At 43.0% G+C, this 60,948-nt stretch overlaps 1 protein-coding gene across 1 annotated transcript; it reads left to right on the top strand.

Annotated features, from left to right (window-relative positions):
• The first annotated feature begins 2,651 nt into the window (after window positions 1-2,651).
• On the top strand, window positions 2,652-47,056 carry CFDP1 (craniofacial development protein 1). The gene is made up of 7 exons (XM_073659331.1): window positions 2,652-2,833; window positions 9,328-9,463; window positions 10,600-10,819; window positions 12,961-13,088; window positions 19,576-19,695; window positions 41,622-41,780; window positions 46,730-47,056. Exons 1-7 carry the CDS (start codon window positions 2,773-2,775, stop codon window positions 46,818-46,820), a joined length of 915 nt encoding a protein of 304 aa, XP_073515432.1. The 5' UTR covers window positions 2,652-2,772; the 3' UTR covers window positions 46,821-47,056.
• Window positions 47,057-60,948: the final 13,892 nt, after the last annotated feature.

Raw genomic sequence — 60,948 nt, 5'->3', positions numbered from 1 at the left:
CCTTGCCACACAGGTGCCAGCTACCGCAGGCTTCAGGCCTCCTGCTGCAGCTTCCCAAGTGTGACGTAGAAAGGAGTCAGCCTTTTTATCAAGGGCATCCTTTAGGATGCCTGAATCATCCAAGGGCAAGGAAGATTTTTTGGATGACCTGGCTACAGTCCCGTCAACTTTGGGGATTTTATCCCAAGGCTCAGAGTCCTTCTCCTCCAAGGGGTACCTTCTTTTAGAGAAGGAGGGTAAGGCCCCTGATCTCTCTGGTTTCTTCCACTCCCGGTCAATGAGGCCCTGAATTTTAGTGTTTACTGGGAAGGAGTGTCTCTTTTTTTGCTCCAAGGCCCGCAAACATAACGTCTTCCCGGGATTTGGATGCTTTCTCCTCCCCCAGACCCATGGTTGATCTGACTGCTCTGACCAGTTTGTCCGTACCCTCAATGGGAATGCAGGGTCTACTGTTATCCGATGAGGAAGAGGATGATTAATCACTCAGCCAAAGATCCTCGGACTGGGAGGAATCGGAGTTGGAGGAGACATCTCTATGGGATCTTTTCTTCCCTCTAAACAACCCTTTCAGGGACGCCTGAACCTCTGCGTGGACTATGGATTTCAGATTGGATGCAAAATCCAGAGAATTTTCTGCTATAGTTTTATTAATGCAGTTCGGGCAAAGCGGCTTTTGCCAATCTATGGGAAGGGAAGTTTGGCATAGGGCACAAATCCTGTGCTTTTGCTTGGCGCTACTCTTCTTAGGCTCCTACAGAAGGAAGCACATAAGAGACTTCCCGTTACTAAAAGGTGACATTCACGAAGATCACTCACCCCTGAAGTCACAAACGGGTACCGGATTCGGAGGCTGTAGAGGAACACGTGATGATTCCTTTATGGATGGTCCAGTGGTGTTTGGTACCTTGCTCCTGCGGCTGCCACTGCGATTGCTCGAGCGGCTATCCGTGTGAGAGGCATCCGTCTGCCTCTTCCGTTGCTGAGGTGGGGGGGTTAGCTGCTGCTCTTGACTATCCTGGTCAGCCATCTTGCAGAAGCGTGCCACGCTCCTAGGATAACCCCCCCCCCCCCTATAATATAGGGCCATGCAGAACCTCCTCCAGTTCAAGGGCCCTCCGCCTCCTTCCCAGGCCGTGGCTCCAACAGAAAAAAACGGCCCGGGAGCGCTTTACAGGGCGCCGCCATCTTGGATCGGGCGCCACCCCCTGACATTACCCTGCACGCCTCTCCCAGCGTGCCCCGCGCTGTGACGTCAGGTGCGTCATACCCGGAAGTTGCGGCTCCGGAACAGGGCCGACAGAAGCGGCAGGAAGAAGGCGGCGCAGCGGTCTACGGGAAGCTGGAGCCTGCCTCACTGCATGTGCCCGCTCGGGCGCAGGACCCAAGGGAATTGCGGACGACGCTTCTGGAGGCTGGAACCCGGTGCACAGGCCAGTGTCCGCTCTTCCACACCGGAACAGACCCAGGTAAGTCTTCTTTTCCAGACAGGTTCCCATCAAGGACAGGAAAGCAACTGATGCGAGGGAGAGGTACCGCCCTTTTATTTCAGACGGTTTCCTGTCCTTGATTGGGCGGATCCCTCTCTCAAGGTGTGCTGTCATGGGTGAGGGGAAAAAATATCTGAAGTGATTTCTTCTTGAAAACATATGGTTGCTGAACTTCTGAAAGAAACAACAAAAAGAACCGCAGTGTGAACATAGCCTTAGTGTTCCACCGTGTTTCCAAAACTTCCATAGCTTTTAATGGAAAGATGCCTGTAATGGAGCTCTACTGGCCTGAACAGCTATAGGAAGTGCTGTTATTTTTCATGATCATAGTTTTTTATCAGTGATCACAGGGTGGATAGCAAAGAGCACACGCTCAACAAAGCAAGAGGAATCCGCAGGATCGGTGACCATCACTGTGCAGATCCGGTAATTGAGGGGAATCCTCATAGTGTGCCTATTCCACGCCGCAGAGTTCACTAATCTGCAGTCACAAAGGAGAAATCGAGATCAAGACTGGAAAATCCCTTTGTATAAACCACACGGCACGCCGAGTGTTAATTTTGGCTATTGCAGATGTCATCGTCATCTCTCTTCCAGCATTATAGATTGCTGCATGTTCTGGTTTCATGTGCTGTTTTACGGCTGCACCATCAGTGTCGGAGATCAGCGTGCCCCTTACAGGACATGGCGCCATTACTCCACTGCGTTCCTGTGTTACCGCTATGGAAATACCATGTTTATGTTTTTATGATTTTCTACTTTTGCACAAAAAACAATTACAATTAGTTTCTGCAGTCAGCGACTAATCAACAGCCGCAGGTTTATTGTTCGGGGACGTTTTATGTTTTTGTTCACTTTTCTTATTGTTTCAGGATCCAGGTTTCGTTACTATGAGGCAATACCGGCTCTTTGGGCAGTTTCATAAATCTGCTGTATAGTAATACCGAATATGATGTCATGTAAGCTAATCAATCCCATTAGTGGCAGCCTGTGCAGGGAGGCGATACTCAGCATTTCCTGGAGCAGTGCTCTCCCCCCTTTTGCTGCAGTGCTCCTCTTTGCTCGCTAGAGTGCGCTGCAGACTCACAGTGATGCAGCTCCTGGGTTACAACATTAGGACATAATATGCTCCACCACGCATGCGCTAGAGGGGAGTCGCCTATTAACTGGAACGTGGGCGTCTGAGCGCGCATGCTCAGCAGAGCCGGCTGAGTTGTCGGCATGCGCAGTGCTGTATTGGCGTGAGGGTACCCCGTGTGTGTGGCGCTTAGGTCGATAAACGGTGATGTCTGACTGCGACTCCGAGGACTACGACTCCTCTGAGGATGAAGATTACGTCCCGTCAGGTAGGCGCCGAGCACTGTGAGACTACAAGTCTCAGCAGCCCCTGCTGTGCTGTAGACGGGGTAGATCTGCAGAGTGCTCTGCTCCCTGATAGGTTTTGGCTACAATCTGATATAAAGCAGTGAATAGATGAGCTGGGGGCTGGATGAGCCTGTGACCGCTGCAGACCATCCTCCGCCCCCTGCTGGATGCCCCTGCCAGCCTTCATTACACTGGGGTCCTGTATTCGCACTCCCCCTGACCCCGCCAGGTTTGCCTGGCTCTCGCCCCCCCCCCTGACCCCGCCAGGTTTGCCTGGATCTCGCCCCCCCCCCCCTGACCCCGCCAGGTTTGCCTGGCTCTCGCCCCGCCAGGTTTGCCTGGCTCTCGACCCCACCCCCCCCCCCTGACCCCGCCAGGTTCGAAAAACAGAAATATCACATGGTCATAAGTATTCAGACCCTTTGCTCAGACACTCATATTTAAGTCACATGCTGTCCATTTCCTTGTGATCCTCCTTGAGATGGTTCTACTCCTTCATTGGAGTCCAGCTGTGTTTAATTAAACTGATAGGACTTCATTTGGAAAGGCACACACCTGTCTATATAAGACCTCATAGCTCACAGTGCATGTCAGATCAAATGAGAATCATGAGCTCAAAGGAACTGCCCAAGGAGCTCAGAGACACAATTGTGGCAAGGCACAGACCTGGCCAAGGTTACAAAAGAATTTCTGCATTACTCAAGGTTCCTAAGAGCACAGTGGCCTCCATAATCCTTAAATGGAAGAAATTTGGGACCACCAGAAGTCTTCCTAGACCTGGCCGTCCAGCCAAACTGAGCAATTGTGGGAGAAGATCCTTGGTTGAGAGAGGTAAAGAAGAACCCCAAGATCACTGGCTGAGCTCCAGAGATGCAGTAGGGAGATGGGAGAAAGTTCCACAAAGTCAACTGTCACTGCAGCCCTCCACCAGTCGGGCCATTATGGCAGAGTGGCCCAACGGAAGCCTCTCCTCAGTGCAAGACATATGAAAGCCTGCACAGAGTTTGCTCAAAAACACATGAAGGACTCCCAGACTATGAGAAATAAGATTCACTGGTCTGATGAGATGAAAATGGAATTATCACCAAAAAGTTCTAAGCGGCATGTGTGGAGAAAACCAGTTACTGCTCATCACCTGCCCAATACAATCCCAACAGTGAAACATGGTGGTGGCCGCATCATGCTATGGGGGTGTTTTTCAGCTGCAGGGACAGGACGACCAGTTGCAATTGAAGGAAACATGAATGCGGCCAAGTACAGAGATATCCTGGATGAAAACCTCTTCCAGAGTGCTCTGGACCTCAGACTCGGCCGAAGGTTCACCTTCCAACAAGACAGTGACCCTAAGCACACAGCTAAAATAACAAAGGAGTGGCTTCAGAACAACTCTGTGACTATTCTTGACTGGCCCAGCCAGAGCCCTGACCTAAACCCAATTGAGCATCTCTGGAGAGACCTGAAAATGTCTGTCCACCAACGTTCACCATCCAACCTGACGGAACTGGATAGGATCTGCAAGGAAGAATGGCAGAGGATCCCCAAATCCAGGTGTGAAAAACTTGTTGCATCATTCCCAAGAAGACTCATGGCTGTACTAGCTCAAAAGGGTGCTTCTACTCAATACTGAGCAAAGGGTCTGAATACTTATGACCATGTGATATTTCAGTTTTTCTTTTTTAATAAATTTGCAAAGATGTCTACATTTGTTTTTTTCAGTCAAGATGGGGTGCAGAGTTTACTTTAATGAGAAAAAAATTAAATTTTTAGAATTTACCAAATGGCTGCAATGAAACAGTGAAAAATTTAAAGGGGTCTGAATACTTTCCGTACCCACTGTACCTTGTAGAAATCCCTGAGCTCCACTGATTCTGCCGTTCTTAATTTTTTTTACACCATTGCTTTATTGCAGAGATATTCACACCTGTTGCTTTTGGTGGGCAGTATGTGAAATTTCTGCTTGTAGACCAACTATGTATTTCTTCAAGGTCTTTTCTGGATGGGGCCTTCATTTTCCCTCACAGACACTGGTCACACATCACACAGCTAGGCAGCTGATATACTGGTCTCACTCGATCATTGTAAGCTGTGATTGTCAGCGACTGTGAGAGGGGTGAAAGCGCACTACCCCTCCAAAGAAGACCCTGAAGAAACACCCAGTTATACTGAAAGCAGAGACTTCACATACTGCGCTCCAACAGCAACACATGTTAATATCTCGAATGACGTAGCGCATGATAGAAAAGTGTCCGTCAATGGAGCGCAAGGACTTTTACAAGGTATTTAAAGGGGTGATGCAGGACTTTTTTTTTTTTTTTTTTTTACATCGCGCCTAAACTAACAGGCAGGTAGTTACAAACTACCTGCCTGTTGTGCCCAGCACCTATTTCTGTCCCTCTGAGCGGTCAGGCGGCTCCTGCCAGAAATTCAGCGGCTTGTGCTGATGTCTTGTCAGCAGAGAAGCTCTTCCTCTTCCGCTCTGCTCGGTCAGCAGGGCATAACTGCGGGGGAGGGGCTATCAATCAGCATTATGTCGGCAGTCATGCCCCGTCCGCAGAGCATCCAGGAAGAGGAAGAGATGTGGAGCAGCTGAATCACCAGCAGCAGAGATCGATGACTGCTTGGAGCTAGGTAGCATAGTAGGAATCACCATCAAGCTGGGCTTCATGAGTACAAAGATGGAGGCGACTGCCATAGCAACCTACGGGCACCCCGCTATTTCTTCGGGGAGGAAGGAGCAATCGATATCGGACAATGTCTAACATAAATCTCTGGCCAGCACTACAAGGAATTAACTACTTCACGCCAGAGCCTGTTTTTGCCTTCGTGACCAGGCCAATTTTTTCAATTCCGACCACTATCACTTTATGAGGTAATTACTCTGGAACGCTTCAACGGATCCCCCTGATTCTGAGATTATTTTTTCGTGACATATTGTACTTCATGATTGTGGTAAAATTTCTTCGCTATCACTTGCGTTTATGTGTGAAAAAATCAGAAATTTGGCGAAAATTTTGCAATTTTCAAACTTTGAATTTTCATGCCCTTAAATCAGAGATACATCACACAAATTAGTTAGTAACATTTGCCACATGTCTACTTTACATCAGCACAATTTTGGAACCAAAATTTTTTTTTGTTCGGAAGCTAAGGGTTAAAAGTTGACCAGCGATTTCTCATTTTTCCAACAAAATTTACAAAACCATTTTTTTAGGGACCACATCATATTTGAAGTCACTTTGAGGGGTCTTTATGACAGAAAATACCCAAAAGTGACACCATTCTAAAAACTGCACCCCTCAAGGTGCTCAAACCACATTCAAGAACTTTATTAACCCTTCAGGTGCTTCACGGGAATTTTTGGAATGTGGAAGAAAACAATGAACATTTAACTTTTTTTCACAAAAATGTTACTTTAGACCCAATTTTTTTTATTTTCACAAGGGTAACAGGAAAAAATGGAATACACAATTTGTAGTGCAATTTCTCATGAGCGCGCTGATACCCCATATGTGGGCAAAAAACATTGTTTGGGCGCACGGCAGGGTTTGGAAGGGAAGGAGCGCCATTTGACTTTTTGAATCTAAAATTTGCTTGAATAATTAGCGGACGCCATGTCGCATGTGGGGAGCCCCTAATGTGCCTAAACAGTGGAACCCCCCCACAAGTGCCACCATTTTGGGAACTTATCTAGATGTGTGGTGAGCACCTTGAACCCCCAGGTGCTTCACAGAAGTTTATAATATTGAGCCGTAAAAATAAAATTTTCACATTTTTCCCACAAAAAGTTTTTCATCCCCTAATTTTGCATTATCATAAGGGTAACAGGATAAATTGCACCATGAAATTTGTTGTACAATTTCTCCTGTGTACGCTGATACCCCATATGTGGGGGAAAACCACTGCTTTGGTGTACGGCAGGGTTCGGAAGAGAAAGGAGCGCTATGTTGGCTGGGATAGGCAGCAGACACCATGTCACATTTGAAGAGTCGCTGACATGCCGAAACAGCAGAAACCCCCACAAGTGACCCCATTTTGTAAACTACACTTCTCAAGGAATTCATCTAGGGAATTAGTATTTTTTAATTTTTAAATTTATACCATTGGGCAGTGAAGAAGACATAATTATATTTTTACCACAAAAAATGTTTTACCCTCAGATTTTACATTTTCACACAGGGCAATGGGTAAAAATGGTGCCGAAATGTGTCACACAATTTCTTCTAAAAGTGGCAATACCCCATATGTGGCTGTATCGTACCGCTCAGCCATACGGCGAGATCTGGGGGGGACGGAGCGCTATTTGACAATTGGAGAACAAATTATTGTAGAATAGGCATTTGGATTTGGGAGCACAAAATTTTCTGAATTTCTTTTGGGGGGCATGGGCCATTTCACTTTTCCAGAGCCTTTCTGCTACCAATAACTTGGAAGTCCCTTATATTTTTAACAGATGACGGACCTGAGTGGGGACTAGCTTTTTTTGAGGACTAAGTTGAAGCTTTTATTGGGAACATTTTACGTAACATTTATCCGGCGCTCTAGGCTGAGCACTTACATCGGGGTTTTCATCTAAATTTCCAAGTGATGTAATTCAGATGAAACCCCTGCGGGATCCATTCACTGTAATGAGGCACAAGAGGAAGGTGAACCACCGAATGTCCAGTCCAATATTTCCAAAAACATGAACCGATATTTATATAAAAGACCTTTATTGAAAGAATTAGTCAAAGTGGTGCTACAAACACATGAAAAGCCGCCATACCAAATTTTGTACATGCAACATTGCTGAAAATAAATAGCACAATAAATATACAAATAATTGTGATGGATATAACAATTTGCAAACCCACAGAAGATTGTTACATATATGTATATGAAAGGTATGCCAGAGATAAGTATTATCCTAAACATAAAACAAGGATGGTACCATGTATAAACAAAGTGTGTATGTGAAAAGTAAGGACCATTACCATTGTTCAAGAAAAAGTCATTGCAGAGTGCAAATTGCTGGGATATATATAATCGCAGGGTAACTGCACAAACTGGAGAAAAAGAAGATCATAGGGTTGATGGAGATAATGCCGAGTGCAAATTGCTGTAATGTTGTAAAGTGCTCGGCAAGGGGCAGGGACCATCAAATTGACATACCTGTTGGTGGGATGCAAAGAGAAGGAATGCACGGCAGACCCTGACGCGCGTTTTGGACTGGGGCGTCCTTCGTCAGGGGGTGTGTTGGTCTTTGAGACTGACCGAGGTTAAAAAGAAAGATGTGGCCAATCAGCCATTGCCGTGTGTCCAGGCATAAACCGGAAGTGTCCCATATGTAATTACTATGAGCGGGCAAGCACGTGCCTTATCCAACATGCAATGTAACATAAGGTCCTGTGTCATGGTTCGCTCGATGTAACTGCGCATGCGCCGTCAGGAGGCACCAGGACTTGCGGGCACCCGCATCATGTGACCCGCCGCGTCAGGTCATATGAACCGACAGGACACATAGAGATGCGGGACCAGCAGGAACCGGGAGCACAGACAGAGCAGGCGCATCGAACGGAACAGAGTCAGTACCCGGTATATAAAAAAAGAGAAAGGAGCCAGGATCAAAGGATCATATAGTCCATTGCGCTACATAATATCCAGTTGTAGTGGACTAATATAACATACATGAAATCCCATTCACTAGATATAATGAAATAGAAACGAACACTGTGCTGACAAAAACAAGTATATGTAAGTGATTATGTATAAATTAGATGTAATTGAAACAACAACTGCATGTGTGAGAAAGGGTGATAAGACATGAAAAAAGTGTTAAGAAAAATAAAATAAAAATAATAATGAAAATGATAAAAAAAAAGACATGTGGTTGTCTAAAAGGACATCATCAGCTGCACACACTATAATCACTTTGCATGTTACATATTACTATTATTATTACGTGTACATGTATGCGCATGCGGGCGCACGTGTGTGTGCGTGCACATGTGGACGCGCGTTGTGCGCGTGTGTATGTACACCCCCCCCCCCCCCTTGTTGTCATTCACATGGGACACTTACCATATCGTACAATTATTACACACTTATCACTTATACATATAGCTTTTGTTCGCACTCTGTTTTTTACATTGTCAATTTACACACTCCTTTAGGTTAATGTCCAGTTTGACATCACAGGTTGCACTCATCATATTCATGTCATATGTCTTTTATTATTATTTCATTTTAATAAAAAAAAAATAAAAAAATATATATATATAATATATCTCTATCATTTTCATGCGGGACCCCAGACGATCATACAGCTACGGATAGGGCATCAATGTCAAAGTAGTGAACAACCCCTTTAATCATTTTCTAGTACGCTTTTGTTTTACAAATTATCTTTGGTTCAATCTCGTTAAGTAGAGGCCACTACGACCATGTGAGCAAAGCTTTACTTTTACAGGTGAACAAGGCTTTGGGTTTTATGTTGTAGGAGGAGAATACAGTGAAGATGACGTTAATGAATTGGTGAAGGAAGATGATGATGATGATGGGCAAGAAGGTGGAACAGAAAAAGCGTCACATAAAAATAAAGATAAAAAGAAGAATAAGAATTCCATTTTGGCCAGGTAAGAAGATGATTGTGCCGAGACGGCAGCACGAGGGTGTGCCCCAAGATACATTAATGGAAGCTTATCAGCAAATCTTGTTCTCAGGGTGGATTGTATTTCTGAGACTTGTGTAGCAGGGCATCTTAGCAAAATGTTTTAAAAAGGCCTAAAAAAAATGTTGCTATTGCTCACTGATTCCCATGCTATTGCTGTCTGGGTATCCACTACTTTTTATTTCTTGGTCCATTTCAAAACACAGGAAATGACTGCTCAGCCAATCACAGGTCACCAGCCACAGCCAGTGATTGGAGTAGTCACATGTCCTTGTGTCAGGACATCATTGCTGCAGCCGGACGTTGAGGCCAACGGGGTAATCATTTGGACAGCAGCGGCAGGGGATTATAAAGGTGAGTTATTAGTGTTTTTGTTTTTTTTTAATAAAAAGTTGATGTAGACGACCTCTTTTAAAGAGGTTGTCCACTACTTTAGCATTGATGACTCATCCTTAGGATAGATCATCAATGTCTGATCGGCTGGGGTCATACAACAGTCATCCCCGCCGATCAGATGTTATCTGTGTCGGAGCAACAGCCGCCGTCCAGAAATACTTACTTGCGGAGCTGCACTGTCTTCTGGTAGTGGACGAAGCAGGGTAATGCATACCCGCCTCCTATTCAAATCAATACGAAGCAGATGTGTAGTACCCTGCGGCGGCCACCAGGGCTGTGGAGTCGAAGTCGTGGAGTCGGTATAAAATGGAGCGACTCCAACTCCTAAAATATATAATAAATTGGGTGCAGTAGTTCAATGCAGTTTGTGGGGAATATTTTTTTTCATAAGAATTTGGGAAAGTTATGAAATGTCCTATTCCTGATCTAAGGGTCTAGACTTTTAGCTGAGATGAATCTGTGCTACAGTAAATTTATCACTTAAACATGAGCCATGTATGAGGGAGTCGAAGGTTTGGCTTACCGACTCCACAGCCCTGGCGGCCACTATCAGAAGACGCCCTGCTCCCCTCCCTCCCCCAAAATGGCAGACACCCTAGTGTAGCCCATAGGTCCAGATTACAAGCCGTGGTTGTGGGTCACATTGACCAGTATTGTGTATACCGTACCTTTTACATAGCCTAACAATATTTTCTCTTCCCATAGAAAGCGGAAGAAAGGAGTGCTGTCCTTAAACTCCGAAGCAGGCCCAGTCGAAAAAGAGGGAAAGAATGACACAGAGGAGGGCGACGTGGGGACCTTTGATGAGTTGAAAAAAGAGAAATTGGAAGCAGCAAAAAAGAAAAGAGAAGAAGATTTATGGTCAAGTTTTCTTTCTGATGTTGGAAAACAGCCAAAAAGCGAACGTGCTGCACCGAATAACCAGGTAATGCTGGGGCACTAAGCAAGAAAAAGAAATACAATATTTTATATTTTTTCCTAATTTTAAAATGTTTTCTATGGATTACAGAAAAGTCCCCTCCATTTGAAAACAATTTTTTTTTGTAAATTTAAAGAAGGTAATCTCTACTTGGACAACTCCTTGTCATACCCCACGCTGTGCCTGAGAAAATAAAGAGGCTTATGCTCACCTGCTGTTCCCACAGTGTCAGCACTCTTAGTCCCGGGGCTCTCGTGTGGTTGTTATGAGACGTGAACCAGGCGACCAATCAGTGCTGGCGTCAATGTTCCCGCCTCCTGTTGAATTGAACATGAAGACGAAGTCCGAGATCAGCTGCCGCCTGGACTTCCTCTTCATGTTCAATTTGTCTGAAGGCGGAGACAGTACCACCAGCTCTGATTGGGCTCCAGGGTCATGTGTCACAACAACCACACGAGAGCCCCGGAACCGCGAGTGCCGACACCGCTGGAATGGTGCTGGCACGGGATGAGAGTATAAGCTTGCTTATTTTATCGGGGCCAAACATTTAGATCAAGAAGGGGTTGTCCTAGTAGTGGACAATCCCTTTAATAAAGCTGACTATCTTGTGAGTAGCAGGGCTTGATTTGCTTATTTGCACTACAGTATATTTTGGTGCCGAAATATTTTCTGTACTATTAAACGCTCATGTTATATACCCTATGAACACATTGAAAAAAGGCCAGAATTGCTTTTTTTTTCTCCATTCTTACCTGTCAAAAAATAGAATGCCTATGCCAACGACAGCTTGTCTCATAAAGAGCAGCCCCACGTACGGCTGCATCTACAAATAAATGGGAGAGTTGTGGCTCAGAATATCAGCCAAAATAACACATCATATTATTATTATTTTTTTTTTTTTTTAGAAAAAGTGTTTTTAGGAGCTTATAAAAAAAAAAAAAAAGTGATGCAACTTTGGTGTCACACTGACTCGTACAATATATCTACCGCAGTATTTGTGTGGCATGGTGAAATTGCTGTTTTTACCTAATTTCTTTCCCATCCTCTCACGTTACATCATGAGTTAATAAATTACTTGTAAACCCAAATCAAACATTATCTGTTCCAGTAAAATCAAGCTGCACATAGGGCTACGTCAACAGAAAGATAAAGAAAGGTGCATGTGTCCAGGTGCTGTGACGAAGGTGGTCGTACGGACCTGCAGAGTTACATTAGCATCTTCATCTTCTCCCTTTAGTGAACACTATCTTGAAGAATGGCAGAATTGCTGTTTTTTTACACTAAAATGATGCTAAAATCCTGACAGGCCGCCATAACTGGCAGATCCAATGTCATCAGACACTATCGTGGGGGCCGAACTCTTTAAAGGGCGAATCTCCTCTTTCTGTTAACCATCTAGATGCCTCTGTCGCTATTGACAGCAGCATCTATGGGGTGAAATGCTTAGGAGCGGTGCGAACGCTAATCATTGCCAATACAGCAGGATTACTTAGACTGTCAGGCCTCGCTTTGACACAGAAAGCCACTAGTATCCCATAATCGCACTGCGGGGGGCCAATGGGATGACAGAGGGAGTGCTTTTCTTCCATCAAACTACTCATGTGCCGCTGTCATTATTGACAGAGGCATAAAAGGGGTTGAACTACAAAGATTGCCCACCCTAACAGTTCCAGCAGAAGCCTAGCTGTATGTGTCAGTCGGGTACCTGCATCTGATCGTATCGGTACAAAGGCTGCACCGTGTGATCAGCATGACGTATAGATCCATCATGGAAGACAGTGACCTGTACTCCTGACAGATAAATGTCACCCAGAAATAAGGAGCTAAAGGGAGTTCGTCACCCCCAAAATGCATTTTAAATGAGCTTTACAGTATTGTAGGGGATTTATCCCCTATAACAACCATACTGTACAACACTGTATAGGCCATTTAAAAGGCATTTTGGGGGTGATGGACGCCCTTTAAAAAGTCTGAGCCACAGTTCCATACATGTCCACAGTGATTTTGGAAGAAAGCTAAGATAAATTTTCATCCTTGTGAACCTTTTTAGCCTCTTTATAGACGCAGCGACTTGTAGACTTTTATATTGTTCTTTTATTATATTGTTTTATTTAATTTTACTTTATTTTATGTTCCAATTTTAAAAGGAGGATGAAAAAAAGAAGAATTGTAACAAAGAGTTCAACAAATCTTCAAAAGAGAATTCAGAGGCAAATGAGGACTCCAAAAAACTCACTATTACTAAAGTGTTTGACTTTGCTGGGGAAGAAGTCAGGTAAGAGTGTCTATGGTTTACATGGTTAAGTATAAGAGGAGACCGCAACGCCTTGTAATGGATGCTGTCCTCTAAGGAGATAGGGATTCACTTCTGCCGGATGGATCTCAGAAAGGGCTTCATCTCAAGGGTACTTATACACTCCACAAACTTTCACCATTTTGTATTAACCAAGGGACTGGTACCACACATTTGTCATCATATTTATATATTTCCAGGAGGAGTAACAGGAGGGACACTAGGAGAGTGGGAAAGAGCTCCTGAATTGTTTTATGGGGAATACAAGTATTTAAGTGTCAGGGGAGCAGACTGGTCCTCTTTAGGCCATTCTTCCATCCAGTGTAAATGCTGCCTTTATTCTGCTGCGGGTTTTTTTCGTGCAGAAAATCCTCTGCATTTAACAGATCAAGCAAAGTGGATGTGTTTTCATGAAAACTTAAACTCATACCTAAGTGATTTTACAGATAATGTTGAATTTTGATTTTTTTTTCATGGGGAGCCTGAAAAAGACAGTTTCTTTTGTAAGTGCCGAATCCCAGCATTTCTGGACTAAAAAAATGCAGCTAAAACACAATAATCAGAGCAGATTGATATTGCATATTTTATTGCAAATTCCTGCCGTACAAATGGAGAAGACAAAACCTTTTCACAAGTGGTTATATGGCCTTAATGTCCCATTACAAGGAAGGTTTCTCTGCATATCCGTTGCCCCGTTGTGTTCTTGTGAGTGACCACTAGGTGGTGCAGTTGTCCCCCGACTGCGTTGGGAGCCGCCTGCCGTCTCTTGGCTCGGGCCAGCACACAGTTTAGGAGGCCTGTTATAGGAACTGCTTGGTAAAATCAGCTCATTCTGTCCTGGCAGATGCTTGGGGCCCCTTGGAACAATCACGCTCTGTATTCTGTCTGCTGTAATGTTAATTTTCACCTCCTGCATTTGGGAGTTGTCCTCAGTGGGGGCCCAGCTGTAAGAACGAGAGGGGGCGCAGCCCTACCGCCAGCAGATGAAATCATCCTGAGTGTGGCTCTCGCCTAGGCATATGGTCCCCTGAGATGCTCCTCAGACTTCAGTGACGTGATACATTAGGAAATCAATAATTATTGTTTTTCAGGCTTTGTGTAAAGAACCTGAGTCCTTCTCATATACCAAGTGCCCCCTCCCGGAGCACATGTTTAGGTTTTCTTGTGTGGGTTACCAATTCTACACCAAATTGAATACCGCTGATGGTTTAATAACCATGGCACCTGTCGAGGTGTGGGATATGCTGGACAGCAATGGAGCAAGCAGTTGTTTGACATTGATGTGTTAGAGGCAGGAAAGGTGGGCTAGTGCAAGGATGTGATGGCTAGATACCTGGAGCTGAGCATCTCCAAGATATATAATAATTTTTATAGCTCCAACATATTCCACAGCACTTTACAATTTTAGGGGGGTGCTTGAACAGACAAAAATACATTACAAAATAAGCATAACTCTGATATTAAAAGGAGTGAGGTACCTGCTCCTGTGGGTGTTCCCGGTGTACAGTGGCGAGCACCTTCCAAGGATGGACAAGTGGTGAACCGGAAACAAGGTGCTCGGTGCCTGAGGCTCATTGATGTGGCGAGGAAGTGAATGTGAACCCAAAGCTGCAAAGGAACAGTGCTGCTAACCACTGAGCCGCCTTGCTGCCAATACTGTTCTTGGTCACATTACAAAGTGCTTATAAAAAGAAGCAACATTGCAAGTTACTTGTTAATAAAAAACAGATATGATCCATGCAGGCTGCACCTCACAAGTTACAGAACTAAAGGGTTTGTCCAACAATATAAAAAAGTCTGAAAATTAGAATGTTATATAATTAAAAAATAAGCCATACTCGCCAATACTGTTCCCACGCCTCCCGGTACCCCACCAGTCTCTGCCTCCCCGGAACTGATCACATGACCGCTGCAGCCACTCGCTGATGGAAGCTGCAGGGAACTGCTCTCACTAAAGTCTTTAATGATCTATTAACAGCTAAATCCAAAGGTCACTGCTCCCAGCTGATTCTCCTGGATCTCTCTGCCGCATTTGACACTGTGGATTACCAGCTCCTCCTCACTATGCTCTGCTCTATAGGCCTCAAGGACACCGTTCACTCCTGGATCTCCTCCTACCTCTCTAACCGCTCCTTCACGGTATCTTTTGCCGGCTCCTCTTCCTCTCCTCATCCCCTTACTATCGGGGTCCCGCAGGGCTCAGTCTGAGGCCCCCTCCTCTTCTCTCTATACACTGCCCCTATTGGACAAACAATCAGCAGGTTTGGGTTCCAGTATCTTCTCTATGCTGACGACACCCAACTATACACCTCTTCACCTGACATCACCCCTACCCTAATACAAAATATCAAGGATTGTCTGTCCGCTGTCTCTAACATCATGTACTCCCTCTATCTTAAACTGAATCTCTCTAAAATTGAACTTCTTGTGTTTCTCCCCTCTACTAACCCAACTCTACAACATCGAAATTACCTTGGAGGGTTCAACCATAACTCCCAAGCAGCACACCCGCTGCCTTGGGGTCATATTCGACACTAACCTTTCCTTTACTCCCCATATCCAATCACTCACCCGCTCCTGTCACCTGCATCTTAAAAACATCTCCAGAATCCGACCTTTTCTCACCTTTTGAAACTGCTAAAACTCTTACTGTCGCTCTTATTCACTCTCGTCTGGACTGCTGCAACTCTCTTCTGATCGGTCTCCCTCTTACCAAACTTTCTCCTCTCCAATCCGTCCAGAATGTGGCAGCCAGGGTTGTATTTCTGTCCAGCCGCTTCACCGATGCCTCCATCTTGTGCCAGTGTGCCAGTCATTACACTGGTTGCCCATTCGCTGCAGGGTCCAATATAAACTCATCACTCTCACCCACAAAGCTCTCCACAGCCTTATATCTCCTCTCTCATCTCTGCCTATCGCCCTAGACGTGCCCTCCGTTCTACAAATAACCCAAGACTAACATCCCCCATAATCCGAACCTCGCACTAACCTCCTCCATAATCCTGTCCCCTCCTAAATATTATTCAGAATCTGCTCCCTCCTATTCATCTGTCTCTACACCCTCCATGCACAAGATAACTGCACTCGGTAATTGAGTATTGCACTTGAACATACAGGCTGATGACCGGATCATACAGCTTTATATGAAAATCCCTATTGATTATAATTGCCAGACCTGAAATAACAAGCACTTTTCACCTATTGTGTCCCCCCATTTCCTTGTAGAATGTAAGCTTGCGAGCAGGGACCTCACTCCTGATGTAACTGTGTAAACTGTCTCACCTTGTATTGAATTTATTGTCTGTACATGTCCCCGCTTAATTGTAAGTGCTGTGGAATATGTTGGCGCTATATAAATAAAAATTATTATTACATTATTAAGTAGAGCAACCGGTAGGGACTTGTACTTGTCGGAACAGAGGGGCTTTATAATTTTATATATTTTTTCTTCTGATTGGACAACTGCTTTAAAGGATCTTCTGCTATTGTCTTTATTAGATCCACGAGACAGCTAGTGGGTCTTGACTTAATGGTTTAGCGCTGTTTTGGTGAGAAGGGGACTTGCACGATATTGTGCAGGTGGTTTGCGTAGTATGGCCAATCAGGGTATATCCGGCTCCTCTCATTTTGTCACATTGTTTGCTAATTTGTTTTAACTGCCAAGCAGTTCAACTTGTGCTTAAAGGGAATCTGTCAGTACGATTAGCCCTCCTAAGCTGTCTATATGGGTTGTAGGTCATAGGAAGCTGAATAACATGACACCTTCATATCTGCGATCTGATGTCTTATTCCACAGAGAGCCATATTGTTCTCAACACGTAAATGGGCTGGACATAGATCTCCCTGAGAATTTTCCTACAGAGCTTCTATTAAATAAATAAAAGGGGAAGTTACCAGTGTGAGACATGTAATGACTGACAGTCTGCATTCCTGACCTACATATCTCACACTGGTAACCATGGCGGTGGAGTTGGAGTCGGTATAAAATGGACCGACTCTGACTCCTAAAATATATAATAAATTGGGTACAGTAGTGCAATGCAGTTTGTGGGGAATATTGCTTTCAAAAGAATTTGGGAAAGTTATGAAATGTCCTAGTTCTGATCTAAGGGTCTAGACTTTTAGCTGAGAAAAATGTGTCCTACCGTATATTTATCACTTAAACATGAGCCATGTATGAAGCTATGTGCCCACGATGCAGATTTAATGCGTTTTTGCGGCGGATTTTCACTGCGAAAACGCATTAAAATCACTTGTAATAGGTCTGCCATGTATTGCAATGCAAATCCGCATGTGCTGTGCACATCATGCAGAGATTTCCTCTGCGGATTCGCATTGTGGTAAAAACCGCAGCAAGACCAATTCTAGTGCGATTCCGCTGCGAAATCGCCGCCATTGACTTGCATTGGACCGCATAAGATCTGAATGACTACATGTAGTCATGCGGATCTTATGCGATTTAATGCGCAGATGGTACCCGGGTCTGGAGAAGAGGAGACTCTCATCCGACCCAGGTACCATCGTACCTACAAATTAAAAAAAGAATTATAAAGTTAAAAATAAAAAAAAATATTAAATAGAAGCTCTGGAGGCAGGTCTATGTTCTGCCCGAAGATCTTATTAATTTATTTACATATAAGAACAATGTGATTTCTCTGGAATAAGACATCAGATCGCAGATATAAAGGTATCATGTTATTCAGCTTCCTGTGACTTACATGTACATATAGACAGCTGAGGAGGCTTGGTCATACTTCCCTTTAAACACATGAGAGTATTTCCAGTGCTTGCACATAATCGGTGCTGTGTGTGAAGGGGGTTGGCTGTATAAATCTTTTTAATAGCTAAACCAGTCCCCTCCATCCCACCACTTCTCCATTTATCAATCAGCTGAGACAAAGAAGTAGACTGACTGAAGTCATCCGGTCTCCCAGCCCCCTTCTTGTATGGCACTGATGACGAGCTGAAATAAGACCGTTGTTTCCATCTTGTGCAAAAGCTGTAATTGGTCCCCTTATCCTTAATACTTATTGGGGCTTCATTTAATGTGCCATTTTTTTCCCTTAGCATACAACTTCCTACCGGGCTACTGCCTCTGGTTATTTATTTTCTTCTACGGGTATGTTTTCCTTTTTTGGCTCCTACTATACTTAATGCCCCTATATCTCATAGATATTATATTAATTACTCCATTTTCTATACAGCTTACGGCACCGACCAGGCCATTACCTTTAAGTACCTACCGCAAGCAACGGGTACGCTTTTTTTCCTCTGCCCTCACACATTATGGGCTCTTCATTGTTCCTCATCCCACAGCACCTATCGGGGTATTTCTTACCTCATAGCCACCGATTACACTAAGTGTCATCACACATCTTACATTGTTCTAGACCTCTTTATTTTTAAAAAAATTTTGTGTTCCCCTAGTTTATAAATTTCTACAGACAGCGGCCCAAATGCATCACGCCTTTAATAAATCCGGTATGTCACTTTTTATTTTTATTTTTCCCTTTCCCTCCTAACCTAGTCCTCCTTCCCATCCCCTTTCCCCAGATCCTCTACTTTTTTTCCCGATGTTGTATTTTCTGTATGTACATTATCCATGACCAATTGAATTTTGATCTCATTCTGTCAAACCTATGTTATATGAATTGCATATTTCTATGTGGTACTCACTATTATATTTTTTTGCTTTTGTAGTACACCGATGAAGGTCTATTGTGACCGAAACGTCTGTTTATTTGTTATTTACTACATTACTCTATTAAAAATCACTAAAAGAACCCATGAGTCTTCTGAGTGCCAGGTTGTTTTTTTGTATCTATACGGGCTTGTAACCCTACCTGGGCACCACCACCACTCCAGGAGTGCGGTAGTTTTTATTTTATATTTATAGACGAGCTGAAATAAGACCGTTGTTTCCATCTTGTGCAAAAGCTGTAATTGAAAGTGATATGTGGGCAGCTATTGTGAACGTATATATTTAATTTGTAAGTATTAATACTTCTAACAAATCTGATGCTATATACTGTGTGTATATATTATTTTTTTTTCTTTACGTGGACTAACCTTTTTACAAAGATATCTTTTGGTCTGGCTGTTATAAGTAACTGTAGGAATACGAGGTGCTTCCTATACACATGAGCAGGAGGAATACCAGCAGCGGATTACCACCAGGAGCTAAGTAATGGGCTGAACTCAGATTACTATTCAACCTCTGTATACATTGTATATGTCCTTCATTGACTCCTATATATTATTTTTGTAATGTTTACCGCATACTTTTTGCCATACAGTACGGCAACTGTAGGGCTGAAACACCGGTGAGCAGTGCCATACGGAGGGCCATCAGCTGCAGATGTTACATTTAGTAGTTATACTGTTTTTACATCAGAATATGCCCTTTATAAGCTTTAAGGCCTTAACAAAAGGCAGCAGGTTTACCTCTCTCTTTCTGCTATTTCATCAGGGTAACGAAAGAAGTGGATTCCTCATCAAGAGAAGCCAAGACCTTTTTCAAACAGCAAGAGAAAGATCAACAAGGCCCGCGTCCGGCGCCCCCAAAGATGGTCACAGCCGCCGGCTCAGGGTGAGTTCTGCACCCTCTGTATAGCTTTCCTGTTTGGGAAGAAGTTGAGGTTTCGCTTTGACTTTTTTTTATAAAAAATAAAAATTCAACATTATTTGCACAGTAAGATCTCATAGTGGCTAAAATGTCAGATGCAAGAAGACCGTTGACCAAGCAGACCCATGTAGGATTATCTGTACTTGGCCCTCTGACTATGCCTTAAAGCACCATGCCAGTGTTTTTTATCGCAGTGCTGGAGTGGTGCTACCAATCTAAGTTCCCTGTTTCTAGTCTTATATTTACCAACCGCTGTCTTCTTCTGTTCCCGGCACCTCTCCTGTCGGTCTCCAGCAGTTTGACCCTCCGGATCGCTCCAGAGTTTGCTGGCTGGACCGGAAGTCACAACTCAATGTAAGGCTACGAGGATCTCATAGACTTGCATTTAGAGCTTGAGACTGTTACCATGGACTTCCGGTCAGTCAAAAGTTGCGGTGACAAGATGGCGGCCCAGGACTGGAGTGGCGCTGGGAAGAGCTGAAGATGGCAGCTGGTAAGTATAACACTAGGGACAGGGAACTTAGTTAAAGCACTCAAATAAAAAACACTGGAGTGGCGCTTTATTGAACATTAATATACACAACACATTTAGCGGGCACTGCTCAATGATTAGCTATAAAACATTTTTTTGTTTTTAACAAAGGGGTGCTACAGTAAACCCACGCTGGGAATCAATTGGTATACAAAAAGAGAAAAGGGCATAGGGCAAACAAAGACCATGCACTCCCAAGTGTAATGCAAAATATCAAAAAGTTTTTATTAATAATACATCAACAACACACAAACAACCAAGTTTTTTTTTAAAACACAACCTGTGTAGAAAAAACACTCATGGATCCTAGATCTTATGAAAACCACTGATGGATTCTAGATTTATGCTGAGTTTTTTGAGCAGAAACAGTTTCCAATCAAACATCATCATGGTTTTTGACCTCTTCTGAGTATTTTTTTTCTCAGGTTTTGAAACAGAAACTCTCTATAAACCCAGCTTGAACACACCCTTTCATACTGGAAACCCAATGATTCTAGATATGGAACTTCTCCATCCCATCATCAGTGGTGGTTCTAGGTCTGATCTCCCATCAAAGTTAAAATGTTTTTGTGACTTTAGGACCATTACTACCATGTTATACTGAAAAGGTTTGTCTCAAGATATTTATTCAAGAGCGGAGACTTCCTGCTTTGCCGAAAGTAAGGGGCGTTGCTCTCCTGGATGGTTGACAAGATCGGACCAGTGGCATGGTTGAGCCGCTGGCCTATTGGTCTATTAACCTCGGTAACAAATGGTGAACTATAAAATGAAAAATCCCTCTGATCTTGAGAAAGAAATTGCTTTTGCAAACCCTTATGCTGTTTTAGCCATTTATGGTGATGAGAAAATCCCCCTAATACAACAAAACTTATAATGACTCTCTATTTGGTGATTTGGTGGTCAATTTTCCGATCCAGTCTGCTTTTATGATGGTGAATAGATAAATCCACAGCTCGAAAGCTATTTGAGGGCTATGGAAATAATGAATTGTCATTTTAACATGGTTATTAATATATTGATCCAGTGGTCAGTGACCTAAGGTATTGTTTTCTATCTGGACTCAATAAATACTTGACTTTTCACAGTACCTACAAAGTTTAGAGGTTTTCTGCATTGCTGGGTTATTTTCCCATACCTCTTGTATCTGAATATTTTCTACACAGGTTGTGTTTTAAGTGTTTTTAAAAAAACTTGGTTGTTTGTGTGTTGTTGATGTAATATTAATAAAAACTTTTTGATATTTTGCTTTACATTTGGGAGTGCATGGTCTTTGTTTGCCGTACGCCCTTTTCTCTTTTTGTATACTTATTGAACATTAATGTCATTATGGAGTTAAAAGTATAAGAGCTCCTCATCGGGCCTGCTTATTGAGAATGTAGTGGGTGATCTCAGCAGCTGTGCCCTCTGCTTCAGTGATAGCACAGGTTGTCCATTGGGATAACCATGACACGCCATAGGGAAAGACATGCACTTGCAAAAATGTTCCCCGCCCCATGTACATATTACACAGCCAAGGATCCGCGTCCGATTTTCTTTGTCCTGCATCTGTATTCTGTAGTATCTTCTTACCGCTTGCTGTATACCTGGACATGATTGCCCTGTGCACTATAGCCGGGGGAGTAATAATGCCGATCTCGGTACTGGGTCAGGCTTGCTTTCTCTCAGCAGAGAACATGATGCTTGGCGGAGACAAATGGAAAACACAAGGTCCAGCTCTGGAGACACTAGTAGTACTGGGACCAGTAGAGATGGAGGAACCGCTGTCTTGGACTTGGCTTTGGATTCAAAACTTTGATTTTACTGGCATTCTGAATTTTACAAGCCTTGTGAATCCTTCCCCTCTTATGTAAAGGTGGCCATACACACTAGATATTTTTCGACCAAACCTCCCAGATTCGGTGGGACTGGCCGACCATGTGCAGTGTGTGGGAACCTCACGCCTCTTCTCCCGCCAGCTGGTGTCAGTAGAGAGAAGGATGGGACATTTGGATTCAACTGACAAAACTTTTGTTTTTGAGGGCTGTCTGGTAGCATCCTACACCTCACTTTCTACTGAGAACTTACCTAAAGGAAGGGTGCGGAAGTATGGCTGGTTGGAGAGGTCGCTGTCGGCCAAAAGAGCATTTGGAGCTTGAAGTTGGAATCCAACTAGATCATTGTCTGTTATTTTAATTCACTTTTATTATAAACTTTGAACAGAATATTTTTTTACATGTCCTGACAATTATTAAACAAAGCCGAAAGAAATACAGTGGCTTGCGACAGTATTCACCCCTTTGGCTTTTCACATATTTTGTTACATTGCAACCTGTGTTTTAAAAATTGTTGTAATTCGATTCTTATGTGATGCATCAGCACTAAATAGTCTAAGTTGATGAAGTGAAGTGAGAAAAATATAGGCATACATTAAATGAATGGGATCAAGAAACTGAAAATTGGCATGTGCATATGTATTCACCCCTTTTGCTATGAAGTCCCTAAAACTTTGTGTTGCCAGAAATTGCCTTCAAAGGTCCCATGCTTAGTGACAAAATCCACCTGTGCGCAGTCTGAGTCACGTGGTCTGTCAATATCGGACTTGGGCACACAGGGGGAATTGACCCTAAGGGCCCACCAAACAGTTTTATGCAAATACCTGTTGGCCGTTATCCCTATTATAGCGGAGCGTCGACTGTAAATCACAAGTGGCGCCGGCACATCTACTGTGCACCGCTATAACTGGGATGTACAATTATGCTAGTTTGCATTAAAGGGCTCTTTGTTTCAAACACTCTGATCCATGGGCTCTACAGGATAGGTGATAAACGATCAATAAGTTATATCCTACCATTGGAAGCTGCACCGATCAGGAGAATGGGGAACTTTTATCCCTGACAGGACACTCTTATTCCCATTTTAAAATTCAGCGGCAGGTGGGTCATCAGACCGCAGCTTCATTCATTCTTTTTTGGGCTTCCAGAAAAAACAAGAACAGGACTCGCAGTAAAAGATTGAATGATTGGATCAGTGGTCAAGTCACAAATGCTGTCTAATAGGGACAGAAGCTCCCAGTAGTCAGACCCCCACCAATCAATAATTTATCACTTATCCTGTGGAGAGGTGATTACTTGTTTTCCCCAGAGAACACCTGTAAGTGTATCTTGTTTCAAATATTTAATCACTAATGGAAATAAAGAATCTTCTTCTCCTAATTAATATCAGAGAGAACAAATGACCGCCATACACAACACAATCCACTATACCAACACCAATAGTACCACATACTAGGGAGAAATACTGCCACACCATGACCAGACCAAATATTACCACCACATAGTGACCGAATAATACCACATACTGTACAAGGGACAAATACTGCCACACCGTGACCAGACCACCTATTCCCACCATATAGTGATCGAATGATACCACATACTGTACAAGGGAGAAATACCACCACACCATGACCAGACCACATATTACCAGCATATAGCATCCAAATAATTCCACATACAAGGGACGAATACTGCCGCACCGTGACCAGACCACATATTCCCACCACATAGTGACCAAATAATACCACATACAAGGGATAAATACTGCCACACCATAACCAGAACATATAATACCACATACAAGGGACAAACAGTGCCACACCGTGGCCAGACCACATAGGGGCTGAATAATACCACATACAGGGATAAATACTCCCACACCATGACCGGACCTCATATTACGACATAGTGACTGAATATTACAATACTGATCATTAACCCCTTTCCGACCTGGTCAGTAATAGTACGCACCAGGTCGGAAAGGCTGGTTCAGCGGCGGCTTCGGCGCTGAGCCCGCACTGAACCGGGCACATGTCAGCTGATTCTTACAGCTGACATGTGCCTGCAGCAGCCACGGGTGGAATCTCCATCCTCCCGTGGCTGTTAACCAGTTAAATGCCACTGTCAATTTCTTCCGTGAAGCGCGTCCTAGGCCTCGCCCATCGGTGACCCCGTCACGTGATCGCGGGTCACCAGTGGGTGGGCATGACAACCCAGGGTCTGCAGCAGACCCCTGTGGTTGTCATGTCTCAATTTCTATGAGCACCACCCAGTGGTCAGCGCTCATAGCAAGTGAGCATTTCTGCTGCATACAAGCAATCTGTTCATCACCTCTGTGTAGCAGAGGTGATCAGACAAGTGCTGCTTCTAGTCTCCTATGGAGACTATTGAAGCATGCAATAAGTGTAAAAAAAAATAAAAAAAAATATATGTTTTTAAAAATATTAAAAAAATATGTTTAAATCGCCCCCCTTTCGCCCCATTCAAAATAAAATAATAAAAAAAAACACAAAAACCCACATACAGATATTTGGTATCGCTGCGTTCAGAATCGCCCGATCTATCAATATAAAAAAAGAATTAATCTGATCGGTAAACGGCGTAACGAGAAAAACATTCTAAACACCAGAATTAAGTTTTTTTTGGTCGCTGCAACATTGCAATAAAATGCAATAACAGGCGATCAAAACATCAGATCTACCCCAAAATGGTATCAATAAAAACGACAGCCCGGCGCGCAAAAAATAAGCCCTCACCTGGCCCCAGATTCCGAAAAATGGAGACGCTACGGGTCTCGGGAAAATGGCGCCATTTTTTTTAGCAAAATTTTGATTTTTTTTTTTTTTCACCACTTAACCCCTTCCCGACCCGTGTCACACAGTTTGTGACATGGAAAACAGTTCGTTCCCGACCCATGTCACAGCGTCTGTGACATGGAGGGAAAGAGCCCCTGCAGCGCCTGCGAGCGGGGTCGCTCAGGTGTCACAGTTGCTACTGCAACTGGACATCCTGAAGTCGACCCCCCCGGGGGGTGGATTAACCCCCCCGTGCCTGGGACCCCTCCGATTGGCTGTTTTATTTTCACTTTTAGTGAAACTGCCAATCGGTATGAATTAAATATTTCACCAATGAAAATTGGTGTAATATTTAAATCTGGGCATTGCCTGATGCTTACAGCATCAGCCATTGGCTGGGGGGAGTGTCACCTCTGTTCCCCCCCCCCTCCCCCCAGATCTGATTGGGGGGCTAGCGTCACATGGATACTAGCCCCAATCAGATATGGAGGGATGGCTGAAACCTCCCAGCACCTTCCCAACCCTAGATCGTCTGCTGCGGACCCCCTGCTGTGGACCCTGTGGATCGCGTCTGCCGCCGCCACCGCTGATCAGCGGTAAGTATTGCCGCCACGCCCCCCTCTCCACCCCCCCTCCACTTTCATACCTGAACCCCGACCTCCGCTCCCTCTCCCATGTCTTCATCCACCGGCTGCTGCTCTCCTGACAGCCGGTGGACTGTGATCACAGCAGCAGCAGGCTCAGTGTAAATGCCCTGCTCCTGTGATCAAACCCACCATCCCCCAGTCCCAGTGATATCACCCCCTCCCCCAGTGTTCACCCCCCCCCCTGTTCCCAGTGTTCACCCCCCCCTGTTCCCAGTGTTCACCCCCCCCTGTTCCCAGTGATCACCCCCCCCGAAAACCCAGTAATCAGCCCCCTGCTCCTGCCAGCTCCTGCTCCCCTTTCTGCCCCAGTAATCACCCCCCGATGCTGCCGGCCTCCTACCCCCCCTTGCTGCTGCCGGCTCCTGCCCCAGTGATCACCCCCCTTGCTGCTGCTTCTGGCTCCTCCATCTCCTCAGCCCCCTCCTACGCCTGACCGCCCCCTACTCCTGACCGCCCCCTACTCCTGACCGCCCCCTACGCCTGACCGGCCCCACACGTGACTGCAGAAGGTTACACCAAGCACACACACGTACACTCACACTATAATAAAGTTTTGATTTTTTTTTTTTTTTTTTACACACGCACAAAGCACGCAAAATGTCCCGCCCGTCCCGCTCATCCCAGTCTAGGGCGTACTCAGCTGAGGAGGCTATGTCAGGTTGGTGTGTGTGTGTTGTAGTGTATGAGATTGTGTGTGTGTGTGTGTGTGTGTGTGTGTGTGTGTGTGGTGTATGCACTACAATATACCACACCGCACACCAACCTGACATGCACTACACAATGGTGTCCACTAACAAATTGGAACCCTTTGCGTTTGGAGAGTCCCTGTGTGCCCAAACATTGGAGCTCCCCCACAAGTGACCCCATTTTGGAAACTAGACCCCCAAGGCACCTATCTAGATGCATAGTGAGCACTTGGAACCCCCAGGTGCTTCACAAATTGATTCATAAAAATAAAAAAGTGGAAAAAAAAACACTTTTTTATTTTTACGGATTAATTTGTGAAGGACCTGGGGGTTTCAAGTGCTCACTATGCATCTAGGTAAGTGCCTTGGGGGGTCTAGTTTCCAAAATGGGGTCACTTGTGGGGGAGCTCCAATGTTTGGGCACACAGCGGCTCTCCAAACGGGACATGGTGTCCGCAAACAAATTGAATGGAAAATCGGCTCAAATTGTTAGCGGACACCATGTTGCGTTTGGAGAGCCCCTAATGTGCCTAAAAAGTGGAGCTCCCCCACAAGTGACCCCATTTTGGAAACTAGACCCCCCAAGGCACCTATCTAGATGCATAGTGAGCACTTGGAACCCCCAGGTGCTTCACAAAATGATCTGTGAAAACAAAAAAGTACTTTTTTTTTCACAAAAATTTTCTTTTAGCCTAAATTTTTTAATTTTCACATGGGTAACAGGATAAAATGCATCCTAAAATGTGTTGGTCAATTTCTCCTGAGTACACTGATACCTCATATGTGGTCATAAACCACTGTTTGGGCGCATGGCAGGGCTCAGAAGAGAAGGAGCGCAATTTGACTTTTGGAGCTAATTTTCCATTCAAAAAGTAAAATGGCGCTCCTTCCCTTCTGAGCCCTGCCGTGTGCCCAAACAGTGGTTTATGACCACATATGAGGTATCGGTGTACTCAGGAGAAATTGACCAACAAATTTTAGGATGCATTTTATCCTGTTACCCATGTGAAAATTAAAAAATTTAGGCTAAAAGAAAATTTTTGTTAGAAAAATAAAAATGTTCATTTTTTTCTTCCATGTGGCTTTAGTTCCTGTGATGCACCTGAAGGGTTAATAATCTTCTTGAATGTAGTTTTGAGTAGCTTGAGGGGTGCAGTTTTTGGAATGGTGTCACTTTTGGGTGTTTTCTGTCATGTACACCCCTCAAAGGGACTTCAAATGTGATGTGGTCACTAAAAAAAATGGCTTTGCAAATTTTGCTGGAAAAAAGAAAATTTGCTGATGAACTTTGAACCCTTCTAACTTCCTACCCAATTTTTTTTTTTTTTCCAAAATTGTGCTGATGTAAAGTAGACATGTGGGAAATGTTATTTATTAACTATTTTGTGTCACATCACTCTCTAGTTTAGCAGAATAAAAATTCAAAATTTGAAAATTGCAAAATTTTCAAAATTTTTCCCATATTTTTGATTTTTTCACAAATAAACGCAAATATTATCGACCTAAATTTAATACTAACATGAAGCCCAATATGTCGCGAAAAAACAATCTCAGAATCGCTAGGATCCGTTGAAGTGTTCCAGAGTTTTTACTTCGTAAAGGGACACTGGTCAGAATTGACAAAAATGCCAAGGTCTTTAGGGTCAAAATAGGCTGGGTCCTGAAGGGGTTAAGTAAAATAGAACCTGTACATGTTTGGTGTCTACGAACTCTGAATGACCTGGAGAATAATAATGGCAGGTCAGTTTTAGCAATCAGTGAACGTGGTGAAAAAAGGACCCAAAAAACTACTGTGGAATTGCATTTTTTTTTGCAATGTCACCCCACTTGGAATTTTTTTCCTGTTTTACAGCACACGATATGGTAAAACCAGTGATGTCGTTCAAAAGTACAACTCGTCCCGCAAAAAATAAGCCTTCACACGGCCATATTGAACGAAAATTTAAAAAGTTCTAGCTCTGGGAAGAAGGGGAGCAAAAAATGAAAATGCAAAAACAGAAAAACCCAAGGTCTTTAAGGGGTTAATAAAAACCACAATACGAACACCACTGTTATTACCACCTGTTACATTATACACAGGAGTTCTGTATATAGTATACAGATAATACAGTAACTCACCTGTGGCATTATACACAGGTGCTGTCTCAGTGTACAGGTAATACAGTGATAACCTGTGACCTTATACCCAGCAGCTCTGTATATAGTGTATACTGTTGGTGTACAGGTAACATACTGACTCACCAGTGACGTCTCTAGGTGAAGTCCTTCATCTTCGCTTTTCTTCTTCATCCAGTACAGACCGCCATCACTACTTCAAGCCGGGACTTGTCTCTATAGAAAATAACACACAGTTATCAATAGCTGATCGCTTCTAGAGCACATTCCCCACTTATTCCCTGATCTCTACACTACACCAGATGAAGAAAAAAAGCGAGATAGTACCACCCTGCACAGTAACGGGACCTCCCTTTTGTTCTTCCCATGGAAAACAGTATTCTATGAATTATATTACAGCAGTAATAATGTTCCCTAATTATCCCCTACAGTAATTATGTTCCCCACCCCCTTGCCACCATAAACTAATGTATGTTCCTCATTTTGTCCTCCATACAGTAATAAAGTCTCAACCTGGCCCCTTTATTTAATAATGTCCTCCATCCTGGGACCCTATGTTGTCCCATCTTGATCCCTTATGTTCCCAATCCTGGCCCCTATCTCCACCATCCAGGGCCCCCTATGCCCTTTGTCTTGGGCCCACATCATGCCGCATCCACAGAAGAAGGGGAAAAAAAAGATTCTTGTCTACCTGTGCTCCCAGCGTTCTCTTCCTTTAGGTCCAGTCGTGCTGAAATGGCTGCCAACCTATCGTCAGCCACCGACTTCTGTCAGTGCACCTGTCGCAGGCGGCGCATGACAGTGACGTCCTATGCCGGCGACGTCCCTGGCTTATGAGGTCATTTTCATACGCCTCTTGCCACAGGCGCACTGACGTCAGCTGCCAGCGGCCATGTTAACTATTGCGGTGCAGGCTTTCTGCTCCACACAAACATTTCAACTAAATGTGCATCCTCGGATGCACATTTAGTTGAAACTAGTGGGGCCCACCGAAGAATCATCCGGTGTCCTGGTGCCCCAGTCCCCAAATTTAAAAGGCCACAGAGGCTGTAACACCATTAAGTAAGAGGCACCATTAACCAAACAACACAATGAAGACCAAGGAGATCTCCAAACAAGTCAGGGACAAAGTTGTTGTGAAATACAAGTCAGGATTGGGATATAAGCACGCATTCAAATATGGGAATGACCGCGAAATGGGCCCCTGAGCCCTGAGGACCCGTTGCTGCCGCGCAACCCACCTCTGCCACGTAAAACTTTTGTATTTCCCTCGGCATGTGAGCAAATAGTTAAGTTATTTACTTGTGCTCAGTGGCAGAACTGATTAACGGGCACAAAGGAAAACCACAGTGTTTCCAATGACAGCACATTACAGCCTGAGGTTGACTTAATGAAGTGCTCTGCAGCCAGCATTAATCTTTAAGGATGCACCAGCCAGTCATTAAACGGCATAATGAATAATGCATTCTCCGAAGAACTTTACACCCCGGCTCGTCCAGTGCTTGTCTCACACCACCCCCTGTAAACTACTACATTGCCAGTCTTGACGCCTCGTCTGCATAATACTTTCCAATGGGTTGGAGTTGTTTTATGACGCTGATTACAATGAGCTCATGCTATCAGGATGACAAACGTAAAAAAAAAAAGAAAAGTAAAACCGTCCTAAATTAATGCAGAACTTCTCACGGGGTTGTTAGGGAAAGTAGAGCTCTATAAGAACACCAGGGACAATGCTTACTGCAGATGTGGCCTGAAATACTCTTGTGAATATAAATCTACAGCCTCGCTGCTTTATCTAGAAGTGCCACGCATTTGTGTTAGGTCTTTCTGTAAAGGGGTTGTCCACTACCCCTATGTATGCCCACAATATAATAATAACACGTATACTCCCTTCCGGATGGAGAAGGCGTTGTCCGAGTAGTGGACAACCCTTTTAATGCATATGTAGACTGCTCAAAAATAGCCATTTTCTGGTGGAAATTATATAATTCGTTGAGAACAAAAATAAAGTATCAACGGTCAACGGAAAAAAAAAAAGATCAACTCAATCATCCCTAAAACTAAAGGAAATAAAATTACATTACAGGTGGATCCAATTTGCGTTTCATCGTGGTAACTCCTAATGGGACTCAGTAGTGTGTGTGGCCCCCTTGTGCCTGTATACCCTCTCAGCAATGTCTGTCTGTGCTCCTGATGAGATGGTGAACCTCCTCCCTGACCTGGATAAAGGCGTCAGTGAGCTCCTGGTCAGTCTGTGGCTTTAGCAGTCCTTTTGTGGTTGCAGGGTGGGGGGGGGAGGGGTTGAAAAATAGACTTTTATATATATATATATATATATATATATATATATATATATATATATATATATATATATATATATATATATATATATATATATATATATCTCCTATGTTTCTTTAAAAATTTCCACCTGAATTCAATTAAAAGAAATAAAGCTAAAAACGATTTAAAAATTAAGCCCCATGTATCGTGAAAAAAAGACAATAATTTATTTGAATATTTTAACGAGAAAAAATTAGAGCGGTTAAAAGCAAATGTATTATAAAACTCGAAAATGTGCCTGGTCAGGAATGGTGGAAAATGGTCCCGAACTGGTTAAATAATAACTGAATACAAGACCCTGCTGTTTTTAAATGTTTTTTTCCGGTTGATGTGGGTCCAACCTCTGATGACCATTGGTCCCAAGGTGCATATGCAGACTCCTTTTTCTTTCTATTGCTGTTTTCTTGGTACCATACAGTGAAAATGAAAAGCTTATACTCCCCGGTTAAAATGCCCGGTTTTAGTCATGTAAAAAAATGATAACAGATAAGAAAAATAAAGAACTAAAATGTGCTTGCACAAATATGCACAGCCTTAAACTTTAAAGGGAATCTGTCGCCCCCTGGCACTTATCTGACCTACTAATATGGGTATACAAGTGATAGAAATGTAAATCTATTCATACCTGTATGCCCCATATTAGAGGTCTTGTTGCTGTGAAATGTATTTTCATTCATACTAGTTTCTGATGTGTTCCAGTCCTGGGGCCGGTAAGAAATCCTCGCCTCCTGAGTGAATTATAATGTTTCCTTCCTCCCCTGCATGTCACAGTGCCGGCGCCTGCGCACAAGATCCCTGCAGTACTATGACCAAAGACAGGAGGAAGAAGTGCGCCTTCTGTAAAAAGTGAAGTGTGCAGGATCTGGCCGCAGCAACTGCACATCACAGGGCACTGTGATGTGCAGGGGAGGGGAAAAACATTAATGAATAACCTCAATGAATAAAAAGAGATTTCACAGCAACAAGACCTAATATGAGGGATATGGGTATGAATAGATGTGCAGTTGCGGCAGCCAAATCTCGCACCTGCGCAGTTCGCTTTTTACAGAATGCGCAATGGTTTTATGTACTATGACTGCATAGTACAAGTGCGCCTTCTGTAAAAAGTGAAGTGCGCAGACGCGAGATTTGGCCGCCGCAACTGCACGTCACAGAGAACGCATCAGAAATTTGTATGAATAAAAAGACATTTCACAGCAATAAGACCTGTAATATGGGGCATACTAGTAGGTATAGATTTGCATTTCTATCACCTGTATGCCCATATTAGTAGGTCAGATAAGTCCCTGTGGGTGACAGATTCCATTTAAGTACCCTTTGAATTTATGACAGCATTCAGTCTTTTTGGGTATGTGACAATCTTTGCCCACTCTTCCTTGTGATCGCTCCAAATGTATCAAGTTGTGAAGGCATGTCCTGACCAAAGATTTCAATTGGATTCAGGTCTGGGCTCTAGCACGACCATTCCAAAAGTTTGATCTTCTGGTGAAACCATATGTTGATTTGGAGGTATGCTTAGTGTCATTGTCATGCTGAAATGTGAACTTCCTCTTCATTTTCAGCTTTTTAGCAGAGGCCTGAATGTTTTGCTGCAAAGTTGACTATTTGGAATTGTTCATAATTCCCTCCACTTTGACTGACTAATTCCAGCTGCCAAAAAAACAGCCCCAAATCATAATGCTGCCTCCACCATTCTTCACTGTGGGTATTGTGTTCTGTTGGTGATGCTTAGTGTTGGCTGTGTACTTTTTTACCTGGTAACCTCCAAACTTGAGAATACCCCTTTACGTTGAGGACTCTGCCTGAGACACACCTGTGTGGGATCTGGGATTTAGGTGTAAGCCTCAGACTGAGCTATGAATGAGGACACACATTATGTGAACCCAGTCTGGGAAGCTTATTTTAGAATTGTTGGCTTTCTGGATGCATACTGTGACATCTTGGGGGTTCAGGTAGCTCATGGGATCTCCATCTTCTGGGATAGATGGTTGGCACACCAAGGACTTTCACTCCAAGACAGTGGATTAGGGTCAAAACTGTTTGCAGCTAGCTTTATTATCAATCTAAACAGCAAAGCAAGTCCATCATAATGCAAAATACTCAGTCTGACCACAGATGGGCAGGTATCTGCAGTCTTCTTATTCAATGGGTCAGACGTCCCCAGCAAGTCCACCTGCCTTACTCAGCTCTATGCCCTATCCTCCAAGTGACTTTTTATACAAAGTTACAGTAATTAGATTGTCAGCTTTACCTGGGCTTATCGGGAACTTGTGCAAAACTTATTCTGCAGAAAAAAGGAGTGAAAGGTCCATCCACTAACCATCTTACCACTTCATAAATATTCAGGCGCAGAATTTGCCAAAAACCCATTACTCTAGCTTTGATGATAAACCCAGATTTTTATTCTGGACCATCTACTAAATATATGTATAATATATATATTAATAGTATAATAATATTTTACTCAACATATATGTGACCCTTGCATAAACAAGTCTACGCAGATTAGTAAATGCTTTCCTCTATCTAGTAATTGAACGTCGCTATTTGCCAGCATTTCTGTATGCACATGAAGAAAATTAAGGATCAGTCAAGGGTCTATGAGATAAAATTTCAGTGAATGAAATGAAATTGCATATTGTAACCTGACCCTGGATTGACCTGAGCGCTGGGCACACAGCTGAATGCCCCGCTGGCAGGAGGCAGGATCCAGGTCTCCATCATCGCTCATCAGAGCAGTCTGGCAGCATCTCGTCAGCCCGGGGCCTCTCCACTTCTGGACGTACAATAAACAACAACCTGTCACCAGCAATCTCATCCCGCAGCTCCATCTATAACCTTTAGGAAACCTTGGTGATTGCAGAGTCTGGAGACAGCCTTTCCCTGACACGCCGTCTGCCCATCAGTGACATATGCAGTACATTTACATGTTCGTAATTAAGGAGAGGAGGTGAATATCCACTTTGAGTCATGCCCATGAACCCAGTAACACTCACACTGACCTACATACACTTACCTCTGAGCTCATAGGGTTTCACAAGCCAGTAACCTCAGGTACAACTAAGAAATCTTTGTAAACCCTTGACTTATTAGCAAACTAGCAGCATTTATCGGAGCTGGTTACTGTAATTTTGACAGATTTTGGAGGGAAAGTATACCTTCCACCATTATTTCGTTTTGGGTTGTGCTAATTCATTTCCTTACCAGTTTAGGGGTTCACTTTTTTAACGCCGTACTTAATCTTCCCTGTATATCAGTGGTGGGGAACCTCAGACCCGCGGGCCGTTTGTGACCCTCAATGACTAGTGTTGAGCGAGTATGTTCTGTTCCGAGTACGCTCGGGCCGAGCTCCGAGTATTTATAGCTGCTCGGTGATATGTTTGAATCGCTCCTGTGTGCATGATTTGCGACTGTGTGACAGCTTTATTACATGTGAGGAATGTATTTCTTACACTTTCCTCACATGTTATAAAGCTGTCAAACAGTCGCAAATCATGCACACGGGAGCGATTCAACCATATCACCGAGCACCTGTAAATAGTCGGAGCTCGGCCCGAGCATACTCGGAACAGAACATACTCGCTCAACACTAATCAGCATTAAAGCATTAAGGCTATGTGCCCACGATGCAGAAATGAAGCAGAAAATTTCTGCATCTCCCTGGCAGAAAAAATGCATGCAGATTGACAAGCGCTTTCCGGGCGATAGCATCACTTGGAAAGTGCTTGACAACTAGGTCACACTATATAAATCCATGCAAACCGCATGGATTTATATAGTGTGACCGTAAAAATAAAAAAATAAAGCTATACTCAGCCCCGATGCCCCGGCGTGTGCTGCAGCGCTGCTTCCTGTCTGGTTCCTGGCTGCCGGCATATCGCGAGACAGAGCGGTGAAGGGCCTGCGGTCACATGACTGTGACGTCACCGAAGGTCCTTCAGCGCTGCCGGCATTCAGAGAGAACCTTCGGAAAGGTGAGTATAAACTTTATTTTTTATTTTATTCTTTTTTTACAGGTACAATGGTACCCAGGTCTGGATGAGAGTCTCCTCTCCTCCAGAACTGGGTACCATCCGCACATAGAGACGCATAAAATCCGCTTGTACAAATGTACAGATGCGTATTCTATGCGTCTCAATGCAAGTCAATGGCGGCCATTCCGCTGCGCTTCCGCAAAATTAATGAACATGCTGCGGATTTTTGTACGCAGCATAAACGCTGCGGAAAAATCCGCAGCATGTGCATAGAACATGCGGAATCCCCTTGGGGACTATGGGGTGCAGATTACCTAGCGTTTCACAAGCTTTTACGCTGCGGAAATTCCGCAGCATAAACGCTTGAAAAACGCTACGTGGGCACGCAGCCTAAACCTCTGCTCTTTCTGGGATTTTCAGCCCAGGGGGCGGCCCTCAGACTGAAGGATATCTTTGTATAAGTGTGTAAGCTGTCAGTCACTGATGGGACCGCTGACTGGACCGAAAATCCCCCAAAAACAAAGGTTTAAATGATTACATCCCAGGTTATACTGAACCTTTTCCCACAAAACTACACACGTGGTCAAAATTGTTGGTACCCCTCCTTTTAATGGAAGAAAAACCCACAATGGTCACAGAAATAACTTGAATCTGACAAAAGTAATAATAAATTAAAAATCTATGAAAATGAACAAATGAAAGTCAGACATTGCTTTTCTGCTTCCACAGAATTAAAAAAAAAAATTAAGCTCATGAAATAGGCCTGGACAGAAATGATGGTACTCTTCTGAACTTAATATTTTGTTGAACAACCTTTTGAGGCAATCACTGCAATCAAACGATTCCTGTAACTGTCAATGAGACTTCTGCACCTCTCGACAGGTATTTTGGCCCACTCCTCATGAGCAAACTGCTCCAGTTGTCTCGTGTTTGAAGGTTGCCTTTTCCAGACGGCATGTTTCAGCTCTTTCCAAAGATGCTCAATAGGATTTACGTCAGGGCTCATAGAAGGCCACTTCAGAATAGTTCAATGTTTTCCTCTTAGCCATTCTTGGGTGTTTTTAGCTGTATGTTTTGGGTCATTATCCTGTTGCAAGAACCATGACATGTGACTGCGACCAAGCTTTCTGACACTGGACAGCACATTTCTCTCTAGAATCCCTTGATAGTCTTGAGATTTCATTGTACCCTGCACAGATTCAAGACACCCTGTGCCAGATGCAGCAAAGCAGCCCCAGAACATAACAGAGCCTCCTTCATGTTTCACAGTAGGGACAGTGTTCTTTTCTTGATATGCTTAATTTTTCCATCTGTGAACATAGAGCTGATGTGCCTTGCCAAAAACTTCCATTTTTGTCTCATCTGTCCATAGGACATTCTCCCAGAAGCTTTGTGGCTTGTCAACATGTAGTTTGGCAAATTCCAGTCTGGCTTTTTTATGATTTTTTTCAACAATGGTGTTCTGCTTGGTCGTCTCCCATCCACTTTGGTTGGTGCGATCTGACACTGATGTTCCTTGAGCTTGAAGTTCACCTTTAATCTCTTTAGAAGTTATCCTGGGCTCTTTTGTTACCATTCATATTATCGGTCTCTTTGATTTGTCATCAATTTTCCTCCTGCGGCCACGTCCAGGGAGGTTGGCTACAGTCCAATGGATCTTAAATTTCTGACTAATATGTGCAACTGTAGTCACAGGAACATCAAGCTGCTTGTAGATGGTCTTATAACCTTTATCTTTGCTTGTCTATAATTTTCTTTCTAATCTCCTGAGACAACTCTTTCCCTTGCTTCCTCTGGTGCATGTTGAGTGTGGTACACACCATGTCACCAAACAGCACAGTGAGTATCTGTAGCCCTATATACAGGCCCACTGACTGATTACAAGATTGTAGACACCTGTGATGCTAATTAGTGGACACAACTTGATTTAACATGTCCCTTTTGTCACATTATTTTCAGGAGTACCATCATTTCTGTCCAGGCCTATTTCATGAGTTTCATTTTTTTTAAATTCTGTGTAAGCAGGGTTGAAAAGCAATGTCTGACTTTCATTTGTTCATTTCCATAGATTTTTAATTTATTCTTACATTTGTCAGATCCTAGTTATTTCTGTGGTTTTTCTTTCATTAAACGAGGGGTACCAACAATTTTGACCACGTGTGTATATATCAATCTCCTCTGCTCTATAACATGGTGTCTGCAGATTGTACTGCATTTTCATGGTGACCTGTTCCCTTTAATGTGTCCCTTATACCAACCTCTGAATGAAACCCTAACGGACAATTGCTGCTGTTTTCCAGCTCCTCATTCAAAAAAGACAAGTTTTACACAATACATGTAGTACATTAAATGCAATAGTACCAAAAATCCATCCTCTCCTGTAAAACAAAAATAAACGCTCATGGCTACATTAATAGAAGATGAATAAAAAAAGCGATAAGTATTACAGCGTTCCCTGACATCGCAGTTCTCATTGCCCTTGTCTGGAAATGTAGTAGCCAAGCCCACACCCTGAAAAACAGTCCTATGCCATTTACCCCTCCACCAAATGTTTTTATAATGGGCACTCTGCCTGGCGAGAGGCATTTTCTGTGCATCCTCCAGTCCTAGATTTGCCCATGAAATGGCCAGATGTTACAATATATCATCCCTCCAGAGAACACTTTCCCACTGCTCCAGAGTCCTGCGGAGACGTGCTTAGCATGGTGATCTTGTGTAACCTAAACTCATAAATTTGGAGAGATGTCCCCATCCTTTTGGCCATATGGTATGTTAGATATAGTGGAGATCGTGCAGTAAGAAAGACTGTTGAGGGACATATTAGTCAGGGATTCCCTGTTATCAGCCATATGTTACTTCAGCACAGCAGATAGCGATGCGTTTACTGTCCCTTTAAGACCCTGCAGCTACATAGTACAGATCACAACTGCAATGGTAGAAGTATCAGAAACAAACCAATTCAGAAACCACTTGATGTTCTTCTTGTAATGAAACACAAACCTCTATTTATTTCCATTTCTGAATATTTCAGGCTTCAGAAATATTATAGGTGTGCTGTATGTTTGTTTTTTTGCTTCAGTTGTTTTCCTCCATCTGAAATGGTATTAAGTATGCGCCAGTAGCATTCAGCCACCGCAATAAAAATGTTATTTTCAAGCGTGGATCAAGGGCAAGCACAACTCCTGGATATTATGGAGGGCAGTGCAGTGTTGCATTGCAGGGAGAACGTTCTCATTATCATTCATTGCATTTTGCTAAGCTTGCCTGAAATGACACCACGTCGGCAGAGGTGAAAGCAGATGAGTTGCACAAGAGAGCGTGAAGTTTAGAAGCCTGTCTTCTGTTGCTTGTCCACTTTAGCCAAAATACTTCCAAGGTCTTTATATTAAATAAAACAGGGCAGTTTTTGCAGCCAGCGCCAGTATTTCACTAGTCCAGAATCCATGGAAAATAGCCTTCAGCAATCTGAAGTCCAGTAATGGGAAATCTTCAGGGTCTGATTGTAATTTGCAAAAAAAAGCAAAACCTAGAAAGCAAAGAGGTAAATAGATATGTACTCGGTGTCTGACCAGGACTGGTCCAGCAATGGCTAGAACAAAAGGTCTGAACCTCATCAGGCCATTTGTGTAGAAAACGCTGGGCATAGAGTGGAGCTGATCTGCGGGTAGTAAACAACGGACCCCCACCATGTGCCACAGCCCCTTCATTGTAGGCATGCATGGAGACCCACTGCCACGTCACTGAGCAGGGAGTATTTAATACTAATCAATGTCTCATATGAAGACCAGCAACAGGCCCGTCTTCACTTCAGTACCGTCATGGTGGGCATCGAAACCCTGCGGTCAGGTCGTTTGGAGGCTATGGGCACCCAGAATGAACACCTGGGCAGGATCATGCAGTTGAATTGCCGCTGTTTGTGATTACTGATGTTAACCCTTAAATTGTACTGTCAATCAGTGCAAGCTTCGGTTGCTGCTGTTAGACGCAGATGCTGGCTGTATAATACAGCTGGCATCTACCTTGTGTGGAGCGGGCTCATCTCTTGGGCCTGCCCCATGCACCCACAATATGATGCAATAGTATGTCACAGGGCAAAAAAGTTAAATTAGATGTGGGGGGTTTTGTGCGAAAAAACAGTGCCTATTGGCCATGTATATTACTGTAGCTCTGCCCAATTTCCAAGTTAAAAAAATAAAAATAAAAAAGGGGTTTTAAAATATATTTCTCGACTCGCATACATCTCATTTAAGAGCCATAAAAGCTATAGAAATGGAACAGATGATGCACTCACCAACAGTGTTGCTTGATAATAGTCCTGTTTATTCGGGATTACACATGCAGAGTGGTGGTGCAGGTTCTGAGGTGCAGGGGGCTAAGAGGACAACGGACATTTCGCGCAAGTCCTGCGCTTCAACGGGTCAGGGTTCAACGGGTTCATACAGATAAATCCAGGCGATCATTGAAGGTCAGTCCGCCCAAAAACAGAGGTAATTACAATTTAGTTTTACTTCAAAAAGAAGCTAGACTAATTCTGGACTCTTAACGCACAAGCTCCGACAAGACTCAATGATCGCCTGGATTTATCTGTATTTATATGAGTCTCTATAAGTTCATTGTAACTGCGTTCGTGTTGCATTGTGTTTTTAAACATTTTTTTATTTGTGTGTTTTTTCACTTAATCAACACCTGTGCAGGTGGGTTGGCCGTATCGCCTCATTTTCAGGTATTTAACCAGAAGGCTTCGGCTGCTCACCTGTAGAGGACCCGTTGAAGCGCAGGACTCGCGCGAAACGGCCGTTGTCCTCTTACCCCCCGCACCCCAGAACCTGCACCACCCCTCCGCATGTGTAATCCCGAATAAACAGAACTATTATCAGGCAACACTGTTGGTGAGTGCATTATCTGTTCCATTTCTACAGCTTTGACAGCTCAGGTTTCACTATATATGGAATTTGCACCACCTGGCTCGCATGCACACGGCTAGTGCCCTGTCTAAGTGGTTTCCAGGCTAACACTCTTTCATATGCAGAGTGCAGCAATTATTGCTCGACAATTGAAAGCTGCATAGTGTGACTGGTGCCTTACTATCTCTTTTCATATGCATCTCATTTAAGAGCACTTACTCCTGAGTTTTTAATCATAAAGCTCTAAAATCGCCTTCAGCTTTTCTCTGAATGTGACCTCCTTATCCAAATTTATTTATTAACAATATTTCCTGCAGTTAATTGGTTATAATACGAACTGATGGAAAAGCAGCCAAGCATATGAACAAAATGTAATTTATGATGTGCGGTACCTAAAGTGTTGCAACTGTTGTACGTAGAAAATGTCGCTATAAATAGAAAATAAGACTGCACCAGCATCATCATCACCATTGTCTCATCAACTTTTTTGCACAGGTCCAGTAAAATAAAAATCACGGAAAAAGCGCTAAGAAAAGCGATCAAAAGAATGCTCCTAATAAGGTTTTATGGGGAAATGAATCGCTGTTCATGTGTTCAGGCTATTGAATGTCTTTAAAACGCTGCAGGCTTTCAAAGAAGCCAAGTGGTTAAAAGAAGTAACAAGTCCATTCTTCTGGCGTTTTCTACTTGGTCAACTTCAATACTTTACAGTAGAGGTCAATGGGAAAGTTAAAAAGATGCCCAGGACCTCTCTCAGCATGCTGTTAGCCGTTTGACTTCAAAAACGTTAGTGTTTTTTTCATTGTAAAAAATGTCCGAAAAAAAACAATAAAAAGACTTCCAAAAGTGAGAATAGAAGTGTTGCTTTTTAATCCTTTGTGTGGTAGTAATGAGACTGCTGAAAAATCATCTGTACAGAGCAGAAAGTACAAGGCCTAGTGGCCAGTGTTTCTCAGAAGCAAAAGATGGTCAGAGGTCACCAATCTGTGAATAACTGCGTCTAAAGATTGTGGAATAACTTCAGAAAACTATTCCTGAACATAAAATTGCAGACCTGGAATATCCCATAATCTACATTTCATAATATCAAAAGATTCAGAGATTCTGGAGAAACCCATGTGCACAAGGGAGAAGACCAATGGTCAATAATGGATTCTCGTGATCTAAAACCAGGCATGAATTGGTCATGCACATTACTGCATGGGCTCAGGAATACTTCCAGAAACCATTGTCTGTGGTCCCAGTTCTCAGTGCAACAATGCCCAAATGCAAAGAAAAATCCATATATCCATGCAATCTAGAAACACTTAAAATTAACTCTGAAAAATGGAAACCACTGACGCTGTGTCCTGTGGACTCAATAGGAGAGGGACCATCCAGCTTGTTATCAGGGCACAGTTCCTGCACCTCTGCTGGTATGGGGCTGCATTAGTGCCAATGGCATGGGCAGCGCATACATTCAAGGCACTATCACTGCTAAACATTTATATGGAAGTTTTAGGACAACATATTCTCCCATCCAGCCATCGTCTATTTCAGGGAAGACCTTGTGTATTTCAGCAAGACAATGCTAAACCACATAGTGCATCCATCACACCAGCATGGCTTCACAGAAGAAGAGTTTGGGGAATGACCCGGCCGCCTGCAGTCCAGACCCAGAAAACATTTGGTGCATTATGAAACAAATAATCGGCAAGGCCCAGAACTGTGGAGCCGAGAGAATCCTACATCAGACAAGAACGGGACAACGTTCCTCCAGCGATGTCTCCTCACTTCCCAGACGTTTACAGACTGTAGTAAAGAGTAGAGGGGCTGCTACACAATGGTGGACATGGCCCGGGGACAAGTTTTTGGAGATGTGTTGTTGCCATCAATTTCTAAATTTATTTAACTTTTTCAAATGCAAAAGAAGAATGTCTAACGTCCAACTTCTGAGCTGTGTTCTCTATTTTTATGGCTGTAAGAGATTTCCAAATCATTGCATTCTTGTTTTCTGTACATTGTACAATTGGAGTTGTTGTATATAAATGGATGACAGTGATGCATATCTGATCCATGTATTTCTATTGTGTCATTACAGTGTGAAAAGGCCTGTAGGTATGAGCAGCATACTTGGACAATTAGGCTCTAAAAAACAGAAGATAAGCACATTGGAGAAATCTAAGCTGGATTGGGAATCGTTTAAAGAGCAAGAAGGGATTGAAGAAGAACTGGCTCATCATAATAGAGGCAAAGATGGGTAAGGGTATTTTCTAGCATATGTTTTCAGTATTTGGCTATGTAGATTATGCTGAACCTTCCTAAAGTGCATCGATCCATATTTTTTAAGCAATTAAGTGTGCATAGACCTAAAGATAGGGCTGCTAATCCCACCCCCAGGTAGACGGAGTGCTGATTTTCATGTCTATGTTGCTCGTGAACTTAGACGACTGGTCTGAAATCCTTAATTCACATGGTTACAAATTATTCTTAGCCCAAAATTGTCACTGTAGTAATAGAATTTAAAGGGAACCTATCACCAGGTTTGGCCGATATGAGATATGGCCACCACCTTTCTATAATGCTGTATATATGCCCCCAACCCGACTTGAAAGAGAAGAAAGAGCTTTTATTATACTCTCCTAGGGGGCGACCGGTCGGATGGGTGTTGCTAGTCTTGGTCTGGTGCCTCCCATCTTTTTATGATCGCCCTCCTCCTTGTTTTGTGTGGATGATGCGTCCCCAAGTCATCCACACAGGCATCGTGCCCCTGTTCAGGGCAGAGCAAAGTACTGCCGTGCGCATGCGCGTTTCTGGAGTCTGCGCCCCCAGGTGAGTATAATAAAAGCGCTTTTCCTTCTCTTGCAGGTCGGATCGGGGGCTTATATACAGCATTATAGAATGCTGTGTATCAGGCCTGAAAGGTGGTGGCTGTATCTCATATCTGCCAAGCCTGGTGACAGGTTCCCTTTAACAACACTGACTCTGTATTGTCTTTAACAAGTCGGACTGCCGTTTTCCATGGCTGACATAAGTATGCTATTACTGATATAAGGTTTCTTAAATCTGTTCCATTTTTAGATTGGTACAGAATCCCTTTATAGAGGACCTGTTAATCTTCCTGACGTGTCTGTTTTAGTAAATACTTGTGTTCCCCAGAATATAACAATTTTGGAGCATGTTTTCTTATAACTATGTGCTGTCCCTCTGTTATTCCTCTGGAAAATTTATGAAGAAATTGACAATGACACTGGGAACAATGATTGTAGAACGACAGACTATTTTTGGATACCCCCTCCATTGGTACCACCCAGTTGTCAATTTATATATACATTTTTAGGAATAGTAACAAAGGAGCAGCACAATGCATGAGATCTAAGAAGAGATGCTCCAGAAGTGATATTTCATGAGAAATAGATCAAAGTTAAGGAAATCATTGTATTGGTTTTGTGGAGGAGTCCTTTGTGGGCAAAAAGTGTCAGAACATCATCCATTAACGCTGGTCTGTCACCCCCAAAACTAAAATGTAAACATTTTTACATTCATATATGGGGCTTAACCCCTGTAAAATCACGCTCGTGGCACAGATGTTACTTATTTTATGAGTGTGCGCTCATATATACTCTGTGCAGCAAGGGGCCGGTGCTGCAAATATGCCAGGGGTGATCAGAGGACGCCCGGACACACTGACACTGTGAGCTCTCCCTGCCTGCAGTGTCAGTGTGTTCAGGGCTGAGGATTCGGTACAGGCTACTCATCATAAGGGGAGGGGCGGAGAATGGTAATTCAGGGGGTGCCAAGCACTTTTCCACGCCTAGGGTGCAACGAAGACCCCGCATTTAATAAAACCTCTCATAGTTTTAATACAATTGTTTTAGATAAAACAAAAATAAGTAAAATCTGTTTTTTGTTTAATTTCAGTTTTGGGGGTGACAAGCCCTTTAAGACATTTTCCAACATTTTCTCATTTTGTGTGAGACCTTCTAATTATGTAAATTTAAAGAGAACTTTTTACTGGACTTTTCTGGAACAGTTTATCTTTTTCTTCTGTGACCCTTAGTTCCAAAGTTATGTCCCTGGTAATAATGGTGCAGATTTTCCTTTCCACCAACTGGGCGTGTACCACAGAACTTCTCTGTGGGCGTTTAGCAATCAAGACCCCACCATGGTTCATGCCCAGTTTGTAGAAGGGAACATTTTCACCAGTATTATCGGGGTATATAACTTTGGAATGAAGGGGCACAGAATGAAAACTGCTCCAGAATCACTGGAGCAGCAGCGATTGGAGGAAGGACTCCAGTGAAAGGTCCTCTTTACAGATTTATGGTACATTACAGCTTTTCTTTTTTTTTTCTGTAAATTTTATTTATTTTACTCACTTATATAGCACCATTAATTCCACAGAGCTTTACAGACATTATGGGTACTGTCCCCATTGGGGCTCACAATCTACATTCCCTATCAGTATGTCTTTGGAGTGTGGGAGGAAACCGGAGAACCCGGAGGAAGCCCACACAAACACAGGGAGAATATACAAACTCCTTGCAGATGTTGTAATTGGTGGGATCTGAACCCAGTGCTGCCCAATACCACTATTCTCCTGAATCTGGCATTGTCCATTTTTTTTTTGTTCTTGCTGCTCTGTTCCTAAAATATTATCCCCTTTTTCCTATATGTAATCCATTGTTTCTTTTAAGCCAAATGGGTGATCCCCAAGAAGACTCCCATAGAGAAGTGTTAGGGATTAATGGATAGAAAGAATAAACTTACATTCAGGGAAGGAGGGCGATATCTTATGAATGGAGCGGCTCAGGAACAATATAAAAACCACTTCATATTCAGGAGTACAGCAGCCATTTACACCAGGGAAAAAAAACAAACATATTTATGGCTCGCTCCAGATTGGAGGCATGTCTGTCCTGCAATGTGGGACTGGTTTCTACAGATGAAGTACAAGCCTAAAAACCTGTCAACGGGTGCCAAAGTTGTACTAAAAGTAAGACAACCAAGAAGTGGTGTAGCGTTAGACAAAAGTTTCTAAAGACCAGCCAAATCATCCTGCTTGAGCTACTGCCATCTTTTTGGCTCATGTTCACACTAAATTTACATTACCTGCATATTAGAGAGGATTAGTATATCTGTCGCCTTTGGAAGCTGCTAGAAAATGTACAGAGCAGTCAGATAGGCTCTTTGTCCTTTGGACCTCTGCATGGATGAGCCCAGTGCTGGCTCGTACATCTGACAGCCGAGGAGTACAGGCCCATGCAGGGACTGACAGCTCACCTGTACACCTTCAGCTGCTTGTATAATACAAGGGGAGCCCTTGGTGTAAGGCCACTTCATAACATACATCTACATTATTACTACCAAATTAGTGTAGGAAAAACCCAAAACATGACCGATCAAAATCCTGGCCAAACAATCTGTATAAAACTGGCCTCTCACTATTGTCCTTACTCTTGCACCGCACAACTCTAAACTTGTGTAAAGGCGGACCGACTGGATAAATTGTTGTGCTATCAGATCTGGTGCCTGACGGTCTGGAAGTACTGATCATCTGGAAAGGGAAGATGTTGTACCATGCCGAATTATCCAGCTACTCACGTGAGGTTCCTCCTCTACAACTCTAATTCTAAAAAGATGGGGCAAGCTTTGCTGATAAGAACTTGGGAGCCTTTGGGGTGGCAGTAATGGCCGCCTGGTCTACCCCATGGAGCTACCAAGAAGGAAAGAACACAATTTTACTGTATGATTTTTTATAGGATTTAAATTCTGCAAGAGCCAAGTACAATGTTGTGTATTGCCCCCAATACTAATGCAGAATGAGAGCTGCGTGTTGATGGCACGGAGGAGGCCGGTCACCCCTGGCACTAGATGTGCAGTGTTAGCAGCTGGCACGGCGCCTCCATTGATCACTGTGCAGCGTGCTGACCTGACTCAGCATGCTCTTGTCGTAGCTGGTTTCTTCTCGCTTGGAGGGAAAGTTACTGCTGTATTCTTGGCTTTAATTCCTCTTATGTAACCCTCCCGGACGCGACAAGGACTTCATATTTTCTCTTAATTATTCACGTAGCATTGTGAGAATGGCCGTCCTGCACTGTGGGCTGGGAAGCAGCAGAACATGTTAATTTCCTTTTTCCGTGCAAAGTCTTAAAGCCTCGGAGAGCTTATTAGCTAAATGTGCAATCAATTTACAGACATTGCTAGCGTGCCTTATTAAAGTAGTGGTTTATTCTAAGCTCGCTTACAGAGATTGTAGGCCGATTGAGGACGACAGCCCATATACACCGATGGGGGTGAAGGTGTGCAGGGGAGCTGTCGTACCCAGGCCCTGGTGCCCGGGGAGGCAGGGCTGTGGAGTTGGAGTCGGTGTCCATTTTGGTGGAGTCAGTATAAAATGGACCAACTTCACCTCCTAAAATATATAATAAATAGGGTGCAGTAGTTCAATGCAGTTTGTGGGGAATATTTTTTTCAGAAAAATTGGGAAAGTTCTGAAATGTCCTATAATTGTCTGTCCTATTCCTGATCTAAGGGTCTAGACTTTTAGCTGAGATGAATCTGTGCTACAGTAAATATATCACTTAAACATGAACCATGTATGAGGGAGTCGGAGTCGTGGAGTCGGTCTCATGGAAATTGAGGAGTTGGAGGTTTGGCTTACCGACTCCACAGCCCTGTGGGGAGGTGCAATGCCACCTATACAGACACATATATTTAGGTGTTATTCATATTGCATTTTGGCCCAGGACTTTGTTACATCTCTGCGCACACCAATAGTATTTTTGGGATATGAACCATTGTGACTTTTCATCAAAATAAATCTATGATGGTCCACGTCACGAGAAGTTGTTTCCATATCTCCATTTCGCCTTCTACAGTGGACCTCTCCTCTGTGTAGGCCTCGGTAAGGAGTGTGAATATTACATGTATATTCCCGCCTGTGTCAGACAAAGTGGAGAGCGGAGAAATTGAGCAACTTAATCTGGGGTGTTATTTTAAATGCCACCAAATAAATATTTCTCTTGTCCTTCATGCCTGCTGGATGTGGACTGGAACATTTGTTCTTAGCCATTGTCACGAGACACCCCAGTTATTGAGAGTCTCAGTATATACCGTGTATAAAAATCTTCTTTTTTTGTGATAACCCTTGATTTCTGATTTATTTGTATCATCCTAAATCTTGTCTGTTCTTGTTTTTTGTTCTAGATACATTGAAAGGAAAGCTTTCCTGGAACGAGTAGATTATCGGCAATTTGAGCAGGAGAGGGAAATCAGACTAAAAAATATGAAGCCGTAACCTTCACCATGGGACTGTGATAAGCTCCATGGACGTCACATTATCCTACTGTACATAGGTCGCAGGAGAACAATGTCATTATGTAGGGTCTGAAAATCTGTATATCTGGACTAGAACATGAACATTTTAAATGTTTTTTTTTTCTCTTTTAAAGACATTTCTTGACTGATTTTTTTTTTCTTTGGGAACAGAGTGGTTTCAGTGACTTTGGATTAATAAATGTCTTTGTAAATTAAGATGTTGTGTTAGTGTAGTCCGTGCTGGTGATACAGAGTTGTGCAGGTAGAGAGGACCTTTATTTCTAATTGATTGTCAGCCGTGCTCCAATAAAATTAGACAGGGTTGGTTTTCGACTATTGCAGCTATAAAAGCCATGGAAACTCTTATTAGGACCGGTCAATGGCCATAAATATGTATTTTTTTATATATAATTTATCTAAATGTTGTTCTGAATCTGGCTTCATGTTTTTTACACCTTTCCATCAGATTCAGTACAGCAGCGTTATGACCAGGTAAAAAATCTGGAATATTAGAAAATTAACAGTTCAAGGGTTTTTTTTTTTTTTTTTTTCTTAAACGCCTATTGAAACAGTTGTATGTTTTGCACCACATAATTCCTTCTGCCTTAGTCTAAATAGCTTGAAATTGGTGACGGCACGAGTTAAGGCCATGTGCACACGTTCAAAACAAGTGCTTCTCAATAAGTTAGAATATCATCAAAAAGTTAATTTAGTTCAGTTCTTCAATACAAAAAGTGAAACTCCTATATTATATAGAGTCATTACAAACAGAGTGATCTATGTCAAGTGTTTATTTCTGTTAATGTTGATGATTATAGCTTACAGCCAATGAAAACACAAAAGTCATTATCTCAGGAAATTAGAATTATTAACAAAAAACACCTGCAAAGGCTTCCTAAGCATCTAAAAAGGCCCCTTAGTCTGTTTCAGTAGCCTCCACAATCATGGGGAAAACTGCTGACTTGACAGATGTCCAGAAGGCAGTCATTGACACACTCCACAAGGAGAGTAAGCCACAAAAGGTCACTGCTAAAGAAGCTGGCTGTTCACAGCGTGCTGTATCCAAGCATATTAATGGAAGGTTGAATGTAAGGAAAAAAAGTGGTAGAAAAAGGTGCACAAGCAACCGGCATAACCGCAGCCTTGAAAGGATTAAGAGAAGGCCATTCAAAAATTTGGGGGAGATTCAGAAGGAGTGGACTGCTGCTGGAGTCATTGCTTCAAGAGCCACCACACACAGACGTATCCAGGACATGGGCTACAAGTGTCGCATTCCTTGTGTCAAGCCACTCATGACCAGTAGACAACACCAGAAGCGTCTTACCTGGGCCAAGGAGAAAAAGACCTGGACTGTTGCTCAGTGGTCCAAGGTGTTGTTTTCAGATGAAAGTAAATTTTGCATTTCATTTGGAAATCAAGGTCCTAGAGTCTGGAGGAAGAGTGGAGAGGCCACAATCCAAGCTGCTTGAGGTCTAGTGTGAAGTTTCCACAATCAGTGAGGTTTGGGCAGCCATGTCATCTGCTGGTGTAGGTCCACTGTGTTTTATCAAGACCGAAGTCATCGCAGCCGTCTACCAGGACATTTTAGAGCACTTCATGCTTCCCTCTGCCGACAAGCTTTTTGGAGATGGAAATGTCATTCTCCAGCAGGACTTGGCACCTGTCCACACTGCCAATTTACCAATACCTGGTTTACAAACAACAGTATCACTGTGCTTGATTGGCCAGCAAACTCGCCTGACCTTAACCCCATAGAGAATCTATGGGGTGTTGTCAAGAGGAAGATGAGAGACACCAGACCCAACAATGCAGATGAGCTGAAGGCTGCTATCAAAGCAACCTGGGCTTCCATAACACCTCAGCGGTGCCGCAGGCTAATTGCCTCCATGCCACGACGCATTGATGCAGTAATTGATGCAAAAGGAGCCTTCAGCTCCTCTGCATTGTTGGGTCTGGTGTCTCTCATCTTCCTCTTGACAATATCCCATAGATTCTCTATGGTGTTAAGGTCAGGCGAGTTTGCTGGTCAATCAAGCACAGTGATACTGTTGTTTTTAAACCAGGTATTGGTACTTTTGGCAGTGTGGACAGGTGCCAAGTCCTGATGAAGCATGAAATAGCCATCTCCAAAAAGCTTGTCAGCAGAGGGAAGCATGAAGTGCTCTAAAATTTCTTGGTAGAGTGCTGCGCTGACTTTGGTCTTTATAAAACACAGTGGACCTACACCAGCAGATGACATGGCTCCCCAAACCATCACTGATTGTGGAAACTTCACACTAGACCTCAAGCAGTTTGGATTGTGGCCTCTCCACTCTTCCTCCAGACTCTGGGACCTTGATTTCCAAATGAAAATTGGAACTCTGGGACCTTGTGGAGTGCGTCAATGACTGCCTTCTGGACATCTGTCAAGTCAGCAGTCTTCCCCATGATTGTGGAGCCTACTGAAACAGACTAGGGGACCCTTTTAAACGCTTAGGAAACCTTTGCAGGTGTTTTTGTTAATTATTTTAGTTTACTGAGATAATGACTTTTGTGTTTTCATTGGCTGTAAGCCATTATCATCAACATTAACAGAAATAAACACTTGAAATAGATCACTGTTTGTAATGACTCTATACAATGAGTTTCACTTTTTGTATTGAAGAACTGAAATAAATTAAATTTTTTGATGATATTCTAATTTAGTGAGATGCACCTGTATATACCTACATATGTAGTACACTATATGTAGCGTACCAATAAATAAATATTAATATGAAAAAAAAAAAGTACACATATTTGGTATCACCGCTTCCGGAACGACCTGACCTATAAAACTGTCCCGCTAGTTAACCCATTTGGTGAACAAAAAACTGTGCTTTATCATCATACCGCCAAACAAAAAGTGGAAAAAACGCGATCAAAAAGACTAATGTAAATAAAAATCGGACCTCTGAAAACGTCATCTTGTCCCACAAAAAAGAAGCCGCCATGCTCCATCACCTGAAAAATAAAAAATTTATAGCTCTCAGAATAAATGCAATACAAATGAATGCAAAAAATTGTTTTCTATAAAATAGTTTTATTGTGTAAAAGCGCCAAAACCTTAAAAAAAAACTATATAAATGTGGTATCGCTGTAAACGTACTGACCCGAAGAATAAAGCTGCCTGATCAATTTTACCACACACGGAACTGCATAAAAAAAACAATTCCTGAATTGTTGGTTTTTGTTTATTCTGCCTCCCAAAAATCGGAATAGAAAGCGATCAAAAAATGTCACGTGCCCAAAAATGGTACCAATAAAAATATCCAATAGTCCCGCAAAAAACAAGCCTTTATATCACTGTCGGTCAAAATATGGAAAAATTATAGCTCTAAAAATATGGCAATGCAAAAAAAAGTGTTTTTTTTAGTATGTGACAGCTGCCAAACCTAGAAACCCGATCTAAATCTGGTATCGCTGTAATCGCACCCAACCGAAGAATAAAGTCGTCTAATCAATTATACCTCACGAGGAACGGCTTAATAAATAAATAAAACCAATTCTTCACCTACTGCTGATTTGTTCATTCTGCCTCCTAAAGATCGCTGTAAGGCTCAGCTCACATCTATCCTGCGCTGATTGCTTACACCGGGGTTTCCCTATAAATCAATGAAATACGTGATTCAGACAACCCCCAGCGGAAGATTCCCTGTAATGAAGCAGATGGAAGCACCGTGGACGTTGTCTGGCCTGTGATCCCACAGTGTCCGTCTTTTTATTAGGCATGCATAAAAGTTCCGTCGGACAACGTTTTATGAATCACTGAAAAAAAGGACACCGCTAAACAGAGGCCTGACAGAGTCCAGAGTAAGGACGGTTTCACCCGTCATATTTCCAGTACCGGAAAAAACAGTACTGGAGATGTCCGTGGACACCTGTGTGGCAACCGTGTGCCGCATCAGGAGCACGTGTACCGGCATCTGGGAATCAGCGGTACAGTTAGCGCTCTTTCCAAGCGCTGGGTGCTGAACACTGCCCTCATCCTGCCCTCATCATTGTCCTCTGCTTGCGCTGCGATCAGCGCGAGCAAGGGACAATGATGAGAGTAGTATTCTGCGCACACTGTGTCCTGGTGTAAAAATAAGAATAAAAAAAAATCCTTATACTCCCCTGTCTGAAGATGTTCCCTGCTGTAACCCATCTGACTGCTCACGCCGGGGAGAATGACTCGCTCCAGCGAGCGGACCTACTCAGTGAGCGGTGTCCTGTCACTCACTGAGCTCAGCGCAGCTCTGGGGCTTGCTCACTGCAGCGAGTCATTCTCCCTGGCTCCTCTGCGTAAGCGGTCAGGTGGATTACAGCGGGGGGACACCTTCGGATAGGTGAGTTTAAGGATTTTTTATTCTTATATTTACACCACTGCAGAATAGCAGAATACTACTCTCATTGTTCCTTGCTCACGCTGATTGCAGCGCAACCAGGAGACAATGATGAGTTCAGCACCTGGCGCTTGGGAACAGCGCTAACTGTACACTGATCCACCGTCAGTGGAAACACACTGACCTGTTCACAGACTAATTTGAATGGGGCTATGTGTGTATGTGTCTCCGGTACGTGTGGAAACAGTCACCACAGGTACCGGACACACTGGCGAGTGAAAAGGCCTAACTCTGCTGCCTCATTATAGTGAATGGATCCCTCGGGTTTTCATCTGAATTACGTAGGAGCTGTGTAGGAGTTTGCATACTATTCGAGAAAAATCTGCACTCCAGGAAACAGATAGCCCTCAATCCCTCCCGAGTCTCGCAGTGTGGCTAAGCAGTACTGTACAGCCACATATGGAGTATTTGTACACTCAGAAAAAATGTGTGACAAATTTTGGTGTCATTTTTACCCATTTCCCCTTGTGAAAATGTAAAATCTGGGGCTAAAACCAAACTTTGGTGGTAAAAATGTAATTATTCTTTCTTCACCGCCCAATGGTGTAAAATTCTGTGAGGCACATGTGTCAACATGCTCATTGCATGCATTCATTGAGTGGCATAGTTTGTAAAATGGGGTCTCTAATGGGGGTTCTGCTGTACTGGCACCTTAGGGACTCTGCCAATGTGACATGGCACTGTCAAACAAGCCCAGCAAAATATGAACTCCAATATATCCCTTCTGAGCTTTGCACTGTGCCTCAAAAGTAGTTTTGACTACATATAGGGTATCTGCGCTCAGGAGAAATTGCACAACAAATTTTGGGGTCCAATTTCTCCTGTTACCCTTGTGAAAATAAAACAAATTGGGGCTAAAAGATCATTTTTGTGGTGATTTTTATTTTCAAGGCTCTACGTTATAAACTTTTGTGAAACACTTGGGGGTTCAAAGTGCTAACCATACATCTAGATAAGTTCCTTAAGGGGTCTAGTTTCCAAAATGGTGTCACTTGTGGGGGGTTTCTAATGTTTCATTAGCCTTAATGGGGGCTCTCCAAACCCGACATGGCATCCGCTAATTATTCCAGCAAATTTTACATTCAAAAAGTCAAATGATGCTCCTTCCCTTCCAAGCCATGCCATGTGCCCGAACAGTGGTTTTCTCCCACTTATGGGGTATCAGCGTGCTCAGGAGAAATTGCACAACAAATTTTGGGGTCCATTTTTTCCTGTTACTCTTGCGAAAATAAAAATTTGGGTCTAAAGTATCATTTTTGTGAAAAAAAAGGTAAATGTTCATTGTTTTCTTCCACATTCCAAAAATTCCTGTGAAGCATCTGAACGGTTAATAACTTCTTGAATGTGGTTTTGAGCACCTTGAGGGGTGCAGTCTTTAGAATGGTATGACTTTTGGGTATTTTCTGTCATAAAGGCCCCTCAAAGTCACTTCAAATATGACGTGGTCCCTAAAAAAAAATGGTTTTGTACATTTTGTTGGAAAACTGAGAAATCGCTGGTCAATTTTTAACCCTTTATAACTTCCTAACAAAAAAAATTTTGGTTCCAAAATTGTGCTGATGTAAAGTAGACGTGTGGGGAATGTTATTTATTAACTATTTTGTGTGACATATCTCTCTGATTTAAGGGCATGAAAATTCAAAGTTTGAAAATTGCAAAATTTTCTAAATTTTTGCCAAGTTTCTGATTTTTTTCACAAATAAACGCAAGTGGTATCGAAGAAATTTTACCACTATCGTGAAGTACAATATGTCACGAAAAAACAGTCTCAGAATCTGTGGGATCCGTTGAAGCGTTCCAGAGTAATTACCTCATAAAGTGATAGTGGTTGGTCAGAATTGTAAAAATTGGCCTGGTCATTAAGTTGCAAACAGTCTTCGGAGGTAAAGGGGTTAAATCCTAGAGATTAATTAAAAGGTTGTTGGGCGCATGGCCCCTCTTGCCTCTTGGCTTTCTGCTTGTTGGGGAGCGGTGCACTCCTGATGATGAACACCTTGGACCAGGGACATGGTTACGCCACTGGTCTGAACTGTGTGCTCCCCCATGCTTCTTTGCCTCTGCAGCATCAGACGCAGGGGCCCTGAACCTGGCTGGATTCCGCTTTCAAGAAGTGAAGTCGTTGCCTTTCGAGACTTGCTACCACTGACAAACTTGGCAACAAATGTTACACAAATTTAAAAAAAAGAAAAAACAAATAAAAAAACCTTTGTGATAACAGAGGATTTTTAATAGCACTTGCAATTTTAACTTTAATGTTGAGATTAACCCTTTACATTTTAATTCACGACTTTTATTCAGTATTTCAATTATCACTGTTTTGTTGGTAATGTATTTTAACATTGGTAATCCAATGTAAAGCAGGGAATCTGACGCAACCAAAATTCATAGAGTAATGTACTGGTGAATACATAGAAATATTTTTCTTTCCTTCCATAAAGGGGTTAAACGAGGCTCTCAAAATGCCTTACTTGTTTGTATCAAATAAAAATTATTTAATGAATAAAACAAATATATATGGATCCTTGGGGCCCTCACATTGGCACAGAAAGGCATAGGTTGTCTTTTTGTTATATGGATTTGTTTTCTCATTTTGTCTCTCATAGTTGAGGTCTACCTATGATGTCATTTACAGGCCTCTCTCATCTCTTTAATTGGGAGAACTTGCACAATTGGCTGACTAAAAATACTTTTTTTTCCCCACTGTACAAAGCCTAAGGAATCAAACAATGTACAAACCATCAGAAGACTTTTGCTCAACATTGGGCTAATGCAAGAAATCCAGCTATAGGTGCTCCATTGACCTCACACCTCCTCTGTCTAACATGATCATGACGCAGAGCGAGGCTGGAATGGAGGTCCATCATCTTATGCGATGAGTTCCACTGTCGTCATGGACACAATGATAGCTGGAGATTGGTCGGGAGACCACGTGGGCAACATCATGAAGAGGCCTTCATAAGGGATTGTGAAAGTGTCCCAGGAACTATTTGTCAACATAACGCCAGGCTGCAGTTTGTTTGGGCTCCTGTAAGTCACCTGCGTAACCTAAATGAGCTACCATGGCCTGTAGTGCCTCCCATATGGGACGTCATTGGCTTCCAATTGCAAACTGTGCTGCCAGTAGCAGATCTTAATGATTTACCCGAGCGCATTCAGTGCGGCAGAACATTCCTCAAACAATCGGTAATAACAGTGATGGCAGCCAAGGTAAGTGTGGGGATTTCTTCAGATGACGCTCATTTTTATGCTAAATAAATTGAGATGTTTTGAAAAATTTGTTTCTATTTTTTCATCATTTGCAAATTAGTTACATGAATCCATCCTGTGATTTCCCGAATTCTGCCACTTTTCCTACATTGGTGTTCATTGGAAGATAGTATATTTTTTTGCTCTTTTCTTGATAAAACACAAGAGCTAAAGATAACATTTGAAAGCAATAACCATGGTTCTGGATTATAGATATCTTCCCTAGAATTTCTGAAGCTAAATAATGGACTAGGCTAAATATTCCAGTTGGATTAGTCACAGATCAATGCTCGTCATATAGTGATCAGCATTGTTTAATGAGTAAGTGTCCGCATAGCCATGGGGAGCATAAAATTCACACCACCTCTCTAATTACAGGGAAATACATTTTACTCTGAAACATAGTGGAATTTCAGAGAGAACCTGGAAGTGGAAAAATTGGATGGATTCCTTTCCCACGAGGAGTCTTGATTGATAGTCATCTATGTAAGAAGGAAATGATCACATGAGAAAATGGCTCTGGTACAGGGTCAAAACGCGTTGTTCATGAAGACCATTTTATTTTGCCACTGTTCTATTTTAGATTTAATCTCTGACCATACGGATCCATTTGGCATTGCGGCCGGGAGACGGCTGCAGTTATAGGCAAACTGGCCTATAAGAGATGCCCCAGATTTAGACATCTCTCGTTCTGATCCTTGCTTGCTTTTGTTTTCAAACTTTTCTAATTTCCTGCCATGTAGAGCTGAGAGTTATGTGCAGCTCAAGGTTAAGGAAAAGAAGATGTTATTGACTTCCAAATTTTCTGCTCGGCCCCGTCTTTCATCAACAAATGACTCAGAACGGGATATTTTGGATGATTTGGAGATGCCTTGAGAAGCTGACAAGTTGCGAGCAGCAGAGGTCATATTGACCGACTACCCTCACCTTGGTTTTCTTCCTAAGATTGAGAGGAGTTTTCATCATTGTTTCTAAGTCTTTTGATAAGAATATATTGCTTGGGAGGAGATTAGCATATGACTGACTGCTTTAATTTGCATTACATTGCCTCCAGAACATTAGTTAATTTGCTTTTTTTGGCAATCCCTTAAATAATTTCTTAAGTGTGTCATGTCCAGATAAAGCGGATGTGCTTTGTACACTTCTTTGCCATTTGGCCCTGTTCAACTCATCCAACCATTGTGCAGCAGATGGAGTCCAACGGCGTGTTTTTCCCACATAATTGTTAATGTTAATGATATCATTGACTACTGTGGGCATTTGTGGGGTGGAATAGCACATATCCGAAAAGTGCAATGTGAATTTGGCCTTAAAACATGACCGCTTAGAGGTAATTTTTCATTCCTTTCAGTTGTCCTTCAGACCTGTCTGCAGAGTACAGGCTACTAGTTATGGCAGCCTGTATTCCATCAATATAGTACTGATGATTTACACAACCCCTCCTATAAGAGGGTAAGATTTATTAAAATCATACCACTTAATTCTATGCATGTGCCTGAGAATGTAGTAATATTTGTCTGTATGCCTCATAGTCGTTCATGTCAACCATGTTGTTCTTGAGATGATCGTGTTACGTGATCCTCCCGTATACCATGGTGTTCTGGTTGTGACATGTAAAGTCAATGCAAAACTTATTTGAAATCACTTATGAGATCTGTATACACATCCTGTGCATTCACTGCTTCACAGAACTTGTCAACCTGCTGTAAAATCAATCCATGGGTACGTTACTTTGGGACTTGCTGGGAACATCGTCCCTCTTACATAACTTGTACGGTCATTGAAGAATGCAGAGCTTTTGCTTGACTTGGCACATTCACTGGTACACAGACAGGGCCTTCATTCAAGCAGAAGTCTCTGAGCACCCTGCTAACTCCTGCCATGCTCAAGTACTCTGCCTGACGGTATCTTGTGCAACTGCTCCTAGCAGCTGGCGGTGCACAGTCAGTGGGCATATTGCTTATGGTTATTGAGATTGCATATGGAAGCTAATGGTGGGTACCATGAGTAGACATGAAAAATGTAACAGCTTTCATCAATATTGGGTATTCCAGTGTCTAATGCTCCATGATTTATTGCACCTCTATGTATTCTACACCACGGTTGATCATTTGCTTTTTTTTTTTAAGTCACTTTCCTTTTTTGTCTTGTGCTATTAGTTGCCATTTTTGGTGCCAAATTCTTCAAAATGGAGCGAACTATATAAGAATGTGGCACGAAGTCAAAAATGTTTTTTTTCTTTTATCTGTCTTGGACTGTTTAAGTTTTTGAATTGTTTTTCCGTTTCTTAAAATGACACAATGGCGGCCAAATACTAACGTAGCCAAAAATACACCAGGGAGAGACTGGAGTTGCGACAAATTTAGAGACTTGATTGATGAGTCAAGTCTCAATTGATGAATCAGGTGAAAACATCTGGACATTGCTAAACTCTCTCCACAAAGCAGAATAAAAAAACAAAAAATAAACAGATGAGCACATACAGTAGTGTTCAAAATAATAGCAGTCCAATATGTCTAACCAGATTAATCACCGTTTTTGGTATAAATTATATGACCACATGTAAAGCAATTTGCCAGTTGGTGCAGTAGATTCTAAAAAAACCAAAAGACTCGGTATTCATGATCTGCATGTTCTTGAGTCTGTGTATTTGAATAATTAATTGAAAGGGGATGTGTTCAAAATAATAGCAGTGTGGAGGTCAATTAGTGAGGTCAATCATTCTGTGAAGAAACAGGTGTGAATCAGGTGGCCCTTATTTAAGGGTGAAGCCAGCACATATTGTACATGGATTTCTCCTTAAAAGCCTGAGAAATATGGGTCGTTCGAGACATTGTTCAGAAGAACAGTGTACTTTGATTAAAAAGTTGATTGGAGAGGGTAAAACTTATAAAGAAGTGCCGGCAATGATAGGCTGTTCAGCTAAAATTATTTCAAATGCTTTAAAATGGAAAGCAAAACCCAAGAGACGTGGAAGAAAATGGAAGGCTACCATTCAAATGGATCGAAGAATAGCCAGAAAGGCAAAGTCTCAGACAATGATCAGCTCCAGGATGATCAAAGACAGTATCAAGTTACCTGTGAGTACTGGGACAGTTAGAAGACGCCTGTGTGAAGCTAATCTCTTAACAAGAAGTCCCCACAAAGTCCCACTGTTAAAAAAAAAATGACATGTACTGAAGCGGATACAATTTGCCAAAGAACATATCAACTGGCCTAAAGAGAAATGGAGAAACATTTTGTGGACTGATGAAAGTAAAATTGTTCTTTTTGGGTCCAAAGGCCACAGACAGTTCATCAGACGACCCCCAAACTCTGCATTCAAGTCACAGTACACTCTGAAGACAGTGAAGCATGGTGGTGCCAGCATCATGATATGAGCATGTTTTTCTTACTATGGTGCCGGACCTCTTTACTGCATACCAGGGATCATGGACCAGTTTGCATATATTAAAATACTTGAAGAGGTCATGTTGCCTTACGCTGAAGAGGATATGCCCTTAAAATGGGTGTTTTAAAAAGATAATGACCCTTAACACACTAGTAAACAAGCAAAATCTTGGTTCCAGCCCAAGAAAATTGAGGTTATGGAGTGGCCAGCCCAATCCCGGACGTTAATCCGATAGAACACTTGTGGGGTGTCATCAAAAATGCCGTTTCGGAGGCAAAGTCAACAAATGCCAAAAAATTGTGGGATGTAGTGAAATCATCCTGGACTGGAATAACAGTTGACCGGTGCCAGAAGTTGGCTTACTCTATGCAACATAGATGTGAAGCAGTTCTAAAAAATTCTGGGTATACAACTAAATATTAGGTTAGTGATTCACAGGAGTGCTCAATCCTCAAAAAAACAGTACATATTATGAGTTTGTAAAGACAAATGCAGACACTGCTATTTTTTAGAACAGCCCAATGTTCATGTTTTGTTATTTTTTGTAAAGTAGTTAAAAATTATATACATTTCTCTTCATGTTTTGAATTAGAAAACAGTGGGCAATGTTCCCAATGATGGAAAGAAAAATTAGTATAAAAATGTTGTGCTTAACTCAAGTTTTTGAATACTCTGCTATTATTTTGAACACTACTGCATGAAATAGATTTAAATAAGGGCACAAATAGAGTAATGAATTGGGTACAAACACAAAGAAAGGTGCAAAGCTAGACAAAATAGGTGCAAAGGCAGTGATCAATAGGGGTCAAAGTATATCCAAGTTCAGTTTTGGAATAATATACTGTATTTTGCGGACTATAAGACGCACCAGACCATAAGATGCACTGCCGGAGCAGGAGGTAGGGTCACTGCTTCTGGAGGCCGGCGGTGGCATGATTGGGGCGATGCTGTGGGCCTTAGTCTATCAGAAGATGTTGGCACCAGTGAGCAGAGTCCCCATTCCCGTAGATTTCCCTGCTGTGCTGTGGGCTTCGGGAAAATGGCCGCCTAAGGCGGCATATGCGTAGAGATCTTGGGAGACGAGATCTTGGAGACGAGCTCTCCTCTCTCTCGATCTCAATCTGCGCATGCACCGCCTCCGGCCATTTTCCCGTAGGCCACCGCAGGAAAATCTACGGGAAAGGGGACGCCAGTCAACATCTTCTGAGAGCCCGGGACACGCAGCATCGCCCCACTCCAGCAGCCGGCCTCCTGAAGCAGTGACCATACCTCCTGTGACCCCGCTCCACCGCAGCCACTCCCATCCTCTGGTAAGATACCTTCGGATTATGAGACGCATCCCCGTTTTCCTCCAAAATTTGGGGGAAAAGAAGTCTGTTACAATCTGAAAAATACGGTAATCTAAATTTGGCCCTACTACTATCCGAAAGTCAGACTTTAACATTTTGGTTTCTTTTAGCTTTGCAGTTTATCAATACAGTTTGCAGAAAGGATGCAAAATTGAAATTAATTTGTAGAAAACCACCAGGTGGCAATGTTTCCTCTATTAATCACTGAACGGTATCACAGTATCTAATGTGCCAAAGTATGGAGTAGAATAGCGTTTTTGTGTAAATGCACTCACTGATAATAACAAATAGTGCATGATAGTTTAGTATGATTGGAGATGAGCGCATCGATTCTCAGAACCTTGGTTCAGATGCAATGTCACTAGTCCATGGTCATCAGACAAGGAGCCTTGTGAACGAAGTCTGTCATATCATGTCACAACAATATCGTACCAGGCTTACAAATCAGAAGAGGCAATGGGGATTTCTTCAGGTAAGAGACGTTAGCCTTGGAATGCTGCCATGGACAGTTTACCAGAGTCTTGGGAACTGTTTTGCTAGTTCGTGATATACACTGCTCAATAAAATAAAGGGAGCACTTACATTGTGGTGTTTAACTCCAAGTCAATCACACTTCCGTGAAATCAACCTGTCCAGTTTTGAAGTAACACTGATTGTGAATCAATTTTTCCTGCTGTTGTGGAAATGGAACAGACAACCGGTAGAAATGAAAGTCAGTTAGCAAGACACCCCCTATAAAAGATGGTTCTGTAGGTGGTGATCATGGACCATTTCTCTGTTCTAATCCTTTTTGGCTGTTGTTTTGGTCACTTTTGCATTTGTCATTGGTCTCACCCCTAGAGGTACAGTAGCATGAGGCGGTGTCTACAGTACAACCCACAGAAGTTGCTCAGGTAGTGCAGCTCATCCAGGATGGCACATCAATGAGAGCTGTGGCAAGAAGGGTAGCTGTGTCTGTCAGCACACAGTGTCCAGAGCATGGAGCAGATACCAGTAGACAGGCAGTACGCCAGGAGACGGGGAGGGGGCCGTAGGAGGGCAACAACCCAGCAGCAGGGCCCCTACCTCCTCCTTTGTGCAAAGAGGGACAGGAGGAGCAGTGCCTGAACCCTGCAAAATGACCTCCAGCAGGCCACTGACATCCATGTGTCTACTCAAACTGTCAGAAACAGACTCCATGAGGGCCCGATGCCCACAAGTGGATGTTGAGCTTACAGCCTTTCACCGTGCAGGGTGATTGACATTTACCAGAGAACACCAATATTGGCAGATTCTACATTGGTGCCATGTGCTCTTCACGGATGAGAGCAAATTCACACTAAACACATGTAACAGAGTGTGGAGACACCCTAGAGAACGTTCTGCTGCCTGCAACATCCTTCAGCATGACCAGTTTGACAGTGGGTCAGTAATGGTGTGGGGAGGCATTTCTTTGGAGTGTCACACAGTCCTCCATGTGCTCGCCAGAGGTAGCCTGACTGGCATCAGGTACCAGGATGAGATCCTGAGACCCATTGTGAGACCATATGCAGGTGCGGTTGGCCCTGTGTTCCTTCTGATGCATGGCAATGCTAGACCTCATGTGGCTGAAGTGTGTCAGCAGTTCCTCCATGATGAAGGCATTGATGCTTTCGACTGGCCTGCCTGTTTCCCAAACCTGAATCCAATCGAGAACATATGGGACATCATGTCACGTTCCATCTACCAACGCCATGTTGC

Source organism: Phyllobates terribilis, unplaced genomic scaffold, assembly GCF_046119375.1.
Source record: "Phyllobates terribilis strain yellow unplaced genomic scaffold, ASM4611937v1 Scaffold_13__5_contigs__length_258822181, whole genome shotgun sequence".
Taxonomy (NCBI): domain Eukaryota; kingdom Metazoa; phylum Chordata; class Amphibia; order Anura; family Dendrobatidae; genus Phyllobates; species Phyllobates terribilis.
This window is presented reverse-complemented; position numbering and strand designations above follow the sequence as displayed.

What these genes read in the sequence shown, in the direction of transcription:
- CFDP1 (XM_073659331.1), top strand. Translation starts at nt 2,773, where the DNA reads ATGTCTGACTGCGACTCCGAGGACTACGACTCCTCTGAGGATGAAGAT. An exon ending in GTGCTGCACCGAATAACCAG is followed by an intron (nt 10,820 to 12,960) that starts GTAATGCTGGGG and finishes CAATTTTAAAAG; the next exon opens with GAGGATGAAAAAAAGAAGAA. An exon ending in GTCACAGCCGCCGGCTCAGG is followed by an intron (nt 19,696 to 41,621) that starts GTGAGTTCTGCA and finishes GTGTCATTACAG; the next exon opens with TGTGAAAAGGCCTGTAGGTA.